Below are 72,089 nucleotides of genomic sequence, written 5' to 3'. Positions count from 1 at the left end.
ACGAGTTATTTGCTGGCACTTAAAAATAAAACTTGGGGGAAGGGTAAGGGGATTTGTCTGCTCAGGGGGAGGACTTCTGTTGGCATTTTAAAAATGCTCAGGCCTTTCCAGGAGCCAGGTACAGCATTAGACTGTTGATGTGGCACCAAGGTAAGCAGGTTTTAGTGCCTGAACTCTATTATTGTGGCTGCCATGGCTCAATACAGTAGTTGAAGACCTTGTCTGCCATAAAATACAGGGATAGAACATAGGCAGCGAGATTTCTGCACTGGAACTTGCTCACAATTATGGGAGCTGAAGGTCCTTAACTCTAAAACTATTTCCTTAGCCTTTCCAATCAAAGAATCACCTAATTTGGGGGTGAAAAAATATCCTTTAATCATCCTCAATAGTACATCCACAAAGCTCTTTATAAACAGCTACAAAAAATGAGGTTAAGCTGTTGGGGTTCATTTAGAACATTTTTCTCTTACATAATTTGTTTCCCCAGGCTTGTCTATGTGGTAGTGTGCAGGTTATAGGCATTTTATTTGTTTGTTTCCACAAAGCTTTTTGAAGAGGTGTAGCTCAACCCCCACTCATTGACATTGTCTGTGACAGGCAGGCAGCTGCCACAGGAGAGGGCTTGCACAGCTTCTCAGGTTGCTTATTTGTGTCAGTTTTATCCAGGAGATGCTCTCTGTGTCTCCCACCCAAACTGCCAAACTGCCACAGGCACCTCAGCAGTAATAATCTGCACCTAGCCTTGAGAAAGATTCCGTGGCATGTGTAGAAATTCAGCTTCTTTAAAACTGATACGTTTCTCTTGAAAGTTTTTCCATCTGTGTGATAAGGTTTATAGCTCCATGCTGTTATTATAGCAAAATTTGCAAAGATACTTATTTGCATTTGGCATAATGGTTCACCCTTATGGTACAAGCCCCAGTGACACCTCTTCTGCTCAGTGCCCTCCCTGCACATCAAGATGTCAGCAGGACATGCAAAGAAGACAAGCACAGCAGCAACATCACTGATTCTTCGATCTGCTGTTGATTCGACTCAAGGTATTCATACTTAAGTTATTTTCCTTCTGAAAACCAACCAGGTACACACCAACCAGGCACTAGTGGGGAGACTAATCAGTATTGCTTATCATTTAGAAAGCGCCACAAAAATACTTGTTGCTCTACGGAGCACCAATTCTGAAGTATTGAACAAACATGCAGGATAGTTTGTGTTCTGAGCAGCTCAATTTAAAAACAGGATGTAGTGGGGTTAATGATAAAAAAAGAGAAAACAGAATAAATATGTTACTGAAAATGATGTTTAAAAGTGCTATACTGAATAAATTTAATTGCTTCAGTATTGCTTTGGCTTGGAGTATCCTTTCAGAGCTCTCAGTGTACTTGATGCTTAACTTTTTACTTTAATCTGTTTTTGAAATCCCAGAGGCACCCAGCATCCATAATACCTGATACAAATTAATTCTTTTTAACAACATGTTATATGGTTTCATCTCCTTTTATTCATTTGTTTAAATTTCCCACCTGATGATTTCATTTTATCCCACCTAAATCTTTACCACAAGAAACAGTAAGCAGTTCAACCAATGCATTTTCTCCCTTCCACTCCATTTATCAATTGCTAGTTTATCCTCCCTCATTACCTCTCCTTGGGTTCAGGGACCTTGGTCTACTGAAGTGTTTCTGATATGAAAGCTATTCCATGTCTTAAGTGATATTTCTTCACCTTCTCTATCCGTTTTATGATGTGACTGTACCAAATTTGAGAAGAGCACACTATTCAGAGCAGAGGTGTATCATAGATTTATACAGTGGGGTAGTTTTATTGCTGCAAGCAATTTAGTATCTTCAGCTGCTAGTTTAATTACATTTTGAAAAGATGCACAAAGACTAAAAAGGAAATGTAAATCTTTGTAACTTCAGTCACCTCACACTGACTCTGGGACTGACATTCAAGCTTAATTTTCTAAAGACTAATTACTGATTTGGGGAATCTAATTGTCCTTCTGGAGCTTATAATGCTAAGCATTTTTGAGACTGTAAGAGACTCAGGTGCTTAGATTCTGTTTGAAAACTCATCTCTGGTTGAAAAAGAAGTGTAATATTTTTGTTTCCTTCTTTCTCCAGATTCCTATGTGAGACTGGAGCAGGAATGAAAACTCCTTATCTTATAAGGTAAAACATTTAAAATCACAAATGTCCTCTCTCTCTCTTTTTTTTTAACTGGCATTTTCTCTCTTTGCTCCTCAAGTATCCTAGAAGATACAACCTGTTGCTGCAACTGGCCTAAAAGAGGTTCCTAGAGAACTCTATAGTGCGAATATACATACATATATAATTTTAATGATCACACAGTAAGGAAGACTTCTCATTATGGAACTAGTTATAACCTATATATAAGGGTATAATGCATAAATCCAGCACTTCTTATCACAGAGCACTTGGGTACTTTGAACAATACCTTAAATCAGCATAGGTTCTCTGAAGGTAATGGAGCCATAAAGGTTGAAATTAGATGAAATAGGATGAAGAAACTTTCTGACCATGGCAAAATCATATCTCTCCTGTCCCTTTTCAAAGGACATCCAAAGGCTCAAATAGCATGATTTACCTTCCTGAGGTCCAGACAGTCCTTATACTGCATTTGTAAAGCTTTTTGGTCACAGTCCTACTGCTGACAAAGGCATTATTTACACTGACAGGTCTGATAAGAGAATGTAAACACCTTAAAAGTGCCATTCCTCTTACACAATAAGCTCCTGGCTGCTGAATCAGCACTCTGGGGACAGCCCTTCCTGCCAATCACCCCTCCCGTTGTTCAGCCTGCACCTATCTTTGCTGCCATTGCACCATTCCTCTTCTTTAGAACTCCACACAAGCCTCAGAGAGTCCAGCAAAGCCTTTTGCCAGCCAGGACAAAGTGGTTGTGCCCCTTTTCTAATCCAAATATTTCATAAACTGACAAATTAGAAGATTAGTTGGGTGTGATAACTGGTAGAATCCTTACCATACAGATATTTTCTTTCGGTCAAGTGCTCTTTTCTTGAATTACTAAACCAACGCCCCTAGATTAAAAATATGGATATATATAATCATTGAGTGGTTAAAAATATTTTTTGCATAAGCTTGTAGGTTCCTCCAGAAGCCCCATGACTTCATTCAGATAGCAAACCACAGTACTGTCTGAGCAGAGACAGACCTACTGTGTTAGCAAAACACACAGCACCATCTGAAATCCTTCATCCATACTGGGTACAAATCAATTGATTGGAACCACAAATAAAGATTTATCTTTTATTATCTTGTAAGAGATAAAAGCAGAGCTGATGATATGATGCAGCAAGTGTTTACAATTGTATTATTGTATTTCATAAGCTGCCACTGCACACCTGTCAGCACAGCCCTGAGCTGTAGCTGCTGTGCAGGCTGCAAGGCAGCAGAGTACACTCTGGGTGCAGCTAACTGCTTGAGATGCCCAGTGAAAACAGCAGCTGTTGCATGGGAGTGTGAGAGGGGACAGAATCAGGCTCTCCTTGGAGATGCACAGGGGCAGCATGAGCAACACGTGCTCCAACTTGGGACATTCCATCCGGATACAAGGAAATTGCTGGCACTGTGGAGGGAGCCAGGCACTAGCACAGGCTGCCCAGAGAGGCTGTGGAGTCTCCATCCTTGGAGGTATTTAAACATGGTCTGAGCAACCTGCTCCAGCTGACCTGCTCTGAGCAGGGCAGGGGGGTGGGCTACCCAATGTCCAGAGGTCCCCTCTCAGTTACTCTGTGGTGCTGTGAGTTTACAGCCAGTTACTGTATTGCAGTTGAAGGAGCACTAATTTACAGGTTTTGAGGATTTTTCACATCACTCTAACTATACAGGGGAAGTACCAAGAAGAAAATAACCTTTACCTATTTAAATAAGAGAACAGAAATGTAGATGTTGGAGAGATGCTTTCCAACCAGATTACCAGCTGGCAGCACAGCTTCTCAGGAAATGGAGTTCGCTAAGACACGGGGAATTTCCAGCATTCTAGAGTGTGTTTTTAACCAGATTTGAGATGAAAAATGCAGATAATATATTTTACAGGAATAATCAAAAATATTTCGATAAGTAAAAAATGTTAAAAGTGTTAAAAGATCATCACACAATACAGACATGCACATACATTCCTGAACACAAAAAAAAATATAAATTCATATGGAAATGCAACAAGAATACTAACAATAAAAAGTCAGGAAAAGTGATGCATGGGAATCAAAATAAAATAAGGAGATAATATCCAAGTGGAATATCACAATTCAATTTTGAATTTCTTTAAAATTTTCCCATGGAAAAAGCCATTTGTTTTCAACATTCTTCTTTGTGCAATACATCTTGTACCCTGTGGAGCAGCATTTTCCAAAGGGAAAGTTCAGTTTCAAAACTTCACATCAGTTCTTTTCAGGTATTCCTCCAAGAGCCAATATCTTTGAGGAATACAAGGAATACAACTCCTATTTTCCTGAGCCACAATTTTCCTTTTCTCACAATTAAGCAGTAAATTCTTCACATTTGTTACACATTTCTGTAATGTTTCACAAAATGGCATCTACAATTTTTACTGCCCTGTTTCTTTCCGGACCACCCTAACAAACAACTTCTGCTTTATTTTTAGAATTAGCCCTTCTTGCTGGCTTTTATTTTCCTGTGCCACCCTAGCATGATTTACTGCAATTCAAGTTTAACTATTAGTTTGCTGCACTGCACACCTGACTCTGTGGCACAAATAAAACTTACTGATTTCCCTCCAAGCCCTCATTACTCAGGCTACTTGAGTACCCCAAGTGCTGACGAACAAAAAGAACATAATTAATGTAACTTTCTTGCTTCAAAGTATGGAGGAGAGGTAATGAAATTAGCTTCCCAGAGATCCCAGCAATCAGTCCTCACTACATTACAAGCTGTGACACTATGTCCCTGGGTGTAAGCATATAACATTTATGGATGTGAGTTATAGCCCAGAAAGGAGATTTGTGCTTCCAGTGGTATAATGCCACTAAAGGTTATGGCAGAAGAACTGAAAGTCTCTGTATCACAAGGTTATAAAGACCCGTGATGTTTCAAACTCGTGGTAGTAAAAAATGAGAATGGCTGGGGCCCCTGCACAGTCAGGGTCTGAAGCAGCTGCTGCTCCACAGTCGGTCAGGAAAAGGTTAAGATTTTCTGGAAGTGATGTCTCCACAGATGGCAAATTCCTCTTTCTGTTCAAATAAGACTGTCAAAAACAAACCAACCTCTTTCCCAGAGAAAGAAAACTAATTTTCTACGAATTCAACCCTTCTTTCTTCCACCATTTCCTCAGCTGTTGGTTCACTGCCAGCTCACTACATCCTCAGCCCTCACTCCCAGTGGTTCTCAGAAAAGATTGTTTGCTGCTTGCTGTTGATTCCCAGCCCTGCTTACCCTACTCTTGCAGTGAACATTACATTCCCCTTCTCCCTGCTCTCATTCCTACTTTTTTCCTCTTACCTTTGTGATTCCATCCCCAGTTTGCAGTATCATGTGCTGTTTGTGCAAAATATTTTACCTCTCCCTAAAAAATATGACTCATTCACAGCACTGAACTAAAAAAGTTAATTGCCTCAGGGATTTATTCTCCTCAACAGCATCAAGCTAAGCCCCTTTTTCTGATGATTCAGTTTCAAGTCTGCATGTAACCAGCTTTTTTTGCAGCTCTTCTCTCGTTTTCCCATGACAATCTTCATTTGCTTCACTAAGATCTTTAAACTCAGCAGACTTCAAGAGCTGCAGGGATGGTGATTTTTTTCCGCTTTCAGCCTTCCTCCAAGGCTTAAAAGGCTTCTCTTACATTCTTCCTTTGGTTTTTTATCATGTAAGAAGAATCATCTATAGATCGTAACTAGTAGGAGCTCTACCATCAGAATTAAATGTCTTAATGAAGGCCTGTATCCTTTTGTGAATGCCTGAACACTCATCTGTGAGAATGTGGATGTACAAATTTTCCATTTCTATGACCCTAAAACTTTCTCAGCAGCAGACCCATTTCTCCAGGAGGTGTTGTAGTTCTGTTCATAGTCTGTGGCCCAGGGCCATCGATAACTTACACCTTACTGGACTTCCAGTCAGTTTCATACTCTCACAAAGTTATAAAAATTAGGGGGGTTATGTTCTAAGGATTTATATAAAAATCTGCTCAATAACATAAATAGCCTTTATTAGGTAAACAAGACAGCAGGAGAACAAAATTTTTGTTACCATAACTTGAATGCTAATGTGGAAATGTGGAAAAACATATTTATATGAGAGTGTCACATTTTTTAGGAATTTACATGGAATTTTAAAATCTCAGTCTTTCTGTAGGTCTTGGCTGCACGTGCATGCAGAAGTTCATTTAGCTTGTGTCTACATACACAAATCAGATGGCAAAACTGAGCTGCACACTGGTGTGGCAGAGGCACTGCTAGTGGCATGGGTTGCAATGTTTCCATCCTTTTCAAGGAGTGAAACCTCATATAATTGCTTTTTGAAGACATACAAAAACTACAGCAGACCTGAGGAAGAAAATTCCCCCGCTGAGAAAAAAAATCCCCAGCCAAACTATTCATGCAGATGGACCCCTCCAGCTCTTGCAAGCAGACAGACCCCTGTTTCAAGCCACCTAACTTCAGTGCTGTGCTAGCCCACTGGATATGCCACTTTCAAGCATATATTCTGCCTGTAATTCCCATGCACAACACTGACAGGGTCTCCTCTTCCAGTCTCTTTCTGCAGGCAGCTATACTGCATGAACCATCAGTGGGTACACTCACAAGACCTGGCTTAGCTCTACATTATTCAGCTGATGAGTAACTTGGGAGAGAGAGGCTGTGTGTGCTTCAGAGCTCAGCTGAACAGGAAAACTGCTCCAAATAGTGTCAGGGCCCAGGGCCAGCTTTGACCTTAGAGCAACTAAGGCACCTGTAACAGAAAGCTCCACTTCTGAGAGAAGAGCCTGCGGAAGACACCTACATTCAGGAAAAGATAAATACTTTCCAAAGGAAAATTGTGAAATTCTTTTCTGATATTATCACATATTTTCTAACTATATGGCACACAAAAATTATTACTTCACCATCTATTCCTACTGTCTGTCTGTGTTTTGAACTCCACTTTCACTCCCTCCTAATTCTAGCCCTCTCTAATCAGCACCTCCCCCAAAATTAGTGACCTGTTGGTGCCTGACTGCCCTGGGTGCCCTGTGTGCCATGCCTTAGCTGGCTGGTTCACTGGTGGCTGTGCCAGGTACTCCTGATGGGAGGGGCCTTTGTGGGCCAGGGGAATGGAAAGCAGTCTCTCATTTTGTTAATCATAATTCCAATTATCAAACAGGATCCACTGTTGTTTCTCTTAGCCCTGTTTTCATGGTAGTAGCCATGAATTTCCATGTAGCCTTTGAGTAAGCTGTGCTGGCTGCCCAAGTTATTTCATTATAAATACTCTCTGTAGCTGTTGGTCACTGGGCTTTCCCAACTCAATCAAAGGTAAAATCTAGCTTGCTCAGGCTCAGCTAAGGAGCAACCTGTTTCCCTAGCCCTCAAATGAAGTCAAGCCGGTCAGTTTTACATTCGGAAAATCCTTTGAAAATATGTCTCTAGTAACTCCAAGGAGTTTCTTAGTTGTTAAATCAAACTATCCCATGACAATTTCACATTTTTAAACAGAATACAGTCTAATTCTTGCATTTCTTTAGATAAATGTTAAATGAGGACAATGTGGCAAAATTCCAGATATCTTGCTGGAAAGCAAAAACGTTAATTAATCCTCAGTGTAGTTTCAATCATGAACAAATAAAAATGTTTAAAGAGCTCTAGGGTTTAGATTTCAGCAGAGGCTGATATGCATACAGCAAGACTGTGATGTTCTTCATCTGTGTCTGGTGCTGCACAAAGATTTTTCTGTACAAGTCCCAAAATTCAGGATTTAAGTATTATTCACATATCCAAGCTTAGGTTGAATGGCTGAGCCAAGCTTACCAAGATGTCAGGACATCCTTCTAGTTTTAACTCTTCATTTCTCTTCTTTACCATCCCTCCAGCACCTGATCTCTTTTCCCTTCAGCCATCACAGTTGTCAGTTCCACACCAGAGACAAGCTATGACCGCAATCTGGCATTTCTAACGACTGGAGAGCCAGGGGTGACATGACAGGAATTTGCATGTTAAACTTTATGTCCTGAGACTATAGTGACGTGAAAAACCCTTATTCTTCTACCATGGTTTCCTGTCCTAGACACTGAATTTTCCCAAAGGTCTGACTATTTTATTTATAGGAAAAAAAAAGAGGCATTTTGTGCCATATTATAATTGGACAGTGAGTGAAAGATCCTAATTTCTAGACTGATAGTTCTGATCCTACAGCAATCAGAGGAGTTTTTTGCCATGATTTTGATGGGAATAAAATCAGCCCCCAGATCTCATGAATGATGCCTACAGGTGAGTTTGTATTTACTGCTGGTTGTTTGGGAGTGTGGCATATGAAGAACCAGACCTGCAGCTGCTGTGGGTGTGCAGCAAGTGTGACAAGCACAGGGAGGTACAGAACAAGGTGGCACACCCAGCATCGTTGATTAAAGAGCTGAAATCTGATGTCTTTGCAGAAGGACAGAGAGCACTATAAATGTGTATTACAAGGATGTAAATTTGAGCTGTGAAACAGAGCTATGAGATAAGCCATACCCAAAACTATAGATCTGAGTTTTGTATCTATCTGCTGTGGGAAAGTAGAACCTTGGATACAAGAGCACTTAAATCCAGGGCTTAAGACTTCGGTCTTGAAACTCATTTTTCCATCTTTGTAGGTTTTTCAAAACTATGTCCAGATTTGATCTAACACAAATTCAGGCCCAGACCCAAAATCTCAAAGACCCAAATTTCTAGGAAGTTCAACCTCAGTTAAGCTGATTCTGAAGTTCTATGGTGAAGTTAAGGTTCATATACTGGAAACATTTGGAGAAATTAGGATATCTAGAGTAAGGGAAAAACACAAGGATGAAAAGCAGAAGGAAAATATTGAGAAGACCAGCTGACTGCCAAGAGAGGGGAAAGGAGGAGACACTATTGCATGGCTCTTTTCATACTTCTATCAGGCAGGATATAGTCAGTTCTAATGTGGATGCTGTGGAGCTAGCATGAAATGCCTATATTATAATAAATCTTGGTTTTCAGGTTCTTCCTGGAATGAGAACATTCCCATTCCAACCAGTGATGCAGATCTGCAACTGGGACTGACTTGTATCTCTCTTGGAAATGAAGGCACCTGACTGCTTCACCCTGTGAGAAGGTATTTAGTATTTTAGATAGCTGACACACTGGCATGATGCTGTAGAAATGACATGATTCTGGGGTAACAGAACCAAGCAGAAATAACTTAGCACCAGTGATATATCTTCAATGGTGAAAGACCCTTATAGTAAAAGTAAACTCTTATTTTAAATATGGTTTGTTCTAAACTGAAACAGTAAATTTTTTCTCAAGCCCCTGAGAAGATCACATGTGGAATATTACTGTTTCAGTTTTGCTATTCTTGATAGAGAAGGAAACCACAAATCCTTGCTTGCTCTGTACTCAGACAGACAGAAGGTAAAACACTAAGTGACCACTTGCTGTGCAAGCACAGCCTGAGGTGTATGTAAAATCTAGTAAGAAATAAAACCCTGTTTCATTCTCAGTGAGACCAAAGCTATAAAGCTCCTCACACACAGTGTCCCTGGTCAGCAAGATCCACACAGGCTGGTGAACGTGGCAGAAACTCTTCTGTGTTAGTGCTCACTCACTCTCTTGTGTGCTCACCATTGAAAGTAACTCGCCTAGGTGCTGCACAGAGCCAAAAAGGTCATTATTCAGACAAGAAAGGAACACTCAAAAGTATCTTGCAACTGCCTTTAGAAGGGCAGTGACATTTCAGAAACCCAACAAAATTATCATGTGACACTCAACATGATATTGTGGGTTTTGTCCTTGTCATTATCCACATTTCTGTTTGCCAATTTATCCTGTGCATGTATGAAATTGTGCATGCAGCCTGGTTGCAGTTGTTGCTGTACTGTTTTGCACACTCTGTGCAAAGCTTTGGCACACATGGACCAAGTGCAGGTTCCATAAGACCCACACAGGGCAGTGATGGTTGTGCTGCAGAAACACTCAGGGGTAAGAGCAGGGCCATGCATGGAAAGGGAGCCCAGACTATGCGCCAGAGAAGCCTGATAGGATAAAGAAGTTTGAAATTGTAGGATGGTTGTAAAACCCAGCTAAGACTTGCGTGGGACCGCTGTGAACAGCAGACTGAATGGGTTATCTCATAAAAAAGAGAAGAAATCCTAGCAGTGTTAAGAATTTTTGTGAAAAGGAGAAAGCAAAAGCAGTAGCTACAGAAGAAATTGAGATTTAAGATGGAGATTTTTTTTAAGGGGGAAAAGTTAAAGACTTGTTTGCATTATGCAGTAAAAAATCTCAGAACAAAGAGAAATGAATGTGATAAGCAGAAGAGAGCAGAGATGGAGGGGTGCAGCCAGAGATCAGCCTCCAGCAGGGGTACATTCCCTGCTTCTCATGGCACACACTGCTGCTACTACCAGCCATAGGGTGCCTGTAGCTTGAACAGCATCACCATTTTCTCTAGAGAGCTGCTTAACTGATCATATTCCTCTTTGACCATTCTGGAATGTATTTTTAGGACCTTTTGGTTGTTCATTGCAGTGGACCAAGGAGCAATAATGACAAATCTGACCTGAGATCTCGCACCTGGGAGTGTGGGCACATGCAGACTCTGGGCATGGCCTCTGCTCAAAATACAATCAGCTTTTTAAAGTCTATTTTCCCCAGATTGATGGCATAGTCTGGGAAATGAAATCTTGTCTGTGGAGCATTACACTGGGACCCACAGAGCATTTGTAATTCCATGCCTCATACAAAGCAATTTGTTGATGACTACTCACATAGTGAACTGAACAGTTACCCACGCAGCAGTTGCTGTGAAGTATCTTCCAAGTTAAAACATTAATAATTTTTGACACATATGGAAAAAGTTAAATTAAGATGAAGCTTTCTTGGTTTCCTTTTCCTTTTTGTGAGACATTCAACATTTGTCTCAGCCCCAACATTATTTAAGTGTACTTGGTGCTCACACAAGAGTTTGGGGCTGTTGAGCATCCCAGAGGGCTGGGGACACAAGTCCAAGGCTAAACTTTCCTTAAGAAAACATTTCAGATTACCTTTAAAATGATAGGCCAAATGGCAACAATAAACCAGGTAATAAATTACTATCACAACCAGAGCCCTGTATCTCCTTTGCAAGCAAACATCTGAACAAGACCAAACTACCGGTAGTGCAATAAAACACAAAGGGTGTGGAGTTTGTGTCACATGGAGACATAATTTCTACTTCATGAACCTACTTATAGAAAGAGGAATGAATTTCTGGGAAGTAAGCAAGTTCATTTAAACAGAAAATAAACTTCAAAGAGAATCATAAAAAGGGGAGGGCAAACACAGAGATCACTTTGTTTTGGACTCTGTACAATTACTCAATAAAAATGTCTGCTATTCAAATTTAATTTTTGGTTTAAACATTGCAGTTTCTTTTGCTGCTCTTGGCAAAATTATGTTCTTATCCTGGGGGCACTTCTGTCATTACTCTCTTTCTTAGCCTCTGAGCTTAGGGCTTCACAGAGACACCAGAGTTCATTCCCACAGACTGGCCTCCAGGACTGTGGGTTGGTTATAGCTTATCCAAAAGTGTGGAGTGATATTTTCAGATATGGGCACCATATCTGCAAAAACAGTACAAGTTAGCTCAAAGTTTGAGAAACTGGATGTGTCACTACTGCAGAAAAAAAAATGTCTTCATTCTTTCTTTTCAAGCTACAATATAGATTTCAACTATAAGGAATCTATTTCTGATTTTTAACTTAAAAAGGTGTATCTTTAGAGCAGCAGAGGGTTAGCTGGCAAGTCACCTTCTGCTTTCCCCTTGTCTCTGATTGTAATTCCTCTTTTAAAAGACTATTTGTGATCCTCTTCAGCAAGGCATATCAAACATTCACTGACAAAAGAAAGATTTTCATTCTTATCAAACGTTACAGCTATATTTTACCCACAATTTCCCTATTCTCCTGAGTGCCGAACCAGCTGACATTTATGGATTTAACTATCAGCATACTATACATGATGTATCTTAACTTACATATGCAGTCTTTGTACAGTGGCAAGGATTGCTGGTTTTAATAGTTAAATTTCCCATGGCATTTAGTGGACCTAGCTACCTATGGGGACCTACCTCATTTTCCTGCCTTTGAAATTCCAAACTAATATTAATATCAGACAGTTTTTATAGCAATTGTTTTAATATCCAAAAGAAGACAATTGGTATTTGCATACAACAGAACCCAGAGGTCCAAGAAGATAAAGAAAAACAAAACCACAACACAAAGTCCACTGCAGGCAGAGCAAAGACATGGTATGACCCTAGGGACATCAGGATAATTTTGGTTATCTGCTACACTGAAAACTGGGGGGAAAAAAATAAAATAAAGTTCCTTATTTACCCATAGGCAAGTCCTTCTCTTGTGTACATCAGACTCACCTGTAGCATAAAATGTTTCTGGAGACTATGGCATTGTTTTGGTCTGGTTAATATTTCTTTTTGTAAAGCTTTTTATCTTGTTTTTCAAACAGCGCTAGCACCAAAATGACCTGCCAGCTTTTCTTTTTAAAGAACTATGACTGGTCAGATTCCTAGGAATGACTATTTAAGCCAGAGGGCATGTGGTAGCCAAAGATCCTCCTCACATATAAACAAGTAGTTCTATAAAACTTTGCTGCAGGCAGAGAAATGTGGCAGATAAGGCACTGCTGGATGACAGCTACATTTTCCTCAAAGCAGGAAAAACAATGTCACAGGTCCCAAAGGCCCCATCTCTGCAGGCTTGAAATAGAGCAAAAAAATAAAAGAATGAAAAAGAAAGCAAGCACTGTTTTCCATTTCTCAAGAATTGCCAGTTATAAAAAGACAATGGATAAGCCTTTCTCGCACTGTATGTAATATTTTTGCATCTTCATTAATCTTATGTATACAAAGCATACACAGAGATGTCAAGAAAAATACTACCATCAGTGGAACCACAGAGTTGAGAACACAAGCATTCAAAGGCAGGGAAACACAGTCTTAAAATAAAATGCTATCCCTGAACTTTACCCTTCTATATTTATTCTAAAATATTGGATTTGTTATAGAAATAAAGAGAAATATTGGTGATTCCAAGAGGATAAAAACCATAAAATCATTTCAAACTCAGCATACTATCCTTCACCAAAAGTAAGGTTTGGACCTTGAACATCCATAGGCTGTAGAACTTCACCTCAGCTAGTTTTGTGCAAGCCTGTAATATTTGAATTGCAAAAGTGTATTAATTAAGCTAACTTTGGTTAAACTGTCTTATTGCTCAGTTATCTTTGCACAATGAAGGGATGGTTTCATCAGGGGAAAAGTTATTTAATGTGTTTGTGATGCTTGGATAGGCTACCTGGAACAGAGGCTAGACAGTGCTAAAGGAATAAAGTAGGTATTTATTAAAAGGCCTTCAAAGGATACACCTTGGGCAGTGCAAGAGCCTGGCCAGGGCTCTACCCAAGATGGACACAGGATGTACCCAAGATGGACAACCAGTCACAAGTTTCCACACTTTTATAAATTTTGGTCCATTTACATATTGGGGTTAATTGTCCAATTACAGCTTCACGTTATGAAGTCCCATCTTTCCAGATTGCTCTCCTCAGTTCACTGTTGTTTATACTTTTTGGGCCTGAAGCTGCAAAGGTGTCCTTGGTTCTCAGGCTAGAAAAGGATTGTTCTGTCTAACTAAACTGTGAAGAGAACTTGCTAAATTCTTAATGAAGAATGCAGTAGATACATTCTCCTTGCTGCGAAGGGACAAACTATAGAACTCAAATTTAGTAAAACTGTACACCTTTGGTATAAGGATTTAGAAATTTGAACTAAAGATGTCCCTTTAGTACTCAATATTAATACTACTATCCTTTTTTAACCCACCCTTATGTTAATGATCTCATAAATTAGGCAAAACACACTGTGAGTACATCTTTCTTTTGTTTGCTTGTTTGTTTTTGTTTATGTGAAATAAAAACAATAATTAATTAATTAACTGTCTGCATTGATATCAGTCAGGGACATTTAATTAAGTACTTTACAAATGCACCATTGAACAAAGTGTTCCTGTAGGTTAAAAATAAATGAAATGTAATATTAATTCCTGTGTTAACGGATTGGAACCAAGGATTCCTGCAGCATGGTGGAGGTTATCAACCAAAACCACAGAAGAGAAAACAGAGGGTACCTAGACCACAGGAAATCCATTAGACCCAAATGTAATTATGAGCTAAGTAATGTGGTCCTGGGACATTTCAGATAAAATGTTTCCTCTAGAAACGGAACAATATTCATGGAAATGTGCATTGCTTCACCTAAATCTGAAGTATTTTGTGTACAATTTTGGTCACTCATTGTTCAGAAGGGATGAATTCAGGATGCAAAAGCAGTGCAGATGACTGGCATGAGCCAAAGAATGAATAGGCTACCATACATGAAAATACAATAGGCTCATTTGTTTAGCCTAGAGAAGTGAAGGTCAATAGTGAAAATGGAATCAAGCATAACACCAAAAAGCTAAAATAACTTTTTCAGCTATTGCATGATGCTGACACTTGATGCAAATTGGGGTTCTGACATTTTTACAATAATGTAGATAGTTAACCAGCAAAGAAATACATTTCTGAAACACACTATGTGAAAATAGAAACCTGATTGCCTTAGACACAACTTCTGAGGGATTGTATGATACAGTTGTCTGCAACTGGAGAACACAGACTTGATCATCCAAAATGTCTTTTTGAATTGCATCATCCTATCTAATAGGTGTTAATCCTATAGGTATGGTATAGCTCATAGGTTTAATGGGGTTCAGCCATCCATAGAAGACTGGGCATGACCAATGTTTCAAGGCTTGCACAGCTGGCAGGTGCTACCACCTCAAAATCACTTTTAAATTCAAATGGAGATCTCCCAGGCAACGTTAACTCATGTTTACCGTTTTCCTGAAATCCCTCTTGTTTGCTATGGCTACAAAGGTGCTGCCAGTGGCTGTCCCTGCTGAAAGCAGCTTCCAGAGCCCAGGTTACCCAGACTGTGCTGCGTGGGGTCTGCTCCCTGCCCAGGCTCCTCTGCCCAGGGACACAGCCCTGCTGCAAACTGCCTTGCGCTGAGCTGGAAACCCTGCATGGAGCACACAGTAAACCTAGAGGACTGTGGGAGGGACTAGCAGTGTTGAAGCAGCCAGGATTTGGAAATTTTGGCTTTCAGGAAGAGGACAGTTTGTTAACATGAACTGTGTATCCTGGAGCGTTCCAAGCCTGGTTTTTTGACTTCAGCCTGTTTTTATCAAAGACCATTCTTCTGTTGAATGGGGTGGTCCCACCCAGGGGTCTCTTTCTGGTGTATTTGCAACCTTGTCACCACAAGGTGAAACTGCAGCTATTGTTTAACTGAAAAGAAGTTTTGCCCACCTACAGCCATTGCCTGCCATTCCTCCTGCAATCTCATTAAGCTGTTTTGCTTTGCTGACACCAGCCCTGCCAAAAAGCTCAGCTGGCGAAGGAGTCTGCGTTAGTAATGTGGCTGGCATTCTGCCTCCTGCAGCTGAGGTCACTGCTGAGCACTTCTGAGTCTCTACTGGTGCACTTGGATGGATGGCCTAAAACTCTCTCCCTCTGTTCAGCTTCCCAATGTTGTAGCAGGCTTGCAATTGACTATTGCACTGGCTTTGCTCTCTAGCAGTGATAACATCTATAACTGCTATTTTTCTTGCCTTGTATCTTCCCTAGACAGCCACCAGAGTTGTTGAAATACTTCATGATCCTGTGTTCCCATTCTACTCAAAAGCCCCAAGCAGCCCTGCAGACCATTCTCCCTAATTCATGGAAACAACTTAGCTTTGCTGGAAGATTTTACTTAAATGGTTTCAAATTTGCGCTAGAATTATTCTTTTCCATTTCCCTTGTGAAACACTCTTCGCTCTCACTCATGCAGGTCTTTCGATTTCAGAGGCCAGAGATGTGAAGCACAAACTCTGCCTTCTTTGCAGTTTATAAACAATATTAACTTCTAGGATGGAGTCCATTTCACTTCACCTTAGCCATTGAAAAGTCAGCCTAAGTCAATAATTTAGATTATCTCTATAATGGTTGGAAAGGAGAAATTTCTTTTAGAAGGAAAATGTCTCCTACACTGACACATGGGGAGGTCTTACACTTTGGAAAGGTCTCTCTCCATTAGATACATGTCTAGGACACCCAACACTCAGAAACAAAAGGTAGATAAGTCTGATGATTGATGGTTTATGTCTTGACAGTATTTTGTAACAGAAACTAATTATTTCTGGCTCTTAAAAGCTAAGTAAAACTTTGTAGCCCATTTCAAAGAAGGTAAATAGAAGCACATAAAGAACATCTGACCTGTCAAAAGACAGACTGGCAATTACTGTCAAAGTCACAAGAAGAAGACAGGAGATCCTCAATCACGATCCGGTGCTAAGACCATTAAACCATGCCTCTTTCAACAAACGCCTTTCTACTTGTTGCCTGCAAACATCAACAGGAGTTTTACATGGGTTATTAATTGCTTGTGGTGCCTTGCCTAGAATAGAGTGGTCACACTGAAAGGATTTTCTGTAACTGGCTGGCCAGTCCATGCCCCTTAACCCCTTCAAGCCAGCTTGAAGAGAGCAGTCAGGTCTCACATCCAGAGCCATTCTAAGTGATACTTGACTGCTTCAGATTCAGTAAAATTCCAGTGGAGACACAGTTGTACCAGAAAAATGTTGGTTGATTTCTGTTTTTTTTTTTCCCCAGGAAAGAAGGGATATGATCAAATGTAATTTTTCCTCTGACCTTAACTGTGGAAGGCTTGCCACCTCCAAACATATTTTCTAGAGTAGAGAAGACCTCAGGCCTTCACAAGTACATAAAAGTGAGGCCAATGAACCTTCTATACATAAAAGTGAGGCCAATGAACCTTCAAGTTCTTAGGTTATCCAAGCCACTGTGTGTGCATCTGTAATAATATACACATTTATGTATATTTGAGTGCACCCACTCTAAAGTGGGCGCACTCAAATATACTCACTCTCAAGAAGTGTTTGGATGAGCACACACATACTTTTATCATTTTTGGGAGTAACTCTTGATTCTGAAATACTTGTTCTCACTAATGAAGTATACAGCTCACCAGTAATTTGTATGCACCTGAAGGGGAACTCCAAAGAGATATCTTTCACTTTATCATGCTGGACTTAGCCTTCTGAAAAGACTGACCAGATCAGGAAGGGAGAGGTATGGCTATAAAGCCAGGGTGAATAATTTGTGGTGCAATGTAGTTGTAAAATCTCTGGGCAAATACCTACTGTATCTCTAACCCATTGAGCTGCTGGATGGGGAGTGCATGCTGTGGAGAAGCTCAGCTGTGTCATACCAGAGGCTACATGGAGTCCTGAATTTTTATTGCCAGCTTATCAGAAAGAGTCATAAGAGAAAGGAATTGCTCTTTTTCAAACAGTTCAGTAGCTGAGAGCAGAAAATAGTAGGTTTGTTTGTGATAAGGACAGCACTACACCCTGCACTCACTCTGCTACTGTACAGAAAGAGAAAATATAAGAATGCAAAGCAATAGCATTTTAATTTCAGGTTGTAAATGCTACACTCTGCTCTTCATGCCCATGCTTCATTCTGAGGAAAAGCTGCAGAATGCCAGACAGGAGCTCTTTTCAAACAAAACTGAGGAAAACAACACTGTTTCTCTGCATTTAAACTCCCTTCTCGTGGTAAGCAACAGCCACAAAACAAGAGACACCTTAATGGTCCAGGAAGTTCAGAAATCTTTGAGTTAAATATTGAGCAATGCAGGTGCAGGCTGCAGATGGGAGGTTGGGGTGTGAAAGCATGCCAAGTGCATAACAAAACTCGATTGAAAGAAGCCAGTATTAAGATCTCAGTCTGAATTCATTGCACATAGATGGCAGGAATTCCACAGATAGCCTGTGTGAAACAAGAGTTTTCAAGGTTCCTCAGTGTGCAAGCCACTGCCATAAAAAGGGCCAGCATTGCTTTGCTCCCTCTCAATTGCAATTATCGCTATACACACCCAAGGATGTCTTCTGCTAAATATGCAGGGGCAAATAACTTCTTGATGCAACACAGCTCAGGTGACTGTATTCACAGAATCACTGTTTTTCAAGATTTGTGTTTAATTATTTCAGAATTAAGAACTGAATATTTTGCTGGTCGTCATGCTATTTCATCTGTTAACTATAGGAGGTAATAACATTTAACACAGGTATATCTCTTACACATAAAGTTTAGTGAAGAGAAACCCTATCAAAGTAGCCCCTTGCATTTCCTGGGAACCATTGACATACTGGCATTTAGAATCTAGGCCATTGTTCATACAATGGTTTTGATATATAGAGCCTTGAGCCTACACTAACTACTCCATTACTGTTGACACATACTTAAAAGACAGGCTTTATGATTTATTCTTCATGTCTTATGTTTCTTTGCTTAGGTTCCAATTCTTCCTAACCTTTACAGCCAGCATTTTAAGTTTACACATTATCAATTATTAGACCAGAAATATATGCAGTATATTAGGTTAGACTCTACAAGCCTTTGGAGAATGTTGACTTCACAAAGACTGAAATTCTATCTCCTCAAGTGTCTTTGAAATCACACCTAAACTTCTATTCCAGCTTAAGGATGTAAATAGGATTTATGCATGAATTGGGCTGTTGCTGGCTATTAGCACATGGGTGAATTTGGTCCAGTGGGTGTGTATGTTGATTTTCCACTCTAGAATTTCTGATCCTCCCAATTCTTCATTACTACCTGCCAAGATTGCTATTGTTATGTTTGGTTTTTTTGTACACATGAAGAAAGATTTATAACCTTTATGGTCAAAGTATTCCACAACTGATCCTTTTTCCATTTGCCTTTAACTCTCTTCCCCAGCCCTGATCATAGCTGCTTTAAAAAGATGGATTGATGATGTTTTTATTAATTATTCATGTAACTAAAAGCTAGTTTATTAACTGAGTAGGTCTTGGTTGCTGGAGTACTGGGGAAAAAGCATGTCACTGAGGATTTCTCTAAGCTGATGGTGTCTATATAAGAGGTTCTAACTTTCTAAAGTGCATATTTCTGAGAACTTCTACCTCCAAAGGACTGGTGTTTGCAACAATTTTCTGTGGAAGATTTGAGAGTTTAAACATTTCAGACTTAATGGCAAATTTTAAAGCATTTTTTTCTTTTTGAGAGAGATGTTAATTTGTATTTTGAGTTATATAATTATTTCCCTAAGGTAATAAAACTCAGCTGCTTTTGAAAATGAATGTTATTTTACCTCTCTTATTTTTTAAAATAGTATTTCCTTAAGCTTGATAGCTTGATTCTTAAATTAAAATACCTTTTCTATTTTCACATTGCATCTTAAATAACTGACGCATTTTATGATCCTCTCTGGAACCCAATAAGTAAAGCTCTGATTTGAGACTTCTGCATTATGAATTTATAGTTCTTGCCTGGCACAAGCACACTTCAAAAAGAGATGAAACTTTGTGCCAGAATATAATGCTATTCAAGCATAGAAGAACAAAAACCCAAAAACTTGAAAGTTGCATTAGAAGAGCCATTAGTATTACCCAAGAAAAATACATATATTCTGTACAAAACTGGACATTCCACAAACCCTAAAATCTAAGTTTTCAGCTATTCATTGAATACCTGTAGCAGATTTTCCAGGCCTTTTATTAGAAGTATGCACAATATATTGCTCTCTCTAGATGTATTCTGCAATTCTCTCATAAAGAAGAGAAATGGCACAATGGAAGAGGCTAAAAGAAGACCTTGGGCATTGTTTGCCCTGAAGAGATAATAGAACAGATTTGATGCCTGCAGAAATAAATACAGCATATTTATTGATAAAGTATTTTATTTGTAAATACAACTTTTATTTACTTTTAAAAATAAGCTTCAGAATTTCTACAGCAGATTTTTATGATGGTATTTCCAAGTAACTGTTCAACTGTTCAAAGGCTGAATTTCTTCACTGATGTGAATGTGCTTTTGCCATGCCTCACTGGTGAGGTTTTGCAGAAGCAGTTCCTTTGAGAAGAAAGGAACTCACTACAGGAATAACTGAGTTATTCCTCACTACAGGAATAACTATGCTGTTCACAAGGGAAGAAGCCTGAGGAGTGTATGCCTTCAGTGTAGACAGAGGAGAGTAAACTGAAAAGCCATCTTCATGTTCTCCTAATCTTGTTCATCTTAGTCCCATGTCATTCAGACATCCCAGACAAACTCTTCAATATGCACATGAGCATCAGTGCTCTCCCAGCACCAGCACACTTCAAAAGGCAGCCATTATTAACATTCCCATGACTCTTCCCACATCCATCCCTACTAAAACCCTCTTACCAAGTTTCTGAAAGCATCTTTGGAGCTTTGGAAAGTGCCACTTGGCTATGCCTGTTCCAGGGCAACTGTCTCCTCTCTAAAGACCTCTTCCTCTTCTATCTCGCTTGCATATGGTCAAAGGACACAGTAAGGAGAAGGTTTTCATCTACAGTTTGTATAGATCCAACAACCCATGTTTTGATGTGACCCAGGATAATTTCTGGATAGTTTTTAGTAATTTTTTCCTGGTTTGGGAACTGTTTTATTTCTGTTTAAATGTTACTATAGATACTGGAACTTAGCCTTACAAAGTTACATAACCAGCCTCTGCAAGGGTGTCTGGTGGGACATAACACCCTCCTGTGCAAATCTGACACTGAGAACATTTGGTACAAAAGTGCTGGGAGGGGAAGGTACCCTTCACACCTCTCTCCAGGTCTGGGAGGCTGTGTGCCTGCCCTGAGGCCCAAAAGGGCCAGAACATGGCTGAAGCATCTGGGAACAACTGGGTGAAACTAGTCACAGCACGGTCATAAAAAATATTGAAAGGGTAACAGCAGATACTGTTCAGACAGAGAGAGACAGCAACACATTCCAGTAGACACTCCACAGCTTGGAAACAGGAATGAAAATACATTGCATCTGTCTGGACTATTCAGGACAGTGATGTATACAGAAACCAACCTAGGAAGAAGCCAAGTCCAGGCCCAGAGTGTCAGAGTGGCCAAGCACACCAGCTAACTGCCCAAAAAGCAGAGCTGGTCAGTTGTGTCACTGCTGTCTCTGTGCCCAAGATCTGTGGTGATGGCTGGATAAACACAGTTCAAAAATCAGCAGTTTCCTGAAAGCAAACTGAGCAATGTTGCCATGGTAGTATGCTCATGGCCTCAGGCATTTTCTCTATTACTCATTAATATTTCTTTGTCATATGGTAGGGGAAAAGAAGTCTCTAAACCAGCTTATACATTGGTTTGGCTTTTTCATCCTGTTCATAATGTAGGAAATTGCTTAGGAAAAGTCTACGATCCTCAAAGCCCAGAAAATCTCTATTGCTCCACCAAATACAACTGAACTCCAAGTAGACACCTGCATGTTAGAGTGGGAGGTTGGTGCACTCCTTTCCCAATGTTTTCAACAAAGCCAGGCTCAGCTCTTGACCTCTTGAAACATTGAAGCCTAAATCCACAATTCTAAGCTGAGATAGACATTTGAACATTTAACAGAATTTCTACTAATTCAGACACTGTAATTTTCACACTTCCCTGCTCACACTACCAGTTTCCTGAAAATGGGGATCATGCTTCCCTATTTCACAGAGCTACAGCAAAGAAATTCCCTTAGCAAGTAGGTGATGCTTGTCATCAAAGTCTAAAGAAAAGGACTGAAGAAGAGCTGAAATAGAAACTCCCTGCATCCCAGGCATATAAAATGCTCAAATGCTTTTTATTTAAATTACTGTCCATTGTAATCTTGCCTTTCTTGGCAATTGCTACAAATGCTCTCTTCACAACCAGTGAAGATGCTGCTGCTTCTTTAGTGAAACAAGGAGAGAGCTCAACCAGACAGAGACATCAGGCACAGCCATTTAGGACCAGAAGTAAGAATTAATCAACATCACATGGCAATAATATTGGCAAGCAGATTTTGTGAACAGAAGCCTTGTTTCACCTTCCCTGCACATACCTGCTACCCCATTTTTACATCTCACAGCTCTATCTCACTGCCAATTATACTGATCCCAGAGCTTTTAACCCATATGTAGCTTTTAATTAAATAAAGGCCATTTAGATACTCTTCACAAGCTATGAGTATAGTGCTGTACTTGAAAGTCTCCAACACCATTTGAAATAAGTACACACTTAAGTTAGCAGATTTTTCCCAAAGCATGGAAAACAGGTCAGACACAGGTCCACTGCATCTGTACATTTGAAAAACAGGGTTTATGTAAACACAAAGAGGGATAGAAAAGGGTCCAGCACTGAAAAGGCAAGCAAGGAGGGTACTGACTCCAGTGCTTGTAGTGCATAGATATATATAGATATGTATTTAAATATAAATATATATACATACACCGATATTTCAATTCTATTTCCACCTTTTGTTACTAACAATGAAATTAAATTAAATTAAATTAAACCCCTCACAAAGAAACCTACAAAACAAACAAAAAAAATTTAAAAGCCCAGTTTGCCTTGAGAAATGCCAATAAAGAACAATTTCTATGATGTACTTCCCTACAGCCCAGGTTTTGGCTGGGATAGAGTTGATTTTTTTTCCTAGTAGGTGGTACAGGGCCGGGGTTTGGGTTTAGAATGATAATAATGTTGATAGCACACTGATATTTTAGTTGTTGCTGAGCAGTGCATACTCCAAGTCGAGGACTTTTCAGCTGCCCATCCTCTGCCAGCAAGGTGTTCCACAAGAAGCATGGAGGAAGCATGGCCAGGATAGTTGGCCAGAATAGTTAGTGTCCCACTCAGTATAGAAACTGGGTGGGGGAGAGGTCAGTCACTGCTCAGGGATAGGCCTGGCATTTGTCAGCAGGCTAACAATTACAGTGTTCATCACTTGTGTTTCTTGGGGTTTATTTTGCTATCTCTTCTTTTTGTTGCATCCCTTTTCATTTAAATTATTATAGTATTATTAATGTATTTTATTTCTGTGATTAAGCTGTTCTTATCTCAGCCCACAGGTTTTATTTCAGCCCCCTTTTTCCCCCAGTTCTTCTCCAATCACTCTGGGGGACAGATTGCAGCAAGCAGCTGTGTCATACTTAGTTACCAGCTGGGGTTAAACCATGACTCCCACTTTTTAACAACCTGGTTCCTTCAAAACTGTTTCAAGATGCACTCTGAAAACCTGAGGACTTAAAAAGGACCTGGTATTTTTCGAAAATGTACTACTGGTATGAAGTGAGGTAGATTAAGGAACAGAAATGGTGTGTTTTCCCTCAAAGCTTAGACTGGAGGATGTTTTTCTGGTGATGGCTCTATCTGATTCATGAAAAATTCTGAAGCTGTTTGGCAAAACATACTGTACAAATGCTTTCCTATTGCATGGGAGAAGCTATGAGCACAACTGAAAGACTTGCACATATTGTGAAATAGTTTCTTTACTTTCTCATCATTTTAATGTCACTCACTTTCTGGGTGAAATCCTGAACCATAAACTGAGCTGTAAGCAGGATACCCATGTAGTAACTCCCCATGTTCTGAATGGATGTTCTGAATGCCACATCCCCTTCTATCTCAGTACTTTTGCTTTTACAATTCCATAGGGCTTTGCTTGAATTATAACTACTGCTGGAGAATTTCAAATAAATTCAGGCCACTTTAACCGATCAGTTCAGTGTCATTCTTTGCTCAGAAATGCCAGTGTGACCTTACTATTTGCTGACTCTGTAAATAAGTAATTATTTGGCTTACTTATTAAGGTAACACACCCTAGCTAGTTCGAAAAACCAGACCTACAAGATAATCCTCATCTCAAGTTTCTGCTGGCTGTACTGTCCCAAAGAATATGCCCATACTGAATAAGTGAAATTTCATCTAGCCTTCATGCTGCACTTGGACGTGTGAGGCACAGTGGTGAAAGCAATAATCATCAAACAGACGTTTTCTCCCATTAATTTATGAGTACAGAATATTGCTCTGCAGATAGAGAGATATATTTTCTTATTGCAGGAACTGTATTGCTAAGCATGCAATTAAAATTTTCAGTCAAGTCACTTTTCATTAAAATATGTGGATCAATAATGACATTATTAGATATCTGTGTAGAAGGCAAAGAAATTAAATTTCATAGAAGAGGTCTATATTTCACACTACAGCTAAATCGCCCCATTAATAATTTTTTTATATACACTAAAATTCTAAATATCATTGCTTTACAAAAGTAGTTTGGAAGTATCATGAAAACAGCAAATATGTTTTTAAAAAGAGACATAGTGATATAAGTTTTAAAAGTTTTCAAATTATGTATTTTCCTAGATTTCTTTTTTTTTTTTTGCTTTTAATACTTAGAATATGCAGCAAATTTTAAAAAAATTTATTGCTGGTTAAAATAGGGAACAGCACTTGTTCTCTGTTTTTAACCAACAGATGCCATTCTTGCTGGAGCATATAGTACTACATAGGTAGTCACTGGCTATTCCTTTACTTTCTTCTTAATGCCTGCATTATGATAATTTTAACCTGCAATTTGTTCTCATTCAGGTTTTGTTTTTAACAAGTACAGCATTTTATAGCGAGAAGTTGCCACGAACAGCCTGATTTTAAAGTATATGATGATCTTTATCTTCCCCAACAGTGGTACTTAATGCAGAAGCAAAGAAATCACAGGGTTGGTCAGGAAGGGACCTCAGGAGGTCAAACTCCTGCTCAGAACAGGTTCTGAGTTTAGATTGGATTTGTCTAGACTTTGTCCAGTCAGATCCTGAAAACCTTTTGAAAACATTTCAGAGCTTCTCTAGGCTACTTGTTCCAAAACTTCAAAACAAAACAATGTTTATTCTTGTTTTGGCTAGAATTCCTCTCCCCCATTTCCTCATTTTTAGGAAACCACTGTCTCCCATTTCCACTCTGTGCTCCTCAGCTTCAGTTTCACCTCCTCAGTAACTTCCAGTGCTCAGGAGGCTGCTCTGATATCTCCTGACACCATTTCTTCTCCAGGCTGTCACAGCCTTTACTGAAATACTTTTTTCATATAGTGATATTTTTAATTTATGAAAATCAGCTAAAGATGGCAGCGAGTTCAAACTGGTTAGAATCTGCAAACCTTTTTCAAACAGCAAGAGAAGGAACCATTATCTTACCAATTTCAGTACATTCTTCAGTCAAATGTATTAAATTCTATATTTAGTCTGATAAGTCTTTTCAGGGCCTCACAATTCAGCAAAGAAATGTGGTAACATTTCAGAAAGTATGCAATAACGTTAAAGAGATACAACATTCTTTAGTTCTATATTAACTTTTCAGTTTCTTCTACTGTATCTTTTTCATACAATACCAGTTTGCAAGGGAAGAAAACCCAAAACAACAAACCAAACCAAACATTGTTTCCCAAAATTGCATGCTTTTGGAGCTTGTTTTTGAATATTGAGCATTATGAGTCATTTGTGACTGTGGAAATTCCAGTAAGTCAATGGAGTTACGTCAGACCTGAATTGGACTCTTTAATTCCTGACAGTGCATCCTAAACTACACAAGCAAACAATGTCCCCAAATGTGAAAGGGGTATTAACATCCTCCATATTTTAAGACAGCTCTCAATCACCCAAATTAGACCCAAAACCTCCATTCTTGCAGGACACATAAAAACCTATGATCTCTGGATATATAAAACCTCCAACGATCAGTCTCCTACTCAAGTTATATAAAGCCATACATAATAAAACACATCAAAATGGGGAAATAAATTCTTAAATTAAACAAAAACAAAAACAAAACCACAAAGCAACCCAGTGAAACCAAAACCCAAAAAACTCAACAAAATTCTTGAAATTTATCTATTTTCCCATCAGTAAAGCAAGTAAATAATAACTGAAGGTCTAGCAGCTTTAACTACAGGCTACTATAGTTAGATAGCCTTAACTATCTGCTGGAAGATCCAAGACCTGGTTTTCCCCTAGGAGTAACCTGGCATTACGCCACTGAGTTGCTTAACTGAGCAAAGTCAAATGACTTTTACATTATATGGACCCTAAATAGACATAAACGGACACATCTAAATTACTTTTTTGCATAGCAAAGACAACTTCCATCTGTTAACAATTCCACTTTTCATCTAACTGGTGCACTACAAGATTTTTTGAGCATAGCAAAGAGCAGAATTACTTCTCTCGATTTCCCACCTACCGCAGGTTGACCCTGGCTGGATGCCAGGCACCCACCAAAGCTCTTCTATCACTCCCCTCCACAGCTGGACAGGGGAGAGAAAATACCATGAAGGGCTCATGAGTTAAGGACAGAGAGATTGCTCACCAAATACTGTCATGGGCAAAACAGGCTTGAATTAGAGATGTTAACTGAATTTATTGTTAACAAAATCAGAGCAGGATAATAAGAAGTAAAGTAAGACCTTAAAAACACATCCCCTCACCCCTGCCTCCTTCCCATCTCTACCTCCTCCTGCCGTAGCACAGACAGGGAATGGGGGATTAAGGTCAGTTCATCTCATGTTGTTTCGCCACTGCTCAGAGAGAGCGATCCTTCCCCTGCTCCCTCCCACAGGGAGTTCTCCAATGTAGAGTCCATCCCACAGGCAACAGCTCTCCACAAACTGCTCCAACATGGGTCACTCTTCCACAGAGTGCAGTCCTTCAAGGACAGGTTGTTCCCCAAGGGCTCACAAGCCCTACCAGCAAACCTGATCTGGCATGGGCTCCTCTCGCCATGGGTCTGCAGATCCCCGCCAGGACCCTGCTCCATGACAGGTCTCCCATGGGATCACAGCTTCATCTCAGGCATCCCCCTGCTCCTATGTGGGACTCTTCCACAGGCTGCAGGTGGATCTCAGCATGCTTGTGGTCCTCCAGGGGCTGCAGGGGCACAGCTGCCTCACCTCACAGCTGCAGGGGAATCTCAGCTCCAGTGCCTGGAGCTCTTCCTGCCCCTCCTTCTCCACTGACCTGGGTGTTCACAGAGTTGTTCCTTTCACATATTCTTGTTCCACTCTTCTCTGGCCACAGTTACATCTGCACAATAACTTTCTTTCTTCCTCCTCAGATATGTTATCACAGAGTCACTGCCACCATTTCTAACTGGCCCAGGCTTGGCCAGCAGCACGGCTGTCCTGGAGCCATCTGGCACTCGCTCTGCCTGACACAGGGGAAGCTCCTGGCAGCTTCTCACAGAAGCCACAGCTTTAACCCCCTGCTACTAAAACCTGGCCATGCAAACCCAACACACCATCATTTCCAGACTTTCAGAGCACAGAACAAATACAGTGGTATTTCCTTATACAGTAAAAGTCGACAGAATAACTCACTTTTTATCCATGTGTTTTCCATTGTTTTCTGTTGGAACAGTGAATATAGACTGAAAGCAATAGACCTTTTATAACAAAACCACTGACTGCATATATTTTTGCATGAGAGAATCATGTCATCTTTCTGTTTTCTGTTGTACACTCTGGAGAGAAATTCCAGCCCCAGTACTGAAGAAAACATAATTATAGAAATAAAGGTCAAGAACACTATTAAGAGACAGGGCACCTATACAAGGTCATTCTCAATTATAACATCATCCACACATCGTCTTGAGTTCACATCAGCATATATTTGATGAAGATTTGGTCTCAAACCCATCAATCTTCACACATACATATTTGCCCTTTCTTCCAAAATTGTTGTTATTCTTCCAACTATGGAAACTTCAAGTGTCCCTTGACAACATCTTGGGCATCACTACTAAATTCAACCATCATTCTACAATTCAAATAATGAAATTCAAGCTTAGCAGCCTTCAGTAGTCATTACACCTGAAAAAAAAAAATCTTGCCTGTTCTTAAAAACATAAAAACATCAACATGTGACAAGAAATTCAACACACACACCCCCCCCAGTCCCCACACGTTGACCCTGTAATTCTGATTGCTGCAGTGGGCTTGAGGGCTGGCCCTCAGAGAGCTGATTTTTGTTAAAAGCAGTAATGTGTGACTTGTTGCTTTTAACTAGAAAGAGCAGCCATCCATCCTTTCCTTGCGTGAGGCAGTGAACAGAAGAACCTTGTGTTGTGGTGTTTGAAATTTGTTTCTGCACAAAAAGTAAATTCATTTCAGGGGTGAACTACAGTAGTTGTGCTGGTCCATGGGCCACAGGAAGGGACAGGCAGGAGGAAGAACCCAGGCCAGGTCAGGCAGCAAGACTCGTCATCCCTGTGTGGGCAGGAGAGAGGCAGGGAGGGGTGCACACAGCAGCCTCTGCCCCAGGCCCCGTGCACCTCAAGAGCAGCTCTGCCCAAGCTCCTCCAGTGGTTTCCTCTTGTCCACACCTGTATGACAGAGGCAGGAAGCCTGGCTACTCACCTCACCTTGCCCTTCCTCCAAGCAAACAAGAAGGACCCAATTATGCAAACACACTGACTCAGAGCTGCCATGTGGCCACGAGAACCCACCGTTACAACACAGGACCTTTCAATGCTGTAAAGGTGCATCTTGGGCTGTGTTGTGAGCTTTTTAATTCCTGCAAAGGCCTTTCCCATGGACCACAGAATTGATACTGGCCACAGAACTCCCAGAAGAGCTTGGGAATCGTTGCCAGAAGACAAGGCTGAGTCACAGAATTCACAGGAGGGTATGTCTGTGCTACAGCCACAAGTGATGTGACTGCAATGCTGTGGACACACTGCCAGGCAAGCTTTAAATTACTTGTCTAGGGCACTGGTAGTAGTCTGGCCATTGAGTTCGGGCCAGCCTAACCACTCAAGTATTTATCCAGCTTTTTGGGCATGTTTTCCACATAGCTACAGGGTCCACACTGCCACAGCCAGATTGCTACCAGTTCCCCAGCTGACTTTAAACCAGCTCAGGTATGTACATCACTGCAGCGTAAACATACCTAAGCTTTTAAGTAATGTAAGCTTCAATTCAAATTCTTACTGCCTCAACTACTATATTTTTAACAACTTGGACTTATAGCATGTATCATCATGATACTGTGGAGATTAAACATTTGGGGAGCAATAAATTAATAGCATTTTAAGTGTAAAATTTATGGTTCTTCAAAAATGTGAAATATGTTTAACAAAAGTAATGAGTATTGCTGGCTAGGTGATGATCTCTCCCTCATTCCTTCCAGCAGCTGTTCAGTGAGATGTATGAGGTGACTATCTGACCTGAAACTCTGCAGAACACAGTAGGTTTATACACAGATATCCAAATCCCTCAAACATGTATCTGTAGACTAAGGAAAAAACCCACTGATTGCAGTGGACATTTTCCCTGCATAAGTATCACTCACTGACTATATATAGAGCACATTTTGTAACACAGAACAACTTGGAAGAAATGCCAGCTTAACAATTGTACTGCTTGGATCCAGCAAATTACTTCCAATTCACCTCATAACCCGAAGTTGAATTAAGGACTGAAAAAGTACACAGAACTCTTAAGTATTTCCTTTATTTTTTAACTGATTTTTGGGAAGTAGAATTTGTCATAAATATGACAAAACAGTCACATTTAGCACAATGTCAATTTGGCTGAATGTAGCAAGGGTTCATTTCAACAAATGGCTGGATATGGTCTTTCAACAGACATCTGAACATATTATAGCCATTCATTTAACATTTTAATACTGATTTGTTCACACCAGATTTCCATACCTTCCCCTCAACACGCTCTAGGTAACACCTCCTGTCTGCTTACATCAGAAACTTGTAACATGTTGCCAACACTCTTCCTAGTGCTTGGGATTATGGATCCTCAAGGCCCCATCATGTTAGATGCTCCATCTTGTTGCAAGGGCTCATGGCAGGTGCTACAAACCAAAGGACATCCAAGCAGCATTCTTTCTCTTTTTCAATACCAAGGACTTGCACAGCACTTCTCTTCCTTCTGTTTTGAGACAGAAGTCATTCTGTGGGGATGATGGGTAGAGCAGAGATGGAAGAGGTGTTGTGCTGGAAGATGTTAAGGGCTGCCATCAACCCATCCTTTGATCAAGAAACACTTCCAGGCATGGTTAAAACTGCTGGGTCTGCTAACCAGATGGCAAGGACTCTCTCTGCTCCCAGCTTCTCCCTTCTGGATTTTCAATTCCCACTAAAATCAGTAAGATTCTGCTACCTTCAGAACTTGGACTTACCAAAAACAAACACAGGAAGGCAACAAAATGCTGAAAGGTATACAGTCTTGACAGTGCAAAAGCATCATTCTCAATCCTCCCTCTCCTCCGCCACTTCACAAGAAGACAGTAAAATTACAGCAGATTAAATAGGTTCATCTGAGGCCAGAGCTAGATGATAGCAAGAAAAACCAGTGACTTCACCAGAAGCAGCATGCTGGCTACTACTAAATATTTTGGCCTTTCTCACAATTTGACATCAGAACAGCTCTGCCTCTGACCTAAGGGTTTCAGTTGCTGTTTAACCTCTGCTAGTTCCCAGAATAAAAGAATGCAAACTGGGACATACCTACTTTATCTTGAGCATGTTCCTGCAAGAAAACTACACCAGCACATTTTCACAGCCCTAATGGAATATTTTGCATCCATGTGTGTAACACAGCATTCTGTTTATTTTATAGGCTTATAATAAAAAAATGACACTTTATGAGCTACATGATAGTATTTCAACAATACCTTGTTTTGACATGATATGGTGTAATTACTTAGCAGGAGATACTACAATTTATTGTTATGTCACTGAGTCATACCCTTCAGGGCTTCAGATTGGTGTCTTAATTTGCTTTTTTAAAGCCATACAGACTAGCAAGCTAAGTAAAGGGATTTATTAAAACGTCCTAGAATAAAGACATGCATGCACAGCCCTGTGTTTGAAAATACTTTCCCCATTCTTTCCCCTTCCTTCTTTGCTTTGTTTTTACAGCATTATCGACTGGGTCAATTAGACTCAAAATGAACAGAAATTTCAACCCAAACATACAAACAAGTGTGTTACACTAGGGTCCTATTATATACATAGACAGTTACATACATAGACTGGTTCTGCAGAGCCAGAAATACTCAGCCCCTTCCACCAAAACAAAGCATAAATGAAGACTTGCCGGGTAACCTGTCTATCCATAGGATGTATAACTGGCTTTTCATCTGTCCATGCCATTAGCACTGGACAGGGCCTTGCCAAACACAGCATTTGCCTCTTCCTTGGTCTCATGGTTAGGTACACCAGTAAGGAGAGAACGTGATTTCATACGGCACACTACAATCGTTGTAAGCGCACTGTATTTCAGTAAATAAGTGGAAGCACTTTTCCTTAACCAGTAGAATCGATACAGTCAGCCAAGATACATTTTTGAAAAAGTACTGCTGCCAGTGAAGTCCCTCGGTCTTCTTCTGTGGCTGTGAGTGCCTCGCATTTTACAGAGGGTGCGTGCAGTGCGCTCCGCTGCAAGCTGTCTCTAGCAGCAAGCGCAGTCCCGGGGCAGAACCGGCGCCCCGCCGTACCCCGCATCCCGCGCCGGGAGCGGCCCCGCACCCCGCATCCCCGCGCCGGGAGCGGCCCCCGGGGCAGCGCGGTCCCTCCCGCGGCGAGCGGAGCCCGGAGCAGGGGCGGGCCGGGTCACGAACACACACCTGCCCCGGGCCGGTGCCAGACGCAAGGCTGGGCAGGCAGGGGCGGCACGGGCGGGGGAGGGAGGGGATCGCCGCCTCTGGCGACGGGGGTCGTGTCGAGGCAAGCTGGCAGCGCCTCTCCCCGCCGGCCCCTTTTCGCTCCGGCGGGAGCGCACCCGAGGCACGACGGGCTGAGCGCAGCCATAAAATCCACCCCGGCACGGGCCTCAGCAGCCGGCGGTGCCGGCGGGCCGGCCGCCAAGCCGGGGCGGAGCCGGGCCGACACCTCTGCCCCACGCCCGCCGCGCTCCAGCCCTCGCCCCGCCTGGCCCCGCCACCTCCCCCGGCGCGCCGGGGCGCGGCGCGGGCAGCCCGCGGCGGCAGGGCCGGGAGCCGCCGCCCGGCTCCGCGCCGCCCCGCGCCCTTTCCCAGCCCCCGCCGGCGAAGCCAGCTCGGCGGCAGCGGCCCAGCGTGAGCACCTCCCTTCCTTCCCCCCGGGCGCTGGGTGTTGCTGTTGTTTTGCTGCCGCCGCAGGTCGGCCGGGGTGGACGCGGAGGGAGGGGAGCAGGGAGGGGTGCGCCCTGCCGCAGGGCCGCTGCCAGGTGCACGCCTCTGCCTGACACACGGGCGGGGAGGAGGAGCTGGACCGGCAGGTTTGTCGGTGGGGCGGCCCCGCTCCCCTCCCCTCTCCTCCCCGGGCTGCTGGGGATAATTAGTGTCTGTGCGAGGCTGTCTGCCCCCGGGAGGCAGGGCGGGCGCGCAGTCAGTGCGTGCCCGGCTGTTTGTGAGCGGTGACTCGCCCCGGCCCCTCAGCGGAGCCTCCACCCCGCGGGCGGGGACCCGCCCGGCCGCGCTCCCTGCCGTGACCCTCCCACCGCCACTCACCCCGCCGGCCCGGGGAGCCTGGCAGGGCGAGCGGCGCCGGCGTCATGTGACAGCGCGGCCCGGTGCCAGGAGCCCGGGGGGAAGGCGAGCGGGCGGAGGGCGGGAGCGGGCAGCTCCTCCTCGCACACAGACCCGGAGACACCGCCGAGGCTCCTTAGCCGCGGGGACGCGGGACACGCCGGCCTCGCGCCTCGGTCCCATCGGAGCGCCCCCGCTGCCCATCGCGACCCCCGGCGCTGCGGGAGCCGACGGAAAATCGCGGCGCGCTCCGCACCGCCTGCCGAGCGTAAGTGTGAGGGCGGGGGTAATGCGGGGGCCGGGCTGTGCTGCTGACTGCGGGATGGAGGTGCCGGAGGAGGAAAGTTTTCCCGGCGCTGCGAGCAGCGCGGAACCCCAGGCGGCAAGGTGATGCCGCGGGAGCCGCAGCCACGCCGGGGGTGGCGGGAACTGGGTCTCCGTGAGGCCGCGGTTGCGGGGAAGGGGGAGCGGAGCTCGCCGCGGGGGTTCCCCGGGACTCTCGCTGTGCGGCCGGCGGGAGCCGGAGGCCGAGGGCCGCCGCTGTCCGCCCGGCGGGCAGCGCACCTGTGTGGCCGGCGGGGCCGCTCGGGGGGCGCCGTCCCCGGCCCTCCCCCCGCCTGTCCCCGGCGGGAGGGCCCGCGGGCCGCCCGCCCCTCGGGGCCGCTCTCCCGCCCTGCGCGGCCGCGGCCCCTGGCCTCTCGCCGGGGCGGGACGGGCGCGATTTCGGGCAGAGACTGAAGTGCCATCGGATCCCGGCGGGATACAGTGCCCGACCAAGCCGAGGTGGCAAGTATAGCGGGCTCGCTCGGTAGTTGGCAGGGCAGGAGCTGGCGGCCGGGCCGTGCTCCTCCCGGAGCGGATCGGCAAGCGCCACGGCCCCCGTTTAACTCCTGGTGAAGTCTAGGATTAAATCGGCTCCTGAAGCCTGCCCCGCGCATTGTCACGTCACCTTAGCACCACTTGGCCGCCATGCAGGCGAAGGTAAAACGTGGGACAGCGCGGCAGCGAAGTGTGGAGTTAGAAATAACCTTTCCTTTGCTAGATGTCTTTTGTTGGTGTTCTTTTTTTTTTTTTTTTTTTAGGGTTTTTGTTTGGTTGGTTTTTAATTTTTTTGTTTATTTATTTTTTTAACCGAAATGGGAGTAGGAGTTACTTGCCTCGGACGGCTGTCAGGTGAGTGCCTGGCACAGCGAGGGGAGCCCTGGCAAAGGAAGGCTTAGCAAGGCGAGCCTGCGCTGGGAGAGCACAGCACCTCTCTGGAGCTCGGGAGAAAGACCTAGTGCAGAATAGCTTAAGTGGTCATTCAGGAGTTACATTAAAAAATACCTTAAAGATGTTCTGTGCACTTCCCTTTTGCTTCAGGTACTGTACATGCGTGGTCCAGTTTTATTCACTTCCTCGCCTTTGAGAATTCAGGAAGTGTCACTGTTTGTGGAACTGAACTCTGAAGGTTTAATTGTTGGGAAAAGCTGAATTTGAGTAGCTGATAGGAGAGCTCTGAAGACTTGACTTCATTTAAACTAATATTCATAAATATACATTACCTGTATTGAAAAGAAAGACTTGCATGTCTTCTGACTAGTGACTTTCCATCAAATACTTTTAAGATACCGGTGTGATAATCACATGAGCAGCTGGTGCTTGTGGGAGATGACTTATATCTGGATTTGATAATCTCACTTGACCCAGAAGACACTTATTTCAAATTAGCTTTTTTCACAGCTTTCACCTTGTATTTTTAGGAATTTATTGTTACTACCGAGTATTGTAATATAAAAAACCCAAAGCTGACTTGAGTAGCCTTTTTTTTACAAGCAGGCAAATGTTTCTGGGTTGGTTTTTTTTTCCCTGTTATAGCTGTGGTACGGATCACAAGAGACACTGGGGGTAAGGGCGAGGGGGTGGAGGCAGGCAAGAATGCTAAATGGTCTTTCCCTGTCCTAAGAATCCAAGCAAAACTTCCTCCAAGTTGCAGAGCTGCGAGGGAGCCCTTAGGTACTGTGAACATTTGACCCAGTCACCATCTGTTTAGCCAAAAGAGAAGCCTTCATATAAATAAAGATGTGTGAGTGAGATGAGTTGAAGACTCAGTGATAATAAAGATGTTATACAATCACCAAATTACCTGTATTTGCACTTATTCAGTATGAAGAAGTAAGGAACTGATAATATCGGCATAAAACACCTTGCTGTGTAGGTGGTGTACTAGCCAGTTTTTACCCCGTGTTCATTATTAAACTCCAGCCTTGGAACCCCACAGCATTCATTGGTGTTGCTGTGGTACTCATCCACCTATTTTGCTGTAACATTCTCACATTTGATAATATTAGATGTCCCACCCATGGTGTATAAATAACTGATGCAAGGTATCAAAGAGAAGAAAGAGTATTTGAACCCACAGCTTTGAAGGATAACAAGTGTTGAAGTTATTCTACTGCATGAAATCTAGACAAGTTGTGCTATTCCTCTGCTTCAGCTTCACTTATTCAGCTTTTTATGTGGGTGCTTCAAAAATAAAAGTAGTAAATTCGTGGCAAATCAGATTCTGAAGTGAAGTCTGAGTGCATATGAAAACAGGGATGTGTTAGGCTTAGAAAAATATTCTTGGGTGCTGTGAGTGACATTGGTGCTCAGCTATGGAGCAGTATTGAGCGTGAGTGAGCCACTGTCCAGAAGCAGCCCCAAGCTTTAGAAATCCTTCCTGCAATTCTCATCCCCCAGCTCTCTCAGGGAAGAAGGTGCTTCTGCCAGGCTGGGTGCTGCCTCTGATGTCATGAGGCCAGAGCTCTGTTTAGCTACTGGCATAAATACAGTAATAAACCACCTGGTCTAAGGGAAGGTTTCAGCAAATCCTCCTGACCTGTGGTGTCTTAAAATCTCCTGCTCCCTCATGTTAAGAGAGCCTGTTTGTAAATAGGGCAGGTCCCCTGCATCAGGACAGTGTTTTTATTCACACCCAATGAACAAACACCTCCACCCACTGTTGTTTTAAAAGACTCCAGCTGCTCATGAATATAGGGTCAGGGAGGGCCGCCTAAATGTTTCTCTGTGCTTTCTCCCCAGCGCAGCCAGCAGAGCTGTTTCCTGTTCTTTGTTTCAAGGCTGGGGTTTGCGTCACACATTCCAAGTGGCATATGTGGTGCTCTTTCCTGTTTCAGGCTGTTTTCTGGCAGTTCGGTAGCCTGCCCAGGCCCCTTGTCACTGCCCCTCAACTCCCAATCCCCACCCGATGAGTTATCATCTCTCTACACACTCGGGATTGCTTAAGATGCCTGTGTTATGTCATAACGAGGGTTCCAAGTTAACCTTTAACACGCCCCTTCCACTCCAGTGCGCTTCTGGGGGTGAACTGGAGTTCTGAGCTCTGTTCGCTGAAAACTTGAACTCAGGTCTCCAGAAAGTTGTGAGCCAGTTTTCTGCTCTCACTTGCTCATCAGCTGATCTGGAATAGCTCCATTAAAGTCACAGAGTAGCACTGATGTATAAAGGGTGTATGTGAGAAGAAAGACCACTTCTGTAGGCTTGTAGTTATGAGAAGGTTTTGACTTCAGCCCTTGCTCAACCTGAACGGCTCACTATGAGCACTTTGTATTTCCAAATCTCAAAAGAAGTTAGTATTTTCCCTTTATGCAGGCTAGAAGGTTCATTGTCTTCCAGATGTAATACAGAAAATGAGGCACTGGTGTCTAACTTTTCTTTGACATTAATAAGTACTGCTGTCCCACATTTTACATTTTTGAAGGCATAAAAGTAATTGTTTTACTCCTGTTTTTATATTTATCTTTCCCCCTCACCCTGTTGCAGGCAGACATAGTGAGAAATTGAGAGGAAATTGAGAAAAACATAAATCTTTCTGTTACTTTGACAGAAGAGCTAATGGGCCAGAGCTCACTGAAATAGAGAGAAAAACTTGCATTAACTTCAGTGTGCCCTGGATGAAAATGCAAGATATTTATTCTTCTGTGTTTCTTATGGCCTGGAATATGCATGGTTACTGTACACACAGAATTACTTCCACCCTTTCATTTTTCTCTTTTTTTTCCCCTCCAGTCATTTTTAAAGTAGTCTTTTAGTTCCTGCTCTTGCTCTTCTGGATGCTACAAGTTAGCTGTTTGAGATCACTGAAGGTATCTTTAGGAAGTATCTAAGTACACACTTTAAACTTCTTTCAGAGCTTAATTGTATGTGAAAAAAAAATTTATTGGACTGTGTGCACATAATTAACAGCAAACTGTTCTTTGTCTGTTCAGAAATCCAGATAAAAAGAAGTATTTGGCTGCACCGTTTTTGGTAAGTTGTTTATTGATTATTTTAATGTGTTGCTCTCAGCTGCTTTTATTTTGTTGTTATTTCTGTTTGTTTTAGAATACCATGGACGAGTTTACCCATTAGCACACAATTATATATTTTAATTCTTGTACTGTTAATTTGCCCAAGATTTCAAACAGTTAATCTTTTTTTCCCAATGACAGAGGAAAAGAGTTGCATTTAACTGTGTTTAATATTGGAAACTGCTGTATAATAAATGCAGTAAATTTTGTGGTTCACACCTTTTTGTAGCCAGAAGTTCTGTAAAATAGGGGACTGAGGTTGAAATTATAATAATTTTTGTAAACCAACTTTTAAATATTAATTAACACCGCTAACAGGTCTTTTAGAGTTCTTTTATGCTGTCAGCGTTCAATCTTTGTGTTTTCATTCCGAGGCTAGTTGCTTCCAATCCAGAATATGAAGTTTGGCAGAGCTGGTTTTAGGAGAGCTTTAACTCTTCCCTGTGAAGCAGTCACTTGATGCCAAAGCTTCCTTTGAGGGTTTTGTAGCTGTAGGTGATATCTCCCAGGGGAAGAAAGTGTAAGTGTAGATCAGCCAAATGGAAAGACAAAGCTCCAACAGGTTTTAAATAGTAAACTAACTCAGAAGGGAAAAACCCTCCCACCAAACGCATGGTCTGTCTGTCATGCAGTCCATGTGTGTTACCAACCAACCAGCTTGATCCATGAAGACATGACAGAGTTTCCACTTTTTCTTTTAAGAGTCTAAGTTACTTTGATCACTGTCACATTTGTACTCACTACACTGTCCAGCTCTTTTTCCTGGTAGTTTCGGGGGTTTTTTTTATTTCTGTAGGTTCATAGATGTTCATCACCATTTGCCCTGTATTTGGATTCTTGTTCAAATTATCATTTAGGCTGTTATTCTTAAATGCATACTTCCCTTTTCTAGGATTAGATTTTATTTTCTTTGCCATGCTATGCTATAAAAATGTTGAATCTCTTTTTCACGTTTCCTGAAATAGCAGAACCCTTCTCATAAGAGAACAGTATTTTCTATCATTTTCCCCTCACAATTAAAAGGTTTAATATTTCTCTTTTCAAATTATCTTAAAAATTAACCTCTTAAGAAAAACACAACAAGAAAAGCGAAGCTCAGTTTGGAAGGGAAAGATTATCATACCATTCCACATACTTCATTTGTTTTCAAAAGTCTGATCTTTTATCCTTACTAGACTGTTTCTCCTTCTAAGAAGTAGCTTGAGACAGGAAACCAGACAGCAGTCTGCCTGATAAGGGAGAATATTGTCTAATGGAGGTGCCTCAAGAGGTTCTCCTCTTAGATTCACTGAGTATACAACTGAAGATTGAACAGACTTTACATGGGCTCAATTTTTCCTTGGTAAAGAAGGTATTTCCTTAACAAGCACTTCAAGAACATTTTTTCCCGAGATTTTTACATACAAGAATGCCATTTCCAGACACATGGCTTCAAAAAGCCTGCAACAGTATTAGCAGAAATTTAATTGAAATACTAATTGGTCAGCTACATGTCAGAGCAGTTCCAGGTCAAAAAAGGTGACATCAACAAAGTTATGATGCACAAGTTGTACAAACCACAAGTTTTTCAGCCTGCTTGCAGTCCTGAAAGGAGGAAGATGAAAGATTTTCAAGTCTTTGCTAAGAAACAAATGGAGTTTGAAATACTCAATACCAGAATTCTGTAGAAATGCTCTTTTTCTTAATGCCTATCAATAAAACTTCAAGGAGAAAATTTTTGCCTAGGTACCATTTTCTTTTACAAAATATTCTAACTTTTTCAACAATTATTATTGTTACCCAGTGGAAATCCAGCAAATAGACACAGAAAGCTGTTGATCAGTAGAACATTTTCTTGGCATGCTGGTTCTTCCTGATTCTCCTTCTGCTCTGTTCCTCATGGTCTGGCTGCTCTGGTCTCTTCCCACAGCACCACATCTGGACCTTTGGTGCTTTGGCTGAGTCTGACTGCTGGGCTGAGCTGGAGAGCTTCTTTGTCTGCTGCTATTTTGGGGTCAAGTGCAGTTAAGCACTTGCTTACTTCCCATTAAAGTTAATGGAACATTAGAAACACTTTTTTGCTGACTGAGGTCTTGATGAGCAACTGGTACAGTAAAGTGCAAATACCTTATGAGCTCTGGAAATCAGCTTTTTTACCTTCTCCGGGGAATGTTTGTCTCAGAAACTGGTTCCTCTCTGTCAAACTCTTTGGAAGTTCCACTGAAGACAGCTTTTCACCTGGGTTGAGAAAACCTCCCTTCCCTTTTGGATTTCATCAGTGGAGAATCCTCTGATACTGTTGTTTCTCCCTTGTATCAGAGGAAGTTTGGCTTGAGGTTCACAGAAATCATAGGTTCAGAGCAACAGGTCTGAGTCCCAGAGTGCTTGGACCGAAGAGCTTTTGCAATGTGATAATGTTTGCTGCTGGATTCAAGCAGTGCTGCAGGAGCTGCAGTTCCTTGCAGAGGGCACTCATGCAGTGCTAATTTAGCACATACCATTACATTTTTCTGTAATTATACTGACAATAACAATCATACCTTGAAGCTTCTAGACAAAAACTTGCTGTGCATGGGGCAGCATTTCTTTGTTTCCTCCGGGCACAAAGATTGAGGAAATAACCTGGTATATGTTCTCAGGCAGAGTGAAAAGGGTCAGAGTGTATGGTCTGCACCCCCTGTCTGCAGCAAAAGTCAGTCATGGGCTGCTCTTCCAGGTATTTCATGAGAGCACAGGCTTTATATTAGAACAAACCTTTGTTGTTGGACGTGCACAGTCAAAACTGGTCCTCCACCCTTTCCTTTCATAACAGGTCTGCAGAGTTGGTGGACCTTGAAGGTAGATGTGCAGGGTTGCTGGGAGTAGCTGCACTGGCAGTTGCCCTTTTGCAGCTGCTCTGCAGTGCAGATGTGAAGTCTGAGTGCATTCTTTAACCACTTTGCACATTTCATCCAGGGTAAATAATCCATATTGTCAGAATACACGTTTAAGTACTTTCAGCTTTCATTTAATCTTAATTATGTCTCTGAACCAATAAACCGTACACCTGTCAGGAAGTTAATATTGACAAGTGTTCAATCCTGACAAGGTGATGAGCTCTAATGATAATTAACTTCCCTCCTGGAATGGATGCCTTGCTGTATACTGGATCTTAAGGACAGAATTTGTGTTGTTTCTGGCTTGCTGTCCTCACTGGACTTCAGATAGGGGAATACTGAGGGACTTTGCCTGGACTTTACCTTGCACCTGTCCCTATTTGCATACAAAACCCAGTTGCTTCATTTGTCTTTCTGAAGTACAGGGTGTGAGCAAAATCTTATCAAAAGCCAGGTCCTGTTTGGACAAGTTGGACTGACTTGGCAGATATCCACTGGGTGGAGTGAATGGGAGGAGGCAAGAAAGTAAAACTGGGTGGCTTGTTAGCAGAAAAAAAGAGGGAGAGCAAAAAAAAAAGAGGGTGGAATGTTTGCTTACCAGATTGCAGTTAATTATTTAGTTTCAGATTACATTCATATTAAATTCTTTTACCTTGCATGAGAAAACCCTTTAATGCAAAATAGTTTACCTAATAAAGTCAAAGACAGAAGTTCTTATTTTTAATACATTTAACATGAATATGTTGTTGTCACCTCACCAGTTTTTCCTGAGCACCTCAGGAATGAGGGATGGTATTTTGATTTTCCAGAAATTATTTGTATATACTAAACAGTTTGCAGGCCTTCATACAAGTAGATTCTGAAATCACTCTGTAAATTAGAACCCAACTGTTTTTTCATTCCTCTGTAATAGAAACAGATAAGACTATTGACCTTCCCTATTGCCCCCTTCTCAAATGTTTAGGAGAGAAAGACTGAGAAGTTTTGAGTTAATAGGCATGATTTTACAAATATACTGGGGAAAACTACCTGCTTCTTAGTAGTACCATTCTTTATTTGTGTGTGAGTGTACATGCACATATTTGCTCACGAATGTGGTCCAAGCTATCAATTTGGAGCATTATTTTTAAATACAAAGAGGAGTCTTTAGTGAGTTTATTTACAGCCTTAGAAATACATCATTTTGAGCTAAATTTTAAATGCCAGATCCAAAGCTGACTTGTATTGACACTGTAGCAATCCTACAGGACCAAGTGTTGCATCTCAATTAATTTTCTGTTCTTGAAAATTGTGACTATAAAATAGGAAAAAGAAACCTGCTTAAGAGTAACATGATAAAGTGCTTGATTCCTGTACTCTGGTGCAGCATAGTAAATTTACATAAAAGTAAAGTTTTCCTCTGCTGTTCTTAGATGACTGCACTTGGGAAAGATTGAGAATTACTTTTCACTTTTGTTCAGGGTAGTACACTTCCTGTTGTCTATGTCAGTTTAATTCCTGCACAGTGATTTAGAGCTATCACAGGAAACACTGAAATCTGTAGCATGACACGTGAAATGTGTATCAAGTGTCTTTTCACACACTTTCTTGGAGCAAAAGGTTAGAATGAGTAATTCTTGAACTGAAGAAAATACAGTTTTAGAGTTACAAAAATTACACAAAGGATGAGCATCATTGCATTCACTTAGAACAACCAACCTTCCTTCCTTCCTTCCTTCCTTCCTTCCTTCCTTCCTTCCTTCCTTCCTTCCTTCCTTCCTTCCTTCCTTCCTTCCTTCCTTCCTTCCTTCCTTCCTTCCTTCCTTCCTTCCTTCCTTCCTTCCTTCCTTCCTTCCTTCCTTCCTTCCTTCCTTCCTTCCTTCCTTCCTTCCTTCCTTCCTTCCTTCCTTCCTTCCTTCCTTCCTTCCTTCCTTCCTTCCTTCCTTCCTTCCTTCCTTCCTTCCTTCCTTCCTTCCTTCCTTCCTTCCTTCCTTCCTTCCTTCCTTCCTTCCTTCCTTCCTTCCTTCCTTCCTTCCTTCCTTCCTTCCTTCCTCCCTCTATTTCTCTTCTTTCTTTTGTTTCTTCCTTCACTAAAGTACAAATTGGTGTGTTACTTTATCTATGCACATAGAAGCTAAAAATCAAAAGTTTCTGGAAACCTGAAAGGAATTAGTTCCAAATTCCTATATAGGAGCTCTGAGTGGCTCCATTTTACTGTAAACTTTTTTCATGCCTAAAAGCACTTCTCTGTTTTCACAGTGCAGATGAATGTGTGACAATATGGGTGATGCAGAGATATGTGGATATATTTCTGGGAAGTCAGTATTCTGAAACATTAGTTCTAGCTATGTGACTTGTTGAAACCTGAGAAAGATAACTAGGTAACAGTTATCTAAATGATAACCATTCAAAGAAAATAGTAAAATTAAGAACCTTCTCACGAACATGCTTAAGGTATTTACGGAATTACCACAACTTTCAGCACCTAGTGCTGTCTTACACCACTGCTCCCAAACTAAAACTACATACTGAACTGGAAATTTCATTTAGCTGCATCATTTGTTTCACTTGCGATTCGTTTTTGTCAGGCCTTCAACTTTTATAAGGTGAATTATGAAGATACTATAATTTACTCTGAGACTTGTTTGTTTCCATTATTCAAAGCGCACACTCTTGTAATGTATTTCCAAAAGTCTTTAAACTTTATGTACCTGAATAACTAATGGTAGACTTGTAACAACTCATGCTGTCTCTCTTAACAAATTTTGATCTATAAACACATGTTAACTGCAGAATTGTTCATTAGCATAGGCCTATTAGAATTGTTTTAATTTGAGCAGGTACATCTTTAAGTGTTCATTTACATTTCTGGGAGAATTTCCCAGCCACAGGTACGAATGTGTTGGTGAGCCTTCAGCCTGTCCTGCTGAAGGGGGTGAATTGCCGGTGCTGGAGTCTGGCTGTATTCGCTCCTTTCCAGTGCCATCTACCGGCCGCATTGAATTTGTGTCATTTGCTTCTGTCCTCGCTCCTGAACCAGGTCGTGCCGCCCCCAGGCAGGGCTGTTGAGTCTGCGGGGTACGGTCAGAACTTGCTCCTTGGACATCAGTCATATAATGTATAACTCGAGTGATTTATAAACAACCTGGCAACATCTCAATGTCATTGTGAGCAAATTCCCTTTGCTCCCCCTTAGTTTCATTGTGTACCCTTATGCTTTACCCAGAATGGGTATCTCCTTTCCCTCCCAGTATCTTTCCAAGATGACCATGGCAAATGTGTAGTATGAGAGCTATGACATGCTTTATGCTAAATACTTTTATTTCAGGTATTTAGGGATTGGCCAAGTAAGGTTGAACACTGTAGGAAAAAAACCCTGAAATTTCACAGAATGCAAGCAGGTTTTTTAAACTGCTTTTATTTTGCGCTGTTAGCACAGAGTTGTTGAATTGTCAGTAAATCTATTATCTTAATAATAACTAATATCTAATAACTGATTTATTATCTTGATAATAACTAATATCTAGTAACTGGTGCATTTTCTCTGTTAAGTCATTGTAGCATGTTGAATGTAGTCCAAGTTAGTCTTGAATTTTGATCCTTTTTTTTGGCATTGATATCAGTGTCACTGTATGTGATCTATTGAGTGTTTCTGTTAGGACTCTTAGGAAAGAGAGATCCTTTCCAGAATCAGTTCACTTGTATAAACAAGATTATTCTGAGGTTGTAATGCTGATGAGAAATGTGTGGTCTAAACTCTGATGTGTTAAAACACTTGACAGCTAATGAAAGTGAAAATTCTGTGGTCTTGGTGTGCTGACATGCACAACAAAATTCAATTTGCCTTTCATTTAAAGTGAACAGATGTCCCTTTGTTTCAGTAGTAATTTGGAAAGAAAAATCTTGCAATAAATTCAAAGATTTAAAAATCTCTGTTAGAGATGGATAAATATTCACATTAATCTGACAAACTAGTAAATTCTCTACAATTCAGAAAGTTGATTTGGGTATTTCCCATGGCTTTCTAATACCTTGTCTTTCCCCAGCAGGACAGAACCTCAGAGGCATCAGAACAGGTGAATAAAAAAGATGCTAATGTTTGACCCAGTCCCTATCAAGCAAGAAGCCATGGAGCCTGTTTCAGTGGTAAGACTTTTCAAATATATTAGCCCTAAAGATGACTCTCTAGTTTTTCCACCTTTAAATTCATAATGAGATGTAATTAAGATTTGGACTAGGTTAGGAAAGCATGTGAAGCTCTATTTTGCTCTTAGTGCAATCAGATTCACATTCTAGGAGAACTTTCTGTAGTTTATTAATTTATTGCCTTAACCTGAGCAGTTGCCTATGAGAGGAGGGAGCGTCCCTGTGTTCCTGAGCCAGTGCTCTGTAAATATCATCTCTGTGGCTCATGCTGCTCATGGAGGTGGGCTCAAATTAATTTGCCACGCTTCATGGTGAAGTGGCAATGGCCTGTGGTTTCAGTGTTACACCCTTAACTAAGTTAACAGCTTCTTGCTGTGCCTTTTCTTGTTTTTCTCTTGGTTGTGGTAACAGGTGCCTGTGGCTAGCTCTGCTCTAAACAGCAGGAAATCAATCCTACAAAAACCCAAACCAACCCAGCTTTTTGCTGGGTAAACTGGTTGCACTGCTTTACCAAGTGAACAAATGAGAACTAGGACGGCGGGGAAAAAGGGGAAGAGGAGACATTCCTCTTACTTACACTTTTTACTTCTTTAAAATGGGTTAATTTTCCATGAACTCAGAGAATAGGGTCATCTCAGAGAAGAGTCTGATACACAACAGCAGTGGGACATGTAGGTGGGAGCAGTACAGTGAGAATTGTGATGATATAGGCTGAAAGGAAAGGCTTTGACCTTGCTCCCTCCTCACCAGCTTTGTGTCTCCTTTGCGTGACTGAAGAATTGTGTGGTCTTAGAATGATTTGGAACCTTTGGATCAGCTCACTGAATAGTCAGAATTGCTAACTCACCAAAAATACTCATTTTTTGGTCAGATCGGGAAGCTGATCTGACTCATTGTGTGCAGCTGCTCAGTGTTAGAGCAAGGGGAGAGAGGAGCATGAGAGAACCTCCCCTCTCAGCTTTTAGCCTGCAATAACAGATTAAGTGTAACATGAAGCCACACTCCTAGAAAGGCCAATCCATTAAAAGGGTGAAGTCAGTGTACATAACTCAGAGTGCATTAAACTTGTGCTCTGAATGGCATCTTTCAGTGAAAATATTGTTTCCTGTTTTATTTAAAATAAAGAGTAATTTTCATAAATTTAAATGCATTTCTAAGCAGTCTGATTTCTTCAGGGCTATTAACAGCACTTCTGGGAGTTAAGTTTATATGCATTTTAAAATTACAGTTTGACTTTTGTGGGCTGTATTTGCTGAAGAGTAATGATAGAAAAATAACTGCCACTGAAAGTACAACAAATTCCAAATTTGGGTCAAGAAAGAATTTTAGTATTAGCCAGCCTGTCACTTTAATTACAGTTACAGTAATTAAGATTAGTGGTGATTATCTGCTATAATCTAAGATTATTAATGGTGTCTGTTGAAATCAGAAAAGAGGCCACTTTTACAGAAGTGTCATTGCTGTCTTTTGGGTCACCTTTTGTGCACATCTGCCTTCATCTCCCAAAGAATGTTCTGCAATGGTTTGGGGCTCTGCACAAGACACACAAATGCCCCAAACAGTTGTGTGCTTCTGCCAGATGGGCAAGGTCAATCCCTCAAAAAGCTCACCAGCAGAGGAGCGAGCAATCTTTCCCAGACCAGCAGCTGAAGGAAAAACTGCTGTGGGAAAAACAACGGAGTGTTTCTGAGCCAAGTGCATTTTGAGGCTGGAGTTCCACATATTGGTTATTCTGTACCATATCCTTCTCCCAGTGATGTGGTGCTTTCCATGGCATGTGGCATTGGACCTTTGGAGTCTTCTCATAAGTCAGTGTAATCACTCTGACCAGCTGTCAGAGACTACTCAGAGTATTTTACCACATCTGTACGTTTTTCTTTTTGCCATTGCACGAGGGGAAAAAAAGCAGAAAAGAAAAAGCAGAAAGTCCAGAGGAAAGTATGGTTTCTGAGTGAAGTTTGCCTCACTGGACACTACTTTGTTTTCCCTCAGGCTGAGGACCATGTGTGTTTCAGCTTCTGTACACACAGAGGCTGCTTAGCCCAAAACCCTTGAGCCCCCCAGCCCTTCTTGGTCTTGTGGCTTCCTTGGAGCCCTGGTGCCACCACAGAAACTGCTCTGGAGACACCTCTAAAGGGAGGTATTGTGATATGGAGAGAAAATGAGAAAGTGAGTTAGTTTTCCTGAACACCTTTTGAGGAGATGGAATGAGAGAGAAATTGTGAGTGTGATGTTGTGAGGTGCTGAGCAGAACAGACTGGGCAAACATAACTAGGAAATCTGCAATCAGGATTATTTGTGTTGCATCTTTCATTCTGATAGAATCATTAGAGGCCAAATTAAATTAAGCCTCTTGGGAATATCTCACTCTTCTCTCTGAATGTAGGTGTACTCTTTACACTGTAGGTGTGAAGTCTTTGTGTCTCTAAAACATCATAGTAGTTGGAGGGGTAGGAGGAAATTAGTAATGGTTTTGACACCACTGTATTTCAGGGTGTGTGGCTGAAAGGATTAACTATATTCTCAGGTGACTGAAGCTTGCACCCACACTATTTCATCACTCTACCAACAGCTCATGCCATTTATTGAAATGAATTATTGAACATATATTATGATAGTTCCTAATGAGCTACTGACGAAGTCATCCAAGTCCTACCTACAGGACTACTTATTTGCTGTGAGGACTTTTTAAAGGAATTTTTAAACATTTGGACCAGTTACCATGTGGTGAAACAAGTTCCTTTTTTGTTTGAATTGGAATAAACAGTTTTTCTCCAGTCTCCAGCAGCATTTCTACCCTTTTGCAGGCTGTGCACCAGAATCAATCACAATCGTCATCACTCCCCCATCGAAGAATACAGAAGCTCTGTGAGCATCCAGACAGTTATTCCTCGAATTCCCACCAGGTGTTTTCAGGATAAGGATACACCTAGGGATGCTTGTTCTTTAATAGACTCATTGGCCAAAAGCATTCCTGGAGATTTACATTTGACAAGCTTTTTCCTTTTTAGCATTCTTGCAATGGAAGAGAAGTTCATAGGCAGTGACATTGTGATCATCCCTGACAAACCTGCAGCACTGTAAATGCACTGATGCTTAGTGGTGGAATGGTAACAGTTCATTAAAGCTGGGTGAACTCTCTACTGTAAACCAATAACAGGAGTTTTAACAGAAGTATTTAATGTTCCTTACCTGTTAAATTTTTTTGGGTATGCCCATAATTTGATCCGATTTAATAGATACCAAATGCTGTTAAATATTAAATTATATCAATATATAGTGCTCTCCATCACTTAGAATGCTGATAATTTCATAGCTTGGCTCAGCAGTTCTGGCAAGTCTACAGACAGTACTTCTTGCAATAATGGCATTTAATAAAATTCTGATGAACCAATTACCATCAAAGATGAATGCTTCTATAGATGGAATTTGTAAGAATCGTCATAAAGAGAATATATGACTTGCAGAGATTTTAATGTAATATTTACTGACGAAGATTAATCACCGTTTTGTGTGCTGCTTTATTTGAATGTTTTATGGACTGAGGGACTCAGCTTTGTTGTTCTATCACAGTGCTACGAATGCAGGAGGAAAATTTAATATTTTTTAAACTCAGTGTTTCAAACAGTAACTGAAAAGAAGAAAATTATATTTGTGTAATTTTGCAAAAATACCTCCCATTACCATTGACATTTAAAATGAACCAAGTGTTTCCTCGTAGGGAAGGCAGAGGTAGGAAACCAGGAAGATGTATTGACAGAAGTGTTCACCCCAGGAAGAAAAATAATTGAAATGTTATTGAAATATTTTTATAAAAATACAATGGTTTTATGCTTCTCATGTTTCACTTTATACCATTTTGAACATTTATAATCCCACTCATCAAAATACTTTTGGTGCCAAGGAAGTAATTAGTTTTTTTTATTAGTTTACTTACCTAAAATCCAAAGATAGCATTTTATTTCAAAAAATTGACAACACAACTAAAAAATTAGGTGCATTGCATTTTCTGTGTCTCACTTTTGTGTTAGAGCATCACATCAGTTTCCATTGTGAGTTAGCTGTTAGTAAACAACATCAGTTTTTAACAGTTTTTAAATACAGTATTGGTCTGGATATTTGTTTAATAATACTGCACTCTAATGCTAATACTTCTTGGTTTACAAAAATCACTAGATTATGTGTGTTTTACCATACATATGTACATACATACATATCTATATATAAATATATAAATTATTACTAAATTGTGGAGATCGTCACATAGTCAAGATTTGCTTTGGAGTTTATATTGTAATGGGAACTGCTAGCTGCTAACAGGAATATTCTTCCAGCACACCAAATGTTTATCCTTGTACTCATTTTCCAAAATTACACTGGCTTGTTAACTGCTTTATATCTCAAAAAATCATTTAGAAAGGTTTAGATTTTACCTTTTGCACTTTTGAGTTACTCATCCATTACTTATATAGTTCAGCTGAGTATTTTGTATTGATTGTAGGGTTCAAATTCATAATTTCCTTCCTTAGTGGTGACTGTTTTTCAATTACTTTAGCAGTTGATTGGGACCCATTACTTGCAATTCTAAGCCCAGCTGAGCTCTCCTGTTTCTAGAATTGATGATCCTCAGCATAGTTATATGCTTGGCATAGCAGATTATCTCCCAGGTCAGTTAAGAAATGTGCAGGCATGAATATATGACAGGCAATTTTAAAGGGAGAAAAGTAGTTGAATAAGCCTTGAAGATTTGTTTTCATAATCTGTCTTACTTGCTTCTGAAACAGTTAGTGAATCAGAACTGAACTTCCTGTGAGGGGAATCTGAGGCTTTATTTAATTCCATTTTATTTAGAAACTACATCAAAGTGCTTTCTTGAAACTTTTTAATTTTGCCTGTTTTATTGGCTGCCTTTCTTTTTCAGCAGTAGCTGCTTCTATGTGTTGATTTATTATTTGATGTTCTGTATTTCTTTTCCACTCCTTCTGACAGTCATACCCATCCAATTACATGGACCAAATGAAGCCAAACAAATACGGCGTCATTTATTCTACACCAAGTATGTTGCACAATAAATTCTACTCCAGCCCTGAAGGACTATCAAATGGGATCCAGATGGAGCCAGTAGACCTCACGGTAAATAAACGGAGCTCGCCGCCTTCAACTGGAAGTTCTCCTTCCCCACTAAAATTTCAGACTGTGCACAGGAGAAGTTCACCTGGATTGACTCTGTCCTCCCCCAGCTCACCTCTCAGTAAATTCACACCGTCACCCCCAGGAGTGCAGCCTCTTTCCATGCCAATAACAATCCCTCCTGTAATGGCCGCTGCTCTCTCACGCCATGGACTCAGGAGCCCTGGGATACTCCCGGTTATTCAGCCTGTTGTGGTCCAGCCAGTTCCTTTCATGTATGCTCCCCATCTCCAGCAGCCCATCATGGTGTCCACAGTTCTCCCAGATGATATGGAAACTCCAAGTAGCATGCAAGGTTGGTGTTGTCAGAATTGCTTTTTATGCTGCCTGATCTCCACAAAATAAGACAAATATCTATCCAAGCACTTGGTTTCTGTGGGTTGTTGATATTTTAGGAAGTGGAAAGTAATTTCTGTTCTTCCAGAATAAACAGGCATAGAATTTGTTGTGTAAATATTTTACCAGACTTACCAAGGTCATAGGATCACAGAATCAATTAGGTTGAAAAGACCTCTGAGATCATAGAGTCCAAGCTGTGACCCAACACCACCTTTCCAACCAGACCATGGCACTGAGTGACACAGCCAGTCTTTCCTTAAGAACCTCCAGGGACAGTGACTCCACTACCTCCCTGGGCTGCCCATTCCAATGTTTAATCACCCTTTCTGGGAAGAAATTCTTCCTCATGTCCAAACTAAACCTCCGCTGGTGCACCTTGAAGCCATTTCCTCTTGTCCTTTCAGGCAGTTGCAGAGAGTGATGAGGTCTCCTCTGAGCCTCATTTTCTCCAGGATAAACAATCCCAGCTCCCTCAGCTGCTCCTCACAGGCCTTGTTCTCCAGACCCTTCACCAGCTCCATTACTCTTGTTTGTATCTACATAAACTATTGATCTACTGAGATTTGGACTGATAATAACATCAGACTGATGAAAATTAATAGAAATGTTTTGAGTCATAGTTATCAGGAGATAACTAAAACTGAAAGATTTTGTATTTAATTGTCACAGTAAATGTAGAACTGATGGATTTGTTTTAACTATAGGGGTTTTTTTGTATATTATTTATTTCCATAACTCTTCATAATTTTTATGTGTTGCCTTCCCTCTCCTCCCTTCTGCCGTACAGTGCCTGTCATTGAGTCTTACGAGAAGCCCACTCTGAAGAAAACAATCAAAGTAGAGCCAGGAAGTGAACCATCAAAGACTGACTTCTATCCTGAACAAATGTCACCTCCAATGATGACCTCATTGTCTCCTCAGCAAGTAATGTTGCAAGAGTAAGTAGCTAACAGTGGTCCCAAGATCAGCAGAGCAATGGAAAGCAGCTCACTACAGCAGTTAGCAGTTCTGAGGAGTGGGAAAGATTGTGGCTGTGCTTTGGAATGTGTAATAAAACACACATTCATCCCTCCCACCACTGCCACTGTGAAACGTGATTTCAACTTTCTTTTCCCCCTTCTTCAGCAGTACAGGAGTTGATATATATTTATACCTTGCAATAGATACGCAAGGTGTAATATATATATATATATATTTCTATCATGCATTTCTAAAGTGATGACAGGTTACAATTCCACAATTTACTGAAAGTAGGACTCCCAATAAGCCAGTGATAACCTACTTATGTAAAACCAGCAGCAAAATTGAAAGAAGCTTAAAAGACAGTTCATACTGGTATCTCTATTCATGTTACTTGAAATACCTTTCTTTAAAATGAGTGTTGTGACTTTTTCTTCTTGGAGGACTTCTTTGTCTTTTCAAAAATTTTGCCTGCTTGGTGGGAAGAACCTCTTCAGCCTTACAAGTCCTATGCATATAAGTGAAATTGCATTTTTACCTGAGGCCTTTGTTTTGTGGGTGATTTTTTGGCACCTCAAGTACTGAAGTTACTGAAGGCACCTTCAATACTGAAGTTTCTGAAGCTTTCTTCCCTCATAGCCACTTTTTCCATCCCAGTATTAACTCATTGTGCTGGCATAGCTGTTACTGGGTGAACTGCATGAACTGGGTCACAGATCTAATGGGTTTTAAAAGAGTGCTGTTTGCAGAAGAAAGGACAAGGACCAGAAGAATAAATTAGGTCTGGGGCATAAACCTTTTAATTGAAAACATTAAAAAAATTCTCAGTTCTCCTCTCATGAGGAGCCATGGGCACCCTTCCATTTCCTGTTTTTCTGGGGAAAATCCTGTCAGCTTACTAAAACCATGGAATGACCTAGAGCCAGGCTCATCCTTCAGCAGGCAGTGCCCTGGGTAGGCAGGCAGGCTGCCAGTGTGGCTCTGGCAGGAGCTGAAGGTGGGAGCTGAGCAGGGCTCACAGCACAGAACCTCACACTCCATTTCTGCACTTCCCTCTTGCTCACTGTCATCCCTGAGGTGGTTGTGTTTGACCTCACCTCACAGAGTAAGGGAAAGAGGGCTTCAAGTCACATACCCAGTGTGAGTTGGTTCGGAGAGAGAAAGAAAAGCATGGGATGGATGGGTGGTCTCGTGTATTTCCTCCAGAACGCTGCCTCGTCCTCCTGCAGAGGGCCCCGGGGTTCAAAAGCACACCACAGCACCAGGGCTGGCTGCATTCCACAGCAGCCTTCTTGTGGGCACCCCTCCTTGTCTTCACACAGTCTGGATGCACCTCCTGGACTGCAAGCTCTTGGCAATTGGCTGCCAGCAAGCTGTTATAAATGATATGCTGTTTCTTTTAAATCACCTTATACATGTTTATTACATAAAATAGTAAACATGCATGTTCACTAGTTAGTAACTTACCTTCCATAATGGACACACAAGGGAGTCATGTCCTTATGTAGCTGGAACTAACTGCTGCTAGGTCAGGACTATCAAATGGTTCAGTTTATTTTTTGTCTTTGTTAAGTCTCTTTAACAAGAGCAAACCAGTAAGTGCTGTTCCTGGCTGGTACCACACCCTTCCTCCAGGGCTGAGACTTCTGCAGGCTTGTCACCTGCATTAGTGATTTGCATTATTTATTTCCCAATGGGTGTAGTTTCCCCAGCAAACCCATCCACTGAGCAAAGAATATAAAATTTGGTATCATATGTAGATAGCTTGTTACAGAAAACATTTGTATGTCCATGTTTCCTAAGCATCAGCTCTGCTTGCCCATGTAGAGTGTGATGTTCATTCTGTCCTTGCATTGTAACAGCTTAAATTGCATTGTAGCTGTCCTGTGGAACTCTAGTTCTTGCTCCTGGAGCCAGCCCTTTCAAGTTCACATTCTGCTGTGTCCAAAACAAATTTATAAACTGCATTTATCATTAAAAAAATTACATAGACAACTCACACAAGTTAAAAGATGAGATACTTAAACCTTTATTTTTAAAGAATGTTTTTGTCTCACAGCTTTATGAGCTATAGTTAAGCATTGAATTTTTTATCACTATTCTTTGGTTCCAGTTGCCCAGAGTGTAGTGTTCAGACACCTAAGTTATATTAAATGGGCATAGAAAAACCTTTAGTCTCACTGAAGTGACTTATTTAAAACTTTTTAAGTGACTTGTTTTGCTTTAGTGTTAGCTTTTGGCAGTATATCTATCTATATCTGGATATCTATATCTGTCTGTCTATAAAAATAATGTTGGTGACAGTTCTGGGGGGATGGTGGGACTTTCTAGTATGTCTGATTGTCGATGTAACTGCAGTTATTTCTGAAATCAAATTTGAGGTAATAGTATAAGGAGCCTCATAAACATATTGTCATGCAAGTTTCAAAGTCTAACTCACGCTGTCAACATAGTGTGGTCTGTGGTAAAGAAGAAAAAGCTGTTGAAGTTTTAACATAATTTTTAGAAGGTACTCTTACCTATTGAATAGTGCCAAATGGTACATACATGAACTTACATCTAGTTGTGGAAGAGGGAACGAAAGAATTAGGGCTGTGCTTTTATTATTGGCACTTACTTCATATTTACCTCTGACACCACCCTGACCATTTTTTAAAACTGCCACACCCTATATGATTATTGATAACATTCTGTTGTCTTGCCAGCCTCCTCTCCCATAAGGGGAAAAGGAGACATTCTCAGTGCTTTTTCCAGGCACTTGCAGATTGAAAACCTAAATCACAAATGGTGTATGGCCAATATCCTTTTTCTCCCTTTTCCCAGATGTTACCATGTCCAGGACTAGCCTCCACACATAATAATTTAGACCAAGTCTGTTTGCTGTCCTAAGCCTGAGCTTTTCCAAAAAGACTGGTATGCAACTGCACTGAAACTGAGCATTGCTTTGGAGAGCTGTTTCTTTGGAAGCTAGAAGCCTGCCTTCTTATTTAAGAGTGTGTGTGTCTCTGTCTAACATCACCATCTGGGGTTTCCTGCCATTATAATATTTTTAGCTAGACTTAATGTGTACTTGAAGAATACATCACCCAACAGTCATAGAACCACCCAAGAAAGATAATTTGGTTCCCAGTTTCCAGCTCCTAGCTCTTAAGAAAAGAATCAGTAACAGAATTCAAGTTTTCACACATCGGTTATCCGCATCCTGCTGCTGTGGGGTCATAGAAAAATCTTTTCTTCTTAAGCCACGCACAAGATTCTCTGTCTTCAGCACATGCCCTTTATTTTGCTGAGGGAAGTAGGAATTCGGTGTTTCTGAAAATTAGGCCCTCAAGGAACTTGGAGTAAGTAACCAATAGAACCCAGTATTACAAAACATGAGTTGATTGGTAAAAACACGTGAAATACATTAACTTAGAAAAGACAGGAGTTTCTAGAAGGTTCCTTTCTGTTGCATGGGGGAGCTGGCTTTGCAACAAGGAATGCTAATATCTGCACATTATAATCTACACGTACTTTTTTGACAAAAATGAGTTTTTTAAGATTGATGTGGAAGAAAGAATCTAGGTTGTCCTCAGTCCTACAGTAGGGGTGTCATTCAACAGTCAAAGACTGCTTTTAAGAAGCCTGTATGTTTTCGCACACGTGAACATTTATGGGTTTGTTTACAGCAGAAGTCCACATTTAGTTCATATATGTCTTACCTGCACTGTACCTGTGGGCTTCTAAAGTGAAAAATTGTGTTTAAGAAGGTGGAGGGACAACTTCAGACATCCTGTGGGTGTGCCACACAGGCTAAGCTCTACTTTTAGGAATTGACGTCAGTGGTACAGGGAGGCCGCACCCTGCTGCCAGCACCAAACAGGAAATTCTTAATTACATTCTAAAGGAGTGGCTGGAACAATAAAGATTGAGTTCTGCTTTGAAACCCTAAAGATACAATTTCTTTAATAATATGGAATAGCTGTTTCCAATTACAATCAAATTAGTTGTATTTGAAGGGGAAAAAGTAGTGAACAAATGCAAGAGAAGTTCACTCAGGGTTAAGAATTTGGGTTTGACTGAAAAACACAAAGTTGAATGGGGTTTTTCCTCTGAAAGTTTTAAAAAGGAGCTAGGAAGTAGTAAAAATGGCTACATCATGCCACAAAGTGAGTAAACATTTAAAAATATTACTGCTAAAATACACAAAATTTGCTAAACCCTGTTGAATTTTTCGACATGCATGTAATGTTGTTCTTTCTGCCAAGAGACAGAGTGGTAGTGAATAAAAGGCTCTGTTATGAATCATATTAGCTGAGGTTTGCTGTGCTAAATGTTTTTGATTTTAACATTAATTTAACTTTGCAGGAATCACCCTTCGGTTATAGTTCAGCCAGGAAAGAGACCTTTACCTGTGGAATCCCCAGACACACAACGAAAACGCAGAATACATCGATGTGATTATGAAGGCTGCAACAAGGTCTACACTAAAAGCTCCCACCTGAAAGCTCACCGAAGAACCCATACAGGTCAGAGCATAGCTGTGCTTCTCTTTCATCAAGTCTGTGGTAAAATAGTAGGCTGAGCTTTTTACTTCTGCTAATGGCCAGGTGACCTCAGGTGTAAATAACAAAATGACAGAAGGTAGATCTGGCATTGTTGTGGAAATAATTATAGGCTGAGAAAAAGACAGAGGATGTAGTAGGAAAAACCTACAACAAGAGACTGTAAGCCAGAACAAGTTCAGAGTGCATGCTGATGTGTGTTACATTCACTGGCTCTTCACTCATTTTGTGTTCAGTTGCTTGCAGTTTACTCAATCTGCACACCCTGCAAACACCAAATCAGTTCAAATTGCTCTGGCTCACCTATGACATCACTGTTAAATTTGACTGTAATTTCTATGGGAGTAGCCCATTTGCAGAAATTTGGACAGTGTGCCAAATGCAAACACATCTGCTCTGTGGAGATGCTAACCACTGGTGCAGTGATGCTTTTTATCTGAATGAGTATTCAGTAAACATATCCCCATCTTTGCTCTCCACAGAAATGTTCATCTTTGCGTGCTGAATGACTATATATACATCCAAGGTTTTTACAAGGGTACCTCTTTTAGGAAAAATGGAGCCCAGTTCATCTCTGTTGCGCATCAAGCCAGCCATTTACCTGTTGGGCAATACAGAGGTGTTAAAGGAGGAGGATGACATTAGTAATGATAGAGAAAGAGTTTAAGTTGAGGTACTTGCAACCATGATGCCAGTCATTTACACTGCAATAAATTTTAGAAATCACAATATTTCTGCCTGTTGTGCTTTATGGTAGCACAGTCCTTTCCCCCAGCAAGCTAGAAAATGAGATCTTGATTTTGAAAATATTTGAAGAAATGCTTAAACCTTCATCCTTCTGGGTGTCATAAAACAAGTGCTAATATGGCAGAGAGAGGAATAGAGAGACAATAAAAAAATAAGTTGTGGCAGGTAGCAATTTTTGGTCAGTTAACTTTGACTACACAGTTTCTAGCACAGAGTACTCTTCAGCTTTGAGCTGTTTGGAGGCTTTTTGAGTAAGCATTGAAGTACTTACTGAAATTTGGCAAGGCAGTAGAATGAATCTATCAGATTTATGTGTGAACTTAATGTGATCAGAACCGATGCGTTCACATCTTAAATCCTCACTTCTGTGTTTCCTTTTCCAGGAGAAAAACCGTACAAATGCACTTGGGAGGGGTGCACGTGGAAGTTTGCTCGTTCTGATGAACTGACGCGGCATTTCCGCAAGCACACAGGAATCAAACCCTTCCAGTGTCCAGACTGTGACCGCAGCTTTTCTCGCTCGGACCATCTCGCTCTTCACAGGAAACGCCACATGCTAGTCTGAATGTCTTCTCTCCCTGACTCCTGCCACACTTTTTTGTTTTTTACACATGCATTTTAATTTGGATTCAGCTGGTCTGGATCTCTGAGTTTATACCATTAAAAGCTTACGTATGGTCAGTAACAGATGTTATCTAACCCTTCTATGTCCTTGCCACGGGTCAGACCTAAAGAATGTGAACACTTCTTTTTTTTCTTCTGGGGATGCTAAGCAAACCCTTTCTGCATTCAGTATGTTTATTGTATTTCATTTGTGAATAAGGGAATTTTTAAACTAACAGCTTTTGTTGGTTTCTTCATATAATCAACCCAGCATATACTGATAAAATAGTAAATGTTATTGAATATCCAAAATGCTAGTCCTTGCCAGAGACTATTATTTATGTGCCCCGTAAGGGATACACTCTCATTTTATGCTCAACAATGCAATGAATGGACTTTACCAGCTGTGTTGATTTCTGCAGTGTGGTTCATACAACAGTTTTAGGAAGACACCTGATTTAGAAATCCCCTCTGCCCAAACAGTGAGTAATACTGAGGAAATAAATCTAAACAGTGTAATTGCTTTACAGAAAGATTGAGTCATAGTATCATTTACCCCAGTCAAGAAGAAAAATGGGCAGGAATTGGTCCGTACACAATACTGTGCATCTAAACCAATGCCATCTGTCATCTGTATAATAGTGTAGTATATATCCTTGTTTTTCTTGCATAATGCCCCAGTGGATTTGTTAAAGGAAGACTTTGTGTGACTCTGTATGTCTGGTTTCTGTGCAAGTGTATGGATGGAACGGCTTGAAGCTGAGTCAGGGGTTTACCATCAGGAAGTTCTTCACCCAGAGGGTGGTTGGGCACTGGAACAGGCTTCCCAGGGAAGTGGTCACAGCACCAAGCCTGTCTGAGTTAAGCATCTGGACAATGCTCTCAGGCACATGGTGTAACTTTTGGGGTGTCCTCTGCAGGGCCAGGAGTTGGACTCGATGATCCTGATGGGTCCCTTCCAACTCAGCGTATTCTATGATTCTGTGAGTCTATGATACTCGCCTGTGATTTGGCATTAAATGACATTAATGGAAACCTACTGCACCTCATTTCAGGGATATAGATTATCCCCCTGCAATCATGCCCCTGCATTTCTTCTAAATAATTTTTTTGTCCTTGCCGTACTTCAGAAAATAGCAATCATTAAGTCAAAAATGCTCTGAACTGTACTGTGTGAGTACCACTGTAATACACTACAGTATTTAAAATTATTGATCCACAATATTTTTATGAGAAGATGGCGTCAGATATGAAGTACTTCTGATGATAAATTGAGTCATGTATCTGTTTTGGATAAAAGCACATACCAAATCATCCAGTTCTGGTTTGTGACTCTGGTAGTCTCTCCATGGAAGGTACAACAGCTTCCCTGTGGATGTGTCTATTGCATTAAAACCATGCCCATTAGCAAACAGAACTACATAGCTAAAAGAAACTGAATTCAAGCAATCTGCAGTTGCCCCTAGAAATGTTCCTGTCTTGGATCCTCTGAAAGGAAGGTTTCTGGCTGGCAGACTTTGTGGCACTGCAAGGAAACAGGATGTATTTCTCTACACACACGCACAAGCACATTCCCCTTCCTTGCCTTATGTAAGGTAACCACCATTCCCTGTACGTTAAACATACTGAAGTCAGCTTTTCCTTTCTTTTGGAAAAACCCAGTGAACAATGGAGGTGTGGGGGGAGGAAGAGTTTGGTAGAACCCTGCAGGAGACAGGTGGAGTGTCCATCTGCAGGTGGGAAGTTTGAGCTTGTGGAGCAGGTAGGCTGTGCTTCTATAAGCAATGGAGCCCAATGCCAAACAGTCTTGGAGATGCAAGAGTGTGAGTGCAAGGAGCCTTTATTTGGTGATAGGACTTCACCAGCTGTTCTGCTGACATCCACATGCCTGTGGAATTAGAGGAGAGGTTTGTACTTCCTGTAGAAAAATGCTCTGACAGCAATTGCTCTGTTCCAGCTCCACACATCCTCACCACCTCGGCAGGGCTGCATCTCGTGTCCTACAGCTCTCCCTCATCTGCTCACGTGTGGCGCTGAAACACCCGGCACATGAATTGGCCTTTTTTCTTTCTTGGTAGGGCAGATTGTTTGTGACATTGAGAAACTTGTGGGAAAGAGACTGATATTAATGAGCAACTGTTCCAGCATGTGGACTTCCTACTTTTCATTTTTTTGGTAGCAGAATTTGCTCTTGGTTTTATTGGCAATTTTGTGACTCCAGGCCCATCACTGGCTGGGAGGTTGTGTGGAGGGAGCCCTGTGGCATCAGTCACAAGTCTACAGACATTTAGTACCCTGGGATGAAAACAATTCTCTGTTCTGTTGATGAGGGGCAAAACAGATACTAGAAAATAAGCACCTTAATGGCAACTGGTCCCATTTCTACCTTAAAAATGAAAATTTATAAAATTCAGGATGTTTAAGGAGCATTTCTTTCTAATGCTCTGTTTCTCTTTTGAGGTTTACATAAAATGTTTTCATTAGTATGTTTTTTAATATTTTTTAAATCAGTACCTTGAAAGCAGAACTTTTTTGTAACTAAGAGTTACTTCAGATGATTTAGTCTGGGTTATTTGCCGTGTTAATTCATTAGCTTATGTACCTTTTTCCTGAAAGTATTTCTACACTAATGATGGGGTCTAATATAGTGGAGATTGAGCAGAACTTTCAAATTTCATCCATGTGTCTTGTGAATTAGGACAACTGAAATTTCAAGATTAAATATAAGTATTTGAGATTATTACATGATAATGCCTTCCTTATAGGATTTTTCAGTTGTGTCTGTGGTGTCTTTGTGGGATGTATAAAAGGTCACAAACAAATACACTTATAGCTGAATGTGAATTCACATCTTAACCAGCTCATGGAGTAATTTTAGCAAACTTTGATTTGAAGGATACCTTGCAACTTTGAAATGTACTCAATTAAACACTTTGCAAAACCAGTCATTCCATCTATGCCCTAAAGAAAAGCCAGTTTAGACAAAATCCTAATCCTGGAGAATGAGTATATTTAAACCCCCCCCACTTTCTCTGTAACAGTATTGCACTGTGCAGTGTGTAACAGGTAATACTGTTTTACTAAAATGTGTCTGTTTAAGCTATTTGATTATAATAAATTACTAGTTTGTAGTACAATTGCAAGAAACTAAGCAGGTATGAATGTGTGGGGTTTATTTAAATGTACACATGGCATTTTGCAGTGATACTTCTAATGCCACATCTTGTTCAAATATGTTGTCTCTGCCAAGGTTAGCAACATGATGAATACAAATCCTTCCTAAAAATTTACAAAGCATTTTACATCTCTTAAGAGGGCTAGACCATTTTTCATTATATTTTACAGATATTAGCACTTAATGTACTTTAGAGGGTCAAAATAATCTTTTTGCTTAGCATCTCTCACCTGCAAATAGAGCAAGGACTTTTATTTACTTTGATACTTCTATAAACTATGCAGAATTTTTAAAATAAAATGTAATATATTTTATAAGCTAATAAGACAAAATGGCTAATTAAAGGTTTCTAGCGTGCATTACTATAACTTGCAAATATGGAGACATTTTGGTAATCTTTTCTTACTAAAGATGTGAATGTTTAATGTACTTTCACTGTTTCTACTTTGGTAGTCCAATGGGAAGTCAGTAATGACATTTTGTCATGTCAAACTGTGAACATAAAAAATTTGTACTGTACAGTCCTCATACTATATTTAGTATATTTAGTATATTTAGTGCACAGTGCATATGTACTATACTTGTTAATAAAACACTCAGAATGTTGTTTGTGGTCATGTTGTCACATGCTGGATGACAAAGAGCAGTGATGCTGTGCTGGGGTCAGAGGCAACCTGGGGGGGACCCCAGTGGCTCTGGGTGTTTGGGTGGCCCTTCTGCCACCTCCCCTGTGTGCCTGCCCCACACAGGGCCCAGGGCAGCAGCGCAAGGAACTTGTGCTGGAGGAGCTGTGTCCTGCAGCACACTCAGTGGCAAGCTCATAAAAGTGTTTTACTCACCTCTAATTAGGTCATTCTAATTAGGGCATTCTAATTAGCCCATAGGCAGGTGTGGAGCACCAAACACGTGAGTTTGCCTTTTTTAATCACTCACAGGATGACTGACTGGGCCTGCTCCCCACAGCCTCTCCCAGAGCAGGGTGCCAGAGGCTGCTGACACATCACCACGAGTCCTGCACACCTCCAGACACACCTGCAGGCTGTGCTGAGATAACAGTGACAGAACACTTCCCGTTTCTGCTGGAGTATTTGCATCAGGATGTTGGTCCCTCTCTGCCTGGGATCCTGCAGATCAGCCTGGTGAGCACCTGTGCCAAGCCATGGTGATGTACAGAAGGGAAAGCAGGTACAGCAGAAATGAGGCACAAAAATAAAAGTCTGCAAACAGCAATCAGAAAATGAGTAAATTACTTGCTTGTATGTCTTGGCCTCCTGCACATTGCAAAGCCAGACACAGCTCATTATCGTGCTGTTGATTTCTAGGATTCAGGCAGAGGGACCAATGGCAGGGGCAGTCACGGCCACTGACCAGCGTGGCAGCTGCCACGGGCAGAGCTCGTCCTGTTCTGCCCTCCCGAGCTGGACGGGGCTACTCCAGCTGCTGGCTGATGAGATTCATCTCTGTTTTCCAGTGAGTCAAAAAGCATTGCATACGTTCTAGACTGATCACTTTCAGGAAGCAGTGATAATTTCATCGGCCACTGGGTGTCCCTCTTAGTCTGAGAAAAAGGCACAATTGAAGTTCATGAGATTGTAATTTAAGATAATATTCATTTTCTTGTACTTGAGAAATTAAGCTGTTTCCTCTGTCTTATTTGCTATCACTGAGCTCAATCCTGTCATACACAGACATCTGCTCAAGGATTTAAAACTGATCTCTGTGTCTTTACTGCGATTTTTTAGTGATAAAAATGCTTTAAATGTATCCTTTACAATTAAAACTCTGGCCTGGCTGAACACTAACTAAGCCAACACAATGTTGCTTGATGAGAAATACTGTCAAATGCTGACTTAGAAAAGAAAACCAACCAACAGACCAAACCATGGCAAAATGAGTGTGCTTTATCAAAGGAACTCAGTAGTGTATTTTAAGAAGCTGTATATACATAACCAAAATATTTGGCATCTGCATGAAAGATCTGTGAGGTGGGAAGGACAGAGTATAAAGAGCTCTTATAGCATTAATATTCCAAAACAATATATATGGCAGACTTGAGAAACTATTTCTTTCACACCCACCTAAAACTTACATTTCAGAACAGTCTTAAAGGTGAGGGACTCCTCCACAGTCCAGTCTGTACATTATTCAGGACATAAACCCCCAGTTTGCTGATGCATTAAATTTACAGAGACCAGAAAGCCTGAATTAAGACATTTTACTTCCTCTTTTCTTGTCCAGTAAACAGGATAGACAACGTGTCTTTTAGCCCACTAGCACTGCTACTCACGCTAGGCTGTAATGCCTGGGAGGGGCAGAAGGCTTTCAGGAAGAAGGGTCACAGGATTTCTTGATAGCATTCCCCACTTGAAAGTGTCAAGAAGTTCTAGAGAGGTAAAATTGTAAAGTCGTAAAATCATAGAATCACAAAATAGTTTGGGTTGGAAGGGACTTCTAAAGGTCATCTAGTCCAACTCCATGCAATGAGCAGGGACATCTTCAACCAGATCAGATCACTCAGAGCCCTTCCCAACCTGACCTTCAATGTTTCCAGGGATGCAACATCCACAACTTCTTTGGGCCATCTCTTCCAGTGTTTCACCACCCTCATTATAAAAAACTACTGCTTATATCCAACCTAAATCAGCCCTCTTTTAGTTTATAACCAGTACCCCTTGCCTTACCACAACAGATCCTGCTGAAAAGTCTATTCCCATCTTTCCTATAAGCCCTATTTAACAACTGAAAAGCCTCAATGAGATCTCCATGGAGCCTTCTCTTCTCCAAGCTGAACAACTCCAGCTCTCTCAGTCTGTCCCAACAGAAGAGGTGTTCTGCCCTTTTGATCATCTTTGGGCCCTCCTCTGGACTCACTCCAACAGGTCCATGTCCTTCCTGTGCTGGAACCCAGAGCTGGCTGCAGCCCTGCAGGTGGGGTCTCACCAGAGCAGAGCAGAGCAGAGCAGAGGGGCAGAATCCCCTCCCTGCCCTGCTGCCCACGGGGCTCTGGATGCAGCCCAGGACACCTTTGGCTCTCTGGGCTGTGAGTGCCCATGGCTGGGTCATGTCCAGCCTCTCATCCAGCAGCATCCCTAATCCCTACTAGATCTTGATTTCTGGGTAAGGCTTTGACATGGTCCCCCACAACATCCTCCTCTGAATTGGAGAGATGCAAATTTAATCAGTGTGGAAATAACTGAGTGACAATTAAGATTTAGTAGGGATTTTGAGCTCTTCTTTCCAAAGCTCAGGAGCCAGGCATCTGGCATCCTACTGCAATCCTACCCAGTTAACCTGAACTGGTAGGTGGGTGCCAGCAGGACACCAGGAAGCTCTCCCACAGCTTCAATTTTACCATTTCATCTAGCTAGCACACCTGGTGAGTGCTTGGTGAGCCACCTCAGTGAGTGTTAGGGAACTCTTACCAGTTTGATCACCTTCTGTGCTGCCCACAGTTGTGATCTCAGGACTTTGCATTTCCACTAAGCTGTAAGTACAACGGCACAACTCCACGTCGCCGTTGAAATGACACATGAAATTTAAAAACACATAAAGAATTAGATGTTTATTAGACTCTTGAATCCAAGCACAGCAAGTTACTAGATGTCTCCTACTAACAAACACCATTAGTTTAATCAGTAAGATTTTAGCAGAGAAGTTATTTCCTAGGGAAAATTACTCTTTTTTTCACCTGTGTGATGACCCTCAGCACCTGCTCATTAAATGAGCAAGGTAACAGAGTTCAGTGAAAGCTTGGAGATAAAAGTGCTTCACCTCCAAACATCAAGTTTCCAAGTACTAGGAAAGAGAAAAAACATGCAATCCAGTATATATAGCTTGATAGCAGAAAACAGCAATTTACAGTACTATAAAAAATAATAACTACAGGTATTAACTGTGAATTTGAAGACAGTGAATAGCAAATTCTATGAACTCATGACTTGGCAGGTATCTATCTCTAGGCAATTGGTAATTTTTAATACAGCAAAGGAAGAAGAACATCAAATAAGAATTAATGGATTCAACTTTTCAGCACATACCCAAGAAAGCCTCTGTGATGAAAGGAAAGAGTTCCAGGAAGAAAAAACAGGCTAAAAGGGTGTGGATACTGTACTCTTAACACCTACTGTACCAATGTACTGGATGGGATTCAAACAAGACTTTTCTTCTTTGTGTTATTTAATGAAAGCCAAGAAAGCAGATCCTTACAATCTTAATCTCACAACATTCACGTCAGAACAAAGATTAAATGTATGCCTTGGCATCCTGAATACACAAAACAAACCAATCTTATTACTTTCAAATATAGCTTTCAATGGGAAAAGTAAAAAATAACTGCAACCTGAAAATAAGGTCAATCATTATGAAAATTTCTCTAGCATTCTCTTTGTTGATGATGGGCAACAACAGAGGACTTCTGGCTACCTGGATGGCTTGAATAAGCAATAGCAATTTCTATATGTGCCACATTTCGCAACATACTGGGAATATTGTAAGAAAACAGAAAAAAAATTTAACTGAGTTTAATGAAAATAAGTCCAGTTATTCACACACTTACATTACCAGTAGGTGTAACATCACTCTCCTACTCATTTGCTTCACTGGATATTGGCAGGTTAATGCTAATGGCTGCCCTGAGGTTGGCCCAGAATAGGGGGCGCTTGCTCCTCTCCTTCGGCCACTCCATGTAGGTGCGCTTTGCCATGAGAGCTTTCAGCTTGTGATACCTGGCAGGGATAAGGTACGGAGGGATGGGCTCCAGTAAAATGAGGATTAAGCTGTTGGAATTCTCACTGAATAACTTGTGATGGGCAAAGTACAGCTCATAGTGGCACCACTCACTCTGCACAAAGTTGGGAGACAACACAAAGATGGACCTGTAGCTCTTCTCAATGCAGTTAATGATGTTCTCCACAATGCTCTTGCCGGGGATAAAGTTTCTCTCGTGCTGGCACAGTTGCACGCTGCCCTCCCCCCTCTCCAGGTTTGGGATCAGCTCGTTCTTCACCCACAGCGAATCGCGCTCGCTGTAGGAAATGAACGCGTGGAATTGCAGAATGGCCTCCTCATCTGCGGGGGGGTTGTGCCAAGCTCTGCGCTTCGTCTGCGTCCACTGCCACGTCATCCGCACGTACCACGGCACATCCAGGTAGATGCACAGGAAGGCCACCGCAGCCACCAGCAGCAGTGTCAGCAGCAGAGCTGTCACCAGCAGCAGCGTCGTGTTGCAAGCCAGCGGGCTCAGGTGGAAGTCCTTGAGCTCCGTCCCTCGCAAGCCCTCTGGGTACTCGCACACGTAGGCCGCCGGCCAGCCAAACAGCTTCCCCCCGGAGCGCCTCTCCAGCTGGATAAAGGCTTGCAGCTCACAGGAACACTGGAACGGGTTGTGCCCGGCCTGCAGCTCCCTGACCCTCGGGCAGCTCTGGAAGAAGTCGGCAGACGGGGTGAGGATCGAATTCATCTCCACGTTCAGGAACTGCAGGGACGTGAAGCTGCCGCAGCCCGGCAGGTCGGCCAGCCTGTTCGATGCCAGGTTCAGCTCCTGCAAGGATTTCAGCTCTGCCACCCTGCTGGGGACATTGCTGATGTGATTGTTTTGTAGGCTGAGTTTTTGGACGTTGGCTGGCAAGCACTCAAACACAGCATCCACCAACTGATTGGAGGACAGGTCCAGCTCTGCCAGAGACTCGGCCCACTGGCACTGCACGCCAGCTCCATCGTGGCGCAGCAGGTTGTTGCTCATGTCCAGGTATGTCAGGGATTTCATACGGCTCGTCATGAAGCTTACTTTGCGAAGGCTCTCAAATTTATTCTTCTGCAAAATAAGTAATTTAAGGTCTGCGAGAGTGCCGCAATTCTGGAACAACTCATCTGTCAGGGCATTGTGAGAAAAATTTAAGTACTGAAATGAGCTTGTTCTATTGGGGCAAAGCATGTGTGGCATATATGCATCGGCTATTGTCAAATTTGCGATATTCATCTCTGAAAACTGTCTGTATAGAATCTCCTGGTTGAAATAATAAACCTTATTACGAACATGCTCCAAAGTTAATGCTTTCATGGAGCCATCCAAAGAGATTAATTGTTCCACAGAGCTTAATAAGGGTTGAAATGCATATTCAGTCAGCTCCTCCAGTGGTCCCCTAAAAGTCAAATTTCTCACAGTTAAATGTTCCACTGGTGAACACCAAATAAGCATGAAAATTTGCAGGATGATAGCCCATTGTAAATCCACAGCCTCAAGTGTGAGAGTTGTTGTCTTGATCTTCTTGAGAAGCATTAAAGATGGAGAGGGGAAATCTTTGTAACTCAAGGTATATCTTAAGTTAACTATTTTTAAGTTTTCTGAAATGCACATTCCATCATACAGGAGGGAAAAAATGAAGTTTTGGTTTGCTGCAAAAGCAATGTGGAGGTTCCTTGTAGTCAAGACTGTCAGACTCTGAGGCTCATACAGTGAAAAGTTTCCCAAGTTCAGGAAGACAGTGTGCAGCTGCAAATGTTTGATATACCTGAAGTCTGACTTTCGTACCATCGTAGCACTTAATCCAAGGTACTCCAAATGAAACATGTTCCCAAATTCCTGACAGATGGGCAGGGCAGTAAACTTATTGAAAGACAGATCTAAATGTCTAAGAGATGCAAGAGTTAGACAGGAAACTTTTGAAATGTTATTATGAGATAAATCTAAGTATTCTAAATTTTCATTAAAAATGAAGACACTAAAGTCAAGGACTGTCATTAGATTATGAGAAAGATTTAATACTTGAAGGTCAGAAAGATGAATAAATTCTGAGATACTAAGTCCAGAGATCCTATTATGTGATAAATCTAATACTTGAGTACAGACTGGAATGGTTTTTGGAACATTAGTTAGCAAACTGCTTGAATAATTTGCAATAAATTCATCTTCTACAGTTGGCTGAATATTATTCCATAGTGTGAATGTAAAGGCACAAGTTAAGACATAGATATTTGTGAGGTATCTCATTATGCTATCCAGCTTTATCTTGGTTTTTTACAGAAATACAGAAGCATATCTTTGTTTTCTGTTCAATATGTCCCACTGATGAGTCCAGCCCTATGGAAAAAAATACATTAAATTTAATGAAGCTGTTGAATGGTTGAAGTTGCTTTTTTATTGTGAAAATAAACTTCAGTATAAAATCTATGTAATAAAAAATATTTCTACATACTCCTGTTTTCAGTTCTTACCAATCATCCTCACTTCCATTCTTTAACTCTAATATTGACTCAGTCAAATATAAATTAATTCTCTTATAGTGGGCAGAATGCCACTGGTATGTTACAAACACATAGATGTTAAAAAATACAAATTTCTTAACAATCATGAAAAAATACAGACCTGGTACAAACCAACACCAATACATTTATGAGAAGAAAAATAAAGGAGAGCAAACATCAAAATAAAGGAGAACATCCATCTGCTGTTTCTGTACATCCCAGGTTCACACAAATTTGGGAACAAAACTCCAATAAAACTATTCTCACAGGAACTGGTGCAAAAACAATCTCTTCACTCAAAGGATATTCTTCACACCCCAAAGACCTGGACATTGCCATGCACCCTCTCAGAGTCAGATCATCTTTGTCCTTGCTATAGCACAAAGACATGAGTCCATTTTTCCAATAAGCCAAGAATTCTGAGGAATTATACAGTCCATTTTATTGCGTTTGCATGGCAAGGTTTTGGTAGCAGGGGAATACAGGTCTGGTTTCTGTGGGAAGCTGCCAAAGGCTTCCTCTGTGCTCCACAGGGCCAGCAGCAGCTGGATCCAAGGCCAAGCTCATCCACAACCTTAGTAGTGCCGCTGGGATAACATGGTGAAGAAGGGGAAAAAGCCCTGGGAACAGCAACTGCGTGAAGTATAAACAACTCATAAACAGTTTGAGGAGACAAACATCCCCAGTTTTATTTTCTGTTCTGATTTTTTTCTGTTAAAAAGATCTAAAACCCCAAAGTTTTAAAAATCTGTCTCTGTGTAATCTTTTGTTAAATAAAAACAAAATCCCTTTTTTTCAGTTCTATGTTATAACATGTGCTATTCCCTAATAATTTGACTAACTGATGGTTAGTCAAAACTCAACCCTTCCCATCCAAGTTTCCTATCAGGCTTAATCAATTTTTTTCTTAATTAAGTAAAGCAAAAATACATGCAATAAACATCACCAAAAGCATTAAAAGAATAAATCAGTAAAGTATTTCTACCTCTATTGAATGCCAAAGAGAGGTCAAATTATGCCTTCAGAAAGTTGTGCTAGAGTATCTGAGGACACAAAAGAAGTGAAGCTGGGATGGTTGGTCAAAGTAGAGTATCAATTGCAAGACAAAAACAAGAAAAGGAAATCTGACCCAGCTCCTCCAAAGTGCAGTTGGCTCTGTGCTTCAGAGCCCAGGCTGATAAACAATCAAAGTCTTGAATCAAACAAACTTTGATCTAGAACTACCTGGAGGAACTTCCTCCTGGGCAAAAGGGATGTCAGTAATAAAGCAAGAAATGTTCTGAAGGGAGGAAAAACCAGAAATATATTCTCTGTACGTGTTCCAGTGCCAAATGAGTTTTAATTTACTGTACATGCTATGCTAGATACTGCAGCAAGGGACAAGCTACACTCTATAGCCCTGCAGAGTGCCACAGTCAAAGGGAAAAGCAAATATATCTAGAAAAGCAATAATAAAGATCAAGAGTTACCCCTCCAATGCTGTTTCAGAATGGTATTAAATTAGAGTTGGCTGAGAACTAAAACTCCCATACCAAATTATCTTTCTCCCTTTCCTCTTTGCTGAAATTCAGATTGTTTTCGCTAAAACTTCAAAATGCAACAGTATCTTCCAACATCAAAGAAACACCAGCACCTGAGATTTGATGAAGTCCAAGATATACATATATCAAAGAGAAAATTATTATAAATAATGAAGCAAATATAACCCACCTTTTGTGCATGGAATTCATCTTCAAGCTGAAGAACCAGCAAAAGTCCTCTGCATACTTGGTTAGCAGCCTCAAAATAGAATTTCAAACATATGTAATCTTCAGGATGGGGAACCTCACATGAGATGCTAATTCCTCAATAATTACCTACTCAGGAAGCAAAAAGACAGGTCTTTTTTAAACAAGATATACAATTCTAAGAACTAACGAAACCTCCTTACAATGTGGGTATTAAGAGCACAATGAAAGGAAACTTTTAACAGTTCAGACTAAAAATACATTTACTCCTGTAATATTTACATAACCAGCTGCTTTAGGAGGAAATAAACTTATCTGTAGTATATAATATTTCCCTTGGCAAGACTGTTCAATTAATTCTGCATTTCTAATTTCAAGTGCTTCTGCTTCTGATGTTACACAGATGTTCTAGAAATCCATCAACTGTATCTCCTCTTTGCACACAAGAGGAAGCAGAACCCTCACTGCCAACTTCTGTTCATATCAACATCTCTTGCAGTGCTCTACCCTACCAAAATTTTTTACTCACCAAGGAGAGTAATTAGTGTAATCCACTGAAGGATGACAAAAGTTTATATCTCCAAAGCTAGTAACAGGGGCAAACTGGCACAGTTAAAAACCTTTACAGGCCAATCATCTTCACACTAGAATGGTTATCAAGGATACCTCACATCGTGGCTTCCTCCAAAAAATTATAAAAATTAACAGGGAATATTCCCTATGACAAGGCAGCTGTAATGAAGCCACAAAGAGTACGACACAATATAGGGCAGTCTGGATGTCACCGCTGAGCCAGAAATGACACAAATTCACTTGAAGGCAGGAGGAGTGCATTTAATACGAAAAATCCTCTCTTTTATAGACAGATTTGACACATTCTACTTGATTGGCTAGCAAACAAAAACATCATTCTCATAAACACTCCTTGAGAAGAACAGCAAAACAGAGTAGAAAAACACCACCTGCAGGTTGTTTATACTAACAAGTTATCATCGTTTCTATGACTCCCTAAAACGTCTCACAAGTCCACTGTGAGAAAAGGAAACCCATTTGCTCGCTCTCTGACCACGCTGTTGCACCCACAGAAGGAATCCAAGAAAGCAGCCATTCAGCTAATATTGTGAACAGGGACACGAGCCTGGGAGACAATCAGCATCTGTGACCCAGGATAAGACCCGGGATCATGAATGTTTCTCAATAAAGCAGCAAGAGTGTTGGCCAGCTGACACCATCTAGACTCCAAGTTAAAAGAGACACTTCTATTGGTAGGCATTAATCCATGATACTGAATAGAGTAAGGCACTTGTTGACTGAACAATGATATCACAATTAGCTAAAACAGTGGCAACTTTACTTTGAACGTAATTCCTAGAAAAAAAAATTGCTGCATGGATAAAATCAAATACACCATCAGCTTTCATCAGAACTGACTGTAGTGCACACACAACTATTAAAACCACCTTTTAGTTCTAGTATGTTTAATTTTCTTACCACCGTTGTTTATGAAGCTTTAAAACACATTCAAATAAACAGTTTGCTCAAAAGAAAAATTTGCAGATAGTTAAAATAAAACTCATACTCCTGAATACCTCTGTTAAACCATTTGGAACCTTGCATAATTTATTTTTACTAACCAATTCACCAAAGTCTTGTCTGGGGCTGGTTTCAGTTTACTGATTCAGTCACTTTGCATGACAGGCAAAACCTAAAAGCAATGTATTTCTGTTCATGCATCTCAAAATGTACCAGCTACATACCATCTTTTCCAAAGTCAGCTCACACATGTTCATGCAGATACGTTGTTCCATTTCTGAATTTTAAACTGATGGGTTTTTTGCAGATTTTGCATCAGTCTTCCCAAAAAGACCTTTCACATTTCTGCCTGTATATCATCATTATTTACCCAGAGAGGAACCAGAACCCTTGGCCAGGTATGAAAAGTTATTCAGGACCAGCACCATGCCAAAAGACTGAAGAATCTCTCTGACAAGAACTGCAGAAGGGAACTTTAACTGTGCAAGACATAGGGTTAAAGCACAGTCACAGCAGATGAACTCATCGAAGCACTCATGACAAGTTAATACAATAATTAAAGGTTTGCAACGTTGGTGTTTGGTCACATCAAGGATTTTAACTGTAATTGTCATTGTCACCTGTATGTCAAGTCGGTGAAAAAAAAGGCTAAATTCCACCACAAGTCAAAGTGGGCGGATACTGCATCACATCTCAAGCCAATTTTGCTTTGGTATAAATAGACACAAGGATCAAAGCTGTGGAAATCAAACTGGTAACCCAGAGCCACCTCGCAGAACACACAATTTTCTCATTTATTTATTATAAATACTGTTTTCTCTTGACCAAACAGTGACTACAAATGAGCATTATAGTCAATCTCAGCAAATATTTCCAAGAGAAAACAGACTAACCAAAGCCTTGAGTAAAAACATGGGTTTCAGAGAGGTTTTGAACCTTCCTCTCAGCAGAATCTTCCAGAGTCCCATTATTTTCCCCTGGGTGCCTTTCCTTCCTCTACCTCTTTGCAGCTAGTGAAGATGTTTTGTAACATTTCTAAAGCTAAAGAAGAGCTGAGCTCTCAGCAGGCAACTCACACTATGTCAAGTCTGCCTGTCTGCCAGTTTCCTTTATACTATACACACTTAAATACACATAAAAACATTTCCGCTTTCACTCTTGAATTTCATTCTGCACATTTTTTATGTTTCAGAGGGTGTTTAACTCCCATGTTATCAGTTTTGTATGTTGATATTTTTATGTATGCAAAAATAGCATTCCTGCTAGTCACCAAGGTGACTAATTAAATGCCAGGAATCTGCTCTGATACAGTATCTGATATCAGAACACATTTACACACTCCCTTTTCCTGATAACTGGAGTGCAGCAGCAGTGATACATTTCAGCGCAGTACCAAATGCAGGCACACATCACCAGGCTGCACAGAACAGGTCAGGCCCTTTCCAAACTCTGCAGATAAACTGGTTCACGTGCTGTGAGACAAGTTTTCCATGAACACGGAAAAATTTCTTCATGGATTAAAGCTGGTTTTATAGAAAGAATTGAAAGTATGACAGAGACAGAGATAATTGTTTGAAATATTCTAATAACACTTGAGAAACTCATTCTTTCTTGTGGAATCAGAGAAATTAGCTCTAATAATTCATTCCACATTTAGCTGTTTAATCAATTATTTGGCACACATGGGAAAAAAAAAGATAATAGTATGTGGGCTTCTGGCTCCAAAGTACAAGTTTTAATTGATGGCCATGCTCATTAAAAGCCACCCTTTCCAATTTATTCACTCAAGGATTTTGGAATCCAGAAACTGTAATACCATAGAACTGTAATTATATACTTCTGCTTATCATAACATCAGCTACATTCCCTGCGGTCACATAGTTGCAGGTTCTTTCCAAAGTGGCAAACAAACCTTGCTTGCCTTGTTAAAACCTTCCACTCCTTCATTTCTGGTAATGGCTATGGCTCCCACATGAGCAACAGGAAGGTTTCTTGGAAACTCTGACTTTCAGAGTGTTTCTCTGTCTT

The 72,089-nt window shown here is 41.1% G+C and overlaps 2 protein-coding genes across 3 annotated transcripts; one reads left to right on the top strand and one right to left on the bottom strand.

Annotated features, from left to right (window-relative positions):
• The first annotated feature begins 32,850 nt into the window (after window positions 1-32,850).
• Window positions 32,851-60,140, top strand: KLF3 (KLF transcription factor 3). Of its 2 annotated transcripts, none has more exons than XM_058024275.1 (7): window positions 32,851-32,958; window positions 36,941-36,984; window positions 43,910-44,001; window positions 48,991-49,486; window positions 50,318-50,468; window positions 54,838-54,998; window positions 56,165-60,140. In XM_058024275.1, the coding sequence occupies exons 3-7, from the start codon at window positions 43,945-43,947 to the stop codon at window positions 56,344-56,346; spliced, it is 1,047 nt and encodes a 348-aa protein (XP_057880258.1). In that variant the 5' UTR covers window positions 32,851-32,958; window positions 36,941-36,984; window positions 43,910-43,944; the 3' UTR covers window positions 56,347-60,140. The 2 variants fall into 2 exon arrangements, with proteins under 2 accessions (XP_057880258.1, XP_057880259.1); XM_058024276.1 differs by lacking the exon at window positions 32,851-32,958 and adding an exon at window positions 33,039-33,077.
• Window positions 60,141-64,141: 4,001 nt separating this feature from the next.
• On the bottom strand, window positions 64,142-66,562 carry LOC131083701 (toll-like receptor 6). Its single transcript, XM_058024593.1, has one exon. The coding sequence runs from the start codon at window positions 66,545-66,547 to the stop codon at window positions 64,142-64,144; it is 2,406 nt and encodes an 801-aa protein (XP_057880576.1). The 5' UTR covers window positions 66,548-66,562.
• Between the last annotated feature and the right edge of the window lie 5,527 nt (window positions 66,563-72,089).

The sequence above is a fragment of the Melospiza georgiana genome, chromosome 5, assembly GCF_028018845.1.
Source record: "Melospiza georgiana isolate bMelGeo1 chromosome 5, bMelGeo1.pri, whole genome shotgun sequence".
Classification (NCBI taxonomy): domain Eukaryota; kingdom Metazoa; phylum Chordata; class Aves; order Passeriformes; family Passerellidae; genus Melospiza; species Melospiza georgiana.
This window is presented reverse-complemented; position numbering and strand designations above follow the sequence as displayed.

Bases quoted from the DNA above. Each gene is read 5' to 3' on its own strand.
- KLF3 (XM_058024275.1), top strand. From the start codon at position 43,945: ATGCTAATGTTTGACCCAGTCCCTATCAAGCAAGAAGCCATGGAGCCT. The intron at 44,002-48,990 runs GTAAGACTTTTC...TCCTTCTGACAG, and splicing joins CCATGGAGCCTGTTTCAGTG to TCATACCCATCCAATTACAT. The intron at 50,469-54,837 runs GTAAGTAGCTAA...TTAACTTTGCAG, and splicing joins CAGCAAGTAATGTTGCAAGA to GAATCACCCTTCGGTTATAG.
- LOC131083701 (XM_058024593.1), bottom strand. From the start codon at position 66,547: ATGAGATACCTCACAAATATCTATGTCTTAACTTGTGCCTTTACATTC.